Source organism: Chiloscyllium plagiosum, unplaced genomic scaffold (genome assembly GCF_037043375.1).
Source record: "Chiloscyllium plagiosum isolate Xiang-an unplaced genomic scaffold, Cpla_swu_hap1 HiC_scaffold_45, whole genome shotgun sequence".
Taxonomy (NCBI): domain Eukaryota; kingdom Metazoa; phylum Chordata; class Chondrichthyes; order Orectolobiformes; family Hemiscylliidae; genus Chiloscyllium; species Chiloscyllium plagiosum.
Genome location: NW_028270183.1, coordinates 15,846,210 through 15,917,524, shown reverse-complemented (window position 1 = coordinate 15,917,524; position 71,315 = coordinate 15,846,210). Strand labels below are relative to the sequence as shown.

The following is a 71,315-nucleotide window of genomic DNA, read 5'->3' as shown; positions in this document are numbered from 1 at the left end:
TTTACCCCCCTCCCCAGTGAATGGATCTCAGTATTTACCCCCTTCCCCCCCAGTCAATACATCTCAGTTTTACCCCCTCCCCCCCAGTGAATGGATCTCAGTATTTACCCTCCCCCCAGTGACTGAATCCCAGCAATTACCTCCCTCCCCAGTGAATGGATCTTTGTATTTACCCTCCCCCCCAGTGAAAGGATCTCAGAATTTACCCTCCCCCCCAGTGAATGGATCTCAGTATTTACCCCCTCCCCCCAGTGAATCGATCTCAATATTTACCCTCCCCCAGTGAATGGATCTCAGTATTTACCCCCTCCCCCCAGTAAATGGATCTCAGTATTTACCCTCCACCACCCCGTGAATGTATCTCAGTATTTACCCCCTCCCCCCAGTGAATGGATCTCAGTATTTACCCCCTCCCCCCAGTGTAATGGATCTCAGTATTTACCCCCTCCGCCCCAGTGTAATGGATCTCAGTATTTACCCCCTCCCCCCAGTGTAATGGATCTCAGTATTTACCCCTTTCCCCACCAGTGAATGGATCTCAGTATTTATCCCTCCCCCCAGTGAATGCATCACAGTATTTACCCCCTCCACCCCAGTGAATGGATCTCAGTATTTACCCTCCCCCCTGTGAATCGATCTCAGTATTTACCCTCCCCCCTGTGAATGGATCTCAGTATTTACCCTCCCCCCTGTGAATCGATCTCAGTATTTACCCCCCCCCCAGTGAATGGATCTCAGTATTTACCCTCCCCCCTGTGAATGGATCTCAGTATTTACCCCCTCATAATTGGATGCCAGTATTTACCCCGACTCCCTCCAGTGAATGCCCCGTTGCCCATACCCTGTGTTCCTGCTCTGTGAATGCCCCGTTGCCCATACCCTGTGTTCCTGCTCTGGGCTGTGGGATGAATGGACAGTGGCCTGTACCATGGGAGAGAGTTCCGATCACCAGGACCCCACCTGAATGAGAGTGTGTAGGCTTTCCATACCCACCCAACCGTCGTCCCTTTCATACCCGTCATCCCGGTGTTGGACCTGCTGGAATATGACTGGGGCAGTTCAATCGGGAGGGTCAGGGCTCTCTCAATGACCCTTCGATCGACTCCTCCGTAACCTGCTCTGACTGTTCAGCTCCTCCCCGCTGTCTGCCAGCAATGATCTCGATGTTATGCTGCAGGAATTGCTCTCAGTGCCCCTGCACTTCTGGTGCGGGTTGGGGCAAGAGCTCAAGCAGGAAGCTGGAGTGTTTATCATCTTCACTGGGGACGTCACAGAGTTTTTGAGTAATGGAAATGTGGCGGATGGCGTGTATGTGGACTCCTGGGACTTTTATAAAGAGATAAGAACATGGAAGTAAGGTATCATTGGAAATGGGCCGGTGGTGTTGAATTGTTCAGTGATTAACTCTGCTCACTATTGCTGTGTATCATGCTCGATTGGTTAGGTCTGGGTGATGATTTCGAGAAAGGTCAGCTGACTGAGGATAAACGTGTGAAAAACTACAGAAATAAAGTTCCAGCTCATTCAGAAACTAACGTCATCTCAGCATTTCTCTGGGAAAAGTCAAACATATCGTTTACACAACAGTGTTAGCACCGACGATAACAAAATCTGCATTTATATAGCCCCTGTCAGGGACTGAAACAGACAAGCATACAAAGGTTGAGTGACCCAGTTAAGGCAAGGGGTGCAGGGGCTGGAGGAAGTGACAGGGATAGGGAGGGGGTGCAGGGGCTGGAGGGGGTTACAGGGATAGGGAGGGGCTGGAGGGGGTTACAGGGATAGGGAGGGGGTGTAGGGGCTGGCGGGGGTTACAGGGATAGGGAGGGGGTGTAGGGGCTGCAGGAGATGACAGAGATAGGGAGGAGGTGTAGGGGCTGGAGGGGTTACAGGGAGAGGGAGGGGGGTAGGAGCTGGAGGGGGTTACAGGGATAGGGAGAGGGTGTAGGGCTGGGAGGAGGTTATAGAGATAGGGAGGGGGTGTAGGGGCTGGAGGGGGTGACAGAGATAGGGAGGGGTGTAGAGGCTGGAGGGGGTTACAGGGATAGGAAGGGGCTGTAGGGGCTGGAGGGGATAACAGGAATAGGAAGGGTGTAGGGGCTGGAGGAAGTGACAGGGATAGGGAGGGGTGTAGGGGCTGGAGGGGGTTACAGAGATAGGGAGGGGTGTAGGGGCTGGAGGAAGTGACAGGGATAGGGAGGGGTGTAGGGGCTGGAGGGGGTTACAGAGATAGGGAGGGGGGTGACAGGGATAGAGTGGGGGTGTAGGGGCTGGAGGGGGTTACAGGGATAGGGAGGGGGTATAGGGGCTGGAGCGGGCTACAGGGATAGGGAGGGGGTGTAGGAGCTGGAGGAGGTGACAGGGATAGGGAGGGGGTGTAGGCGCTGGAGGGGGTGACAGGGATAGGGAGGGGTGTAGGGGTTGGGGGGGTCACAGAGATATGGAGGGGGTGTAGGGGCTGGAGGGTGTGACAGGGATAGGGAGGGGTGTAGGGGCTGGAGGGGGTTACAGGGACAGGGTGGGGGTGTAGGGGCTGGAGGGGGTTACAGGGATAGGGAGCGGGTGTAGGGGTTGGAGGGGATGACAAGGATAGGGAGGGGGTGTAGGGGCTGGAGCAGGGGATAGGCAGGGTGTGTAGAGGCTGGAGGGGGTTACTGGGATAGGGAGGGGTGTAGGGGCTGGGGGGGGTCACAGAGATAGGGGGGGTGTAGGGGCTGGTGGAGGTGACAGGGATAGGGAGGGGGTGTAGGGGCTGGAGGGGGTGACAGGGATAGGGACGGGTGTAGGGGTTGGGGGGGTCACAGAGATACGGAGGGGGTGTAGGGGCTGGAGGGAGTGACAGGGATAGGGAGGGGTGTAGGGGCTGGTGGGGGTGACAGGGATAGGGAGGGTGTAGGGGCAGGAGGGGGTGATAGGGATAGGAAGGGTGTAGGGGCTGGAGGGGGTGACAGGGATAGGGAGGGGAGTAGGGGCTGGAGGAGGTGACAGAGATAGGGAGGGGTGTAGGGGCTGGAGAAGGTGACAGAGATAGGGAGGGGGTGTAGGGGCTGGAGGGGGTGACAGGAATAGGGAGGGGTGTAGGGGACTGGAGGAGGTGACAGGGATAGGGAGAGTGTAGGGGCTGAAGGGGGTGACAGGGATAGGGAGGGACTGTAGGGGCTGGAGGAGGTGACAGAGGTAGGGAGGGGTGTAGGGGCAGGAGGGGGTTACAGAGATAGGGAGGGGTGTAGGGGCTGGAGGGGGTTACAGAGATAGGGAGGGGTGTAGTGGCGGGACGGGGTGACAGGGATAGGGATGGGGGGTTAGAGGCTGTAGGAGGTGACAGACATAGGGAGGGGGTGTAGGGGCTGGAGGAGGTGTCAGAGATAAGGAGGGGGTGTAACGGCTGGAGGAGTTGACAGTGATGGGGGGGATGACAGGGATAGGGAGGGGGTGACAGGGATAGGGAGGGCGTGACAGGGATAGGGAGGGGGTGTAGGGGATAAGGAGGAGGTGACAGGGATAGGGAGGGGATGACAGGGATAGGGAGGGGGTGACAGGGATAGGGAGGGGGTGTAGGGGATAAGGAGGAGGTGCCAAGGATAGGTAGGGGGTGCCAGGGATAGGGAAGGGGTGACAGGGATAGGGAGGGGGTGACAGGGATAGGGAGGGGGTGTAGGGGATAAGGAGGAGGTGACAGGGATAGGGAGGGGATGACAGGGATAGGGAGGGGGTGACAGGGATAGGGAGGGGGTGACAGGGATAGGGAGGGGGTGACAGGGATAGGGAAGGGGTGACAGGGATAGGGAAGGGGTGACAGGGATAGAGAGGGGGTTACAGGGATAGGGAGGGGGTGACAGGGATAGGGAAGGGGTGACAGGGATAGGGAAGGGGTGACAGGGATAGGGAAGGGGTTACAGGGATAGGGAGGGGGTGTAGGGGCTGCAGGAGATGACCGAGATAGGGAGGGGGGTAGGAGCTGGAGGCGGTTACAGGGATAGGGAGGGGGTGTCGGGGCTGGAGGAGGTTATAGAGATAGGGAGGGGGTGTAGTGGTTGGAGGGGGTGACGGAGATAGGGAGGGGTGTAGAGTCTGGAGGGGGTGACAGGGATAGGGAGGGGGTGTAGGGGCTGGAGGGGGTTACAGGGATAGGAAGGGGCTGTAGGGGCTGGAGGGGGTAACAGGAATAGGAAGGGGTGTAGGGGCTGGGGGGTCACAGAGATACGGAGGGGGTGTAAGGGCTGGAGGGGGTGACAGGGATAGGGACGGGTGTAGGGGTTGGGGGGGTCACAGAGATACGGAGGGGGTGTAGGGGCTGGAGGGAGTGACAGGGATAGGGAGGGGTGTAGGGGCTGGTGGGGGTGACAGGGATAGGGAGGGTGTAGGGGCAGGAGGGGGTGATAGGGATAGGAAGGGTGTAGGGGCTGGAGGGGGTGACAGGGATAGGGAGGGGTGTAGGGGCTGGAGGAGGTGACAGAGATAGGGAGGGGTGTAGGGGCTGGAGAAGGTGACAGAGATAGGGAGGGGGTGTAGTGGCTGGAGGGGGTGACAGGAATAGGGAGGGGTGTAGGGGACTGGAGGAGGTGACAGGGATAGGGAGGGTGTAGGGGCTGAAGGGGGTGACAGGGATAGGGAGGGACTGTAGGGGCTGGAGGAGGTGACAGAGGTAGGGAGGGGTGTAGGGGCAGGAGGGGGTTACAGAGATAGGGAGGGGTGTAGTGGCAGGACGGGGTGACAGGGATAGGTTTGGGGGGTTAGAGGCTGTAGGAGGTGACAGACATAGGGAGGGGGTGTAGGGGCTGGAGGAGGTGTCAGAGATAAGGAGTGGGTGTAACGGCTGGAGGAGTTGACAGTGATGGGGGGGGGATGACAGGGATAGGGAGGGTGTGACAGGGATAGGGAGGGCGTGACAGGGATAGGGAGGGTGTGACAGGGATAGGGAGGGCGTGACAGGGATAGGGAGGGTGTGACAGGGATAGGGAGGGGGTTTAGGGGATAAGGAGGAGGTGACAGGGATAGGGAGGGGGTGTAGGGGATAAGGAGGAGGTGCCAGGGATAGGGAGGGGGTGCCAGGGATAGGGAAGGGGTGACAGGGATAGGGAGGGGGTGACAGGGATAGGGAGGGGGTGACAGGGATAGGGAAGGGGTGACAGGGATAGGGAGGGGGTGCCAGGGATAGGGAAGGGGTGACAGGGATAGGGAGGGGGTGACAGGGATAGGGAGGGGGTGCCAGGGATAGGGAGGGGGTTACAGGGATAGGGAGGGGGTGTAGGGGCTGCAGGAGATGACCGAGATAGGGAGGAGGTGTAGGGGCTGGAGGGGGTTACAGGGATAGGGAGGGGGGGTAGGAGCTGGAGGCGGTTACAGGGATAGGGAAGGGGTGTCGGGGCTGGAGGGGGTTATAGAGATAGGGAGGGGGTGTAGGGGTTGGAGGGGGTGACGGAGATAGGGAGGGGTGTAGAGTCTGGAGGGGGTGACAGGGATAGGGAGAGGGTGTAGGGGCTGGAGGGGGTTACAGGGATAGGAAGGGGCTGTAGGGGCTGGAGGGGGTAACAGGAATAGGAAGGGGTGTAGGGGATGGGCGGGTCACAGAGATACGGAGGGGGTGTAAGGGCTGGAGGGGGTGACAGGGATAGGGAGGGGTGTAGGGGATGGGGGGGATCACTGAGAGACGGACGGGGTGTAGGGGCTGGAGGGGGTTACATGGATAGGGAGGGGTGTAGGGGCTGGAGGAACTGACAGGGATAGGGAGGGGTAGGGGCTGGAGGGGGTTACAGAGATAGGGAGGGGGTGACAGGGATAGAGTGGGGGTGTAGGGGCTGCAGGGGGTTACAGGGATAGGGAGGGGGTGTAGGGGCTGGAGGGGGTTACAGGGAGAGGGAGGGGGTGTAGTGGCTGGAGGAGGTGACAGGGATAGGGTGGGGGTGTAGGGGCTGGAGGGGGTTACAGGGATATGGTGGGGGTGTAGGGGCTGGAGGGGGTTACAGGGATAGGGAGCGGGTGTAGGGGCTGGAGGGGATGACAGGGATAGGGAGGGGGTGTAGGGGCTGGAGCAGGGGATAGGGATGGGGTGTAGAGGCTGGAGGGGGTGACAGAAATAGGGAGGGGGTGTAGGGGCTGGAGGAGGTGACAGGGATAGGGAGGGGATGACAGGGATAGGGAGGGGGTGAGAGGGATAGGGAGGGGGTGACAGGGATAGGGAGGGGGTGTAGGGGATAAGGAGGAGGTGACAGGGATAGGGAGGGGGTGACAGGGATAGGGAGGGGGTGTAGGGGATAGGAGGAGGTGACAGGGATAGGGAGGGGGTGCCAGGGATAGGGAAGGGGTGACAGGGATAGGGAGGGGGTGACAGGGATAGGGAGGGGGTGTAGGGGATAGGGAGAGGGTGACATGGATGGGGAGGGGGTGACAGAGATAGGGAAGGGGTGACAGGGATAGGGAGGGGGTGACAGGGATAGGGAGGGGGTGTAGGGGATAGGGAGGGGGTGACAGGGATAGGGAGGGGGTTTAGTGGATAAGGAGGAGGTGACAGGGATAGGGAGGGAATGACAGGGATAGGGAGGGGGTGACAGGGATAGGGAAGGGGTGACAGGGATAGGGTGGGGGTGACAGGGGTAGGCAGGGGGTGACAGCGATAGGGAGGGGGTGTAGGGGATAAGGAGGGTGTATGGGCAGGAGGGGGTGTCAGGGATAGGGAGGGTGTAGGGGCTGGAGGGGGTGACAGGGATAGGGAGGGGTGTAGGGGCTGGAGGGGGTGACAGGGATAGGGAGGGGTCTAGGGGACTGGAGGAGGTGACAGGGATAGGGAGGGTGTAGGGGCTGAAGGGGGTGACAGGGATAGGGAGGGGCTGTAGGGGCTGGAGGGGGTTACAGAGATAGGGAGGGATGTAGTGGCTGGATGGGGTGACAGGGATAGGGAGGGGTCTCGGGGCTGGAGGAGGTGACAGGGATAGGGAGAGGCTGTAGGGGCTGGAGGGGGTGACAGAGATAGGGAGAGGGTGTAGGGGCTTGAGGGGGTTACAGAGATAGGGAGGGGGTATAGGCGCTGGAGGACGTGACAGGGATAGGGAGGGGTATAGGCGCTGGAGGACGTGACAGGGATAGGGAGGGGTATAGGCACTGGAGGAGGTGACAGGGATAGGGAGGGGTCTCGGGGCTGGAGGAGGTGACAGGGATAGGGAGAGGCTGTAGGGGCTGGAGGGGGTGACAGAGATAGGGAGAGGGTGTAGGGGCTTGAGGGGGTTACAGAGATAGGGAGGGGGTATAGGCGCTGGAGGACGTGACAGGGATAGGGAGGGGTATAGGCGCTGGAGGACGTGACAGGGATAGGGAGGGGTATAGGCACTGGAGGAGGTGACAGGGATAGGGAGGGGTGTAGTGGCTGGAGGGGATTACAGAGATAGGGAGGAAGTCTAGGGGCTGGAGGAAGTGACAGAGATAGGGAGGGGGTGTAGGAGCTGGAGGAGGTGACAGAGATAGGGAGGGGGTGTAGGGGCTAGAGGAGGTGACAGGGATAGGGAGGGGATGACAGGGATAGGGAGGGGGTGACAGGGATAGGGAGGGGGTGACAGGGATAGGGAGGGGGTGTAGGGGATAAGGAGGAGGTGACAGGGATAGGGAGGGGGTGCCTGGGATAGGGAAGGGGTGACAGGGATAGGGAGGGGGTGTAGGGGATAAGGAGAAGGTGACAGGGATAGGGAGGGGGTGACAGGAATAGGGAGGGGGGTGACAGGGATAGGGAGGGGGGTGACAGGGATAGGGAGGGGGTGACAGGGATAGGGAGGGGTGACAGGGATAGGGAGGGGGTGTAGTGGATAGGGAGGGGGTGACAGGGATAGGGAGGGGTGACAGGGATAGGGAGGGGGTGTAGTGGATAGGGAGGGGTGACAGGGATAGGGAGGGGGTGTAGGGGATAGGGAGGGGGTTACAGGGATAGGGAGGGGGTCTTAGGGATAGGGAGGGGGTGTAGTGGATAGGGAGGGGGTGACAAGGATAGGGAGGGGGTGACAGGGATAGGGAGGGGGTGTAGTGGATAGGGAGGGGGTGACAGGGATAGGGAGGGGGTCTTAGGGATAGGGAGGGGGTGACAGGGATAGGGAGGGGGTGACAGGGATAAGGAGGGGGTGACAGGGGATAGGGAGGGGGTTACAGGGATAGGGAGGGGGTCTTAGGGATAGGGAGGGGGTGACAGGGATAGGGAGGGGGTGACAGGGATAAGGAGGGGGTGACAGGGGATAGGGAGGGGGTGACAGGGATAGGGAGGGGGTGTCGGGGATAGGGAGGGGGTGTCGGGGATAGGGAGGGGGTGTCGGGGATAGGGAGGGGGTGACAGGGATAGGGAGGGGGTGACAGGGATAGGGAGGGGGTGTCGGGGATAGGGAGGGGTTGACAGGGATAGGAAGGGGGTGTAGGGGATAGGCAGAGGGTGTCGGGGATAGGGAGGGGGTGTCGGGGATAGGGAGGGGGTGTCGGGGATAGGGAGGGGGTGACAGGGATAGGGAGGGGGTGTCGGGGATAGGGAGGGGGTGTCGGGGATAGGGAGGGGTTGACAGGGATAGGAAGGGGGTGTCGGGGATAGGCAGAGGGTGTCGGGGATAGGGAGGGGGTGTCGGGGATAGGGAGGGGGTGTCGGGGATAGGGAGGGGGTGACAGGGATAGGGAGGGGGTGTCGGGGATAGGGAGGGGTTGACAGGGATAGGAAGGGGGTGTAGGGGATAGGCAGAGGGTGTCGGGGATAGGGAGGGGGTGTCGGGGATAGGGAGGGGGTGTAGGGGATAGGGAGGGGGTGTCGGGGATAGGGAGGGGGTGACAGAGATAGGGAGGGGGTGTCGGGGATAGGGAGGGGTTGACAGGGATAGGAAGGGGGTGTAGGGGATAGGCAGAGGGTGTCGGGGATAGGGAGGGGGTGTCGGGGATAGGGAGGGGGATGTCGGGGATAGGGAGGGGGTGTAGGGGATAGGGAGGGGGTGTCGGGGATAGGGAGGGGGTGACAGAGATAGGGAGGGGGTGTCGGGGATAGGGAGGGGTTGACAGGGATAGGAAGGGGGTGTAGGGGATAGGCAGAGGGTGTCGGGGATAGGGAGGGGGTGTCGGCGATAGGGAGGGGGTGTCGGGGATAGGGAGGGGGTGTCGGGGATAGGGAGGGGGTGTCGGGGATAGGGAGGGGTTGACAGGGATAGGAAGGGGGTGTAGGGGATAGGCAGAGGGTGTCGGGGATAGGGAGGGGGTGTCGGGGATAGGGAGGGGGTGTCGGGGATAGGGAGGGTGTTAACATTGGTGTGGATCTGAAAGCCGGAGGAGAGTTTGGAAAGTGAGGTTTAGCGGGCGGTGCCGAGGTGGCGTGGGAGCATGACTGGCTGTGAGTCAGCTTCCAAAATGGAGGAGCTGTATGAAGGCCTGAAATCAGAGCAGGGCATATAGTGAACCCAGTTGCCTTTATATAGCACCTTGTACACAATAAAGGGGCTTCTCAGAAACAAAAGCTGAACATATTCTGGAACAGGGTGTAATCACGGTTCACTCTGTCAGATGACGGTAAAGCAGTCAGCTGAAGGAGCGGCGAGGGGCAGAGAGGTGTCAAGAGAAAATTCCAGAGCTTTGGCAGCAGAACGCCGAGCCATCAGCGAGTAATTCAGAGCGGCGCAGTGACGGGGCTGAACAAGCGAGGGCAGCCCAGCTATCACAGGGACAATGTTCGCAGGATCTCGGCCTATACTGACAGACCCTGGGCCTCTGTTTAGGGCAGACAACAATATCCGCTCTTCCTAATTCATTATCCTTGATTGGACTAGGCCACGTTCTCTCTCTCTCTCTTTCTCTCTCTCTGGGTGTTAGACAAGTTCAGCACCACCTAGGCCTTCCACAGTGCAAAGCCAAGGTACTCTCAACAGCTACCATTTTCCAAGTTTGTCCCTTGGTTTGCCTTGACCTCAGTGATCCAGGGTGCAAGTCCATCACACTCAGCCTCAATCCCATCCCCTCCTCGGGACAGAAATCACCAGCAGTGCCCATAAATAGTGTGGGGGCCACCAGAGTCCAATGGCAGCTGCCTTATTCAGCTAGGCCCCAATTTCCCACTCGAAATTACAGCCTAGCCCGTCTCTCCTTTTGGTCAACCTGTCCTTCTAACCCTCTCCTTGTGTGAGGATGTGCCCAGTCTTTCAAGAGACGTTGGTGCCTGTGACATAGATACATGAAAAATGGGAGTAGGCCCTTCAGCCTCTCAGGCCTGCCCAGCCTTCGGCCTACCATCCCATTCCCGCTTCCTCCCCCATATCTTTCAATCTCTGAGAATTATATCTAACTCCTTCTTGGAAACATTCAATGTGTTGGCCTCAACTGCTTTCCGTGGCAGAGAATTCCAGAGACTCCCCACTCTCTGGGTGAAGACATTTCTCCTTATCTCAGTCCTAAGTGGCCGACTCACTTCCAATGTATCTTTCGACTGTGACTCTTGATTCTGGGCTCATTGGGAGCACCCTTCCTGTGTTCACTCTGTGTGCAGTCCGGGTAGAATTTTTCCAGGCTTCTGTGAGATTCTCTCGCACCCCAATCTTCAAAGCTCCGTTGCATGGGGTCCTTGTCAACCCAGTCTCTCAGTCCTGCCTTCCCAGGATTCAGTCTGGTAAGCCCTCGTTGCACTCCCCTTCCATTGCCAAAACATCCTTCCTCAGCTAAGGAGACCAAAACCACACACACCACTCCAGATGTGGTCTCACCTGTACAACGAGGGAGATACTGGGTGGGGTGAGGTGCTGCCTCAATGCTATCCCATGGAGACCATTGGTTGCTTTCCTGGAGCGGTTGTCAGGCTGGGTAACTGCGTGGGACACTGGACTTTCCCCCTTCCTCGAGCTCACCCGATGAGGGAATCCCAGGCCATTCAGCCTCTCACTCCAGTGCAGCAAAATGCTCTCCACTGTTTGGCAAGTAGGTGGGGCCACCAGACAATGGAGGATGGGGATGTGGAAATGGCACCCCTGCCCCAAAGCCATCCACCTCCAATTCTTTGCGGGCCCCCTCAACCCAGGCCTGCACGTGCCCCCCCAGTGGCTCAGTCTGCTCCTACAGGAGGGATAGTTGTGGGTGGGGCATTCACAAGGCTGCTTGGTATCCCAGCAGCCTTTGAGCAGCACGTTCCGTACCCATGAGGAGGACAAGGGCACCACGGGGCAGTACGATGGCTCAATGGTTAGCACTGCTGCCTCACAGCGCCAGGCCTCGAGCTGTGTGGAGTTTGCACATTCTCTCCATGTCTGTGTGGGTTTCCTCCGGGTGCTCCGGTTTCCTCCCACAGTCCAAAGATGTGCAGGTTAGGGTGAATTGGCCATGCTAAATTGCCCGTAGTGTTAGGTGCATTAGTCAGAGGGAAATGGGTCTGGGTGGGTTACTCTTCGGAGGGTCGGTGTGGATCTGTTGGGCCGAAGGGCCTGTTTCCACACTGTAGGGAATCTAATCTAATCTACATATTCCCCTCCAAGCCGCTCCCCATCCTGACTTGGAAATATATCACCGTTCCTTCACTGTCTCTGGGTCAGAATCCTGGAACTCCCTCCCTGAGGGCATTGTGGGTCAACCCACAGCAGGTGGACTGCTGTGGGTCAAGAAGGTAGCTCACCCCCACCTTCTCAAGGGGCAACTAGGGACGGGGCAATAAATGCTGGGCCCAGCCAGCGACACGTGTGGAAACATAATGTTTAAATAAAACACTCTTCCAAAACAGGTCTGACCTCTGCCTGAAGTGTAGCCATATGTGGGGAACGTGCAGCCAATTTATACACAGCAAGATCCCACAAAACAGCAAGGGAATCATTTCCAGACAGTTTGGTTTCGGTGATGTTGGTTCAGGAGGGAGGTCTCACCCAGAGGTCAGTTCCTCTGACAGTGTGGTGCTCCCTCAGCGCTGCAACACCTGCCTGGCCTAGGGAGCCCATACCTTCCGGCATGGAGCCACGAAGCACAGACGCTGGACGCGCACGGGGGGGGCAAGCCGACCTCCGAAACACAAACGACCGTGTCCTACGGTCTCGGAAGAGCCCCCTGGTCTGTGTGCACCCTGAACCCACCAGCTCATTGCCAGTGGCTGGCCACAGCTGGCCGCAATACTGTCACTGGCCTCCTGAGGGGGCAAGAGGAGCAGCTGTCCCTGGCTCGACAGCCCCACCAGCTGGGAATCATCGTTACTGCAACTCCCACTGGGAAGGTAGAAAGTGAGAGAGCCCAGGATGGGATTTGGTGGAGATTGCGGCATGCTGGGTGATTGGTACCCTGTGTTGGGTCTCAGGTTACTGAGTGGGAGGATTGGGTCATGAATGGTGGGCGCTGGGTGACGGAGGAGACAAGATTATAGGAGTTGGGATGTCATTTTGGGGCTGTACGGGACATTGATGAGGTCACTTTTGGCATAGAGTCATAGAGATGTACAGCGCAGAAACAAACCCTTTCGCATACAATTCTGGTCTCTCTACTATAGAAAGGATGTTGTTAAACTGCAAATAAATATTCACAAGGATGTTACTAAGACTGGAAGGTTCCAATTATAAAGAGAGACTGCGATAGGGTTGGGATTTGTTTCCCTGGAGCGTCAGAGGCTGAGGGGTGACCTTATAGAAGTTTATAAAATCATGAGGGGCATGGATAGGATAAATAGACACAGACTTTCTCCCAGGGGAGGGGAGTCCAAAACTAGAGGGCAAAGGTTTAAGGTGAGAGGGGAAAGATTTAAAAGGATTCTGAGGGGTAACTGTTTCACCCAGAGGGTGGTGCATGTATGGAATGAGCTGCCAGAGGAAGTGGTGGAGGCTGGTACAATTACAGCATTTAAAAGGCATGTGGATGGGTATGTGAATAGGAAGGGTTTGGAGGGATATGGGTCAAGTGCTGGCAAATGGGACTAGATTAATTTTAGGTCGGCACGGACTGGTTGGACCGAAGGGTCTGTTTCCTGCTGTACGTCTCCATGACAACATCAAGTGGGGTGCCACATTAGCAAATCGCCAAGTGAGTGGGCACACACTCCCTTGACCCTGGCACTGAAGGGTTGGCCTGGATTGTGGTGATGGGACATGAACTCCATTCTCCCCGTGTCTGCGTGGGTTTCCTCCGGGTGCTCCGGTTTCCTCCCACAGTCCAAAGATGTGCGGGTCAGGTGAATTGGCCAGGCTAAATTGCCCGTAGTGTTAGGTTAAAGGGGTAAATGTAGGGGTATGGGTGGGTTGCGCTTCAGCGGGTCGGTGTGGAACTTGTTGGGCCGAAGGGCCTGTTTCCACACTGTAAGTAATCTAATCTAAACTCCAACTGAGCCGTCTTCACTGGAATGTCAAAGATGTTGCTCCTGGTTATAAAACTCTCCGGGGAAAATGTGGGGGACAGATTTGGAAGGGCCCGTGACTCTTTAGGGTCATGTGGACAATGTTGCCCTCTTGTGGCCCAATGTGGAATGAGGCCTGAGATACACGTGTTGGTGATAAAGGGATTACAGTCCAACAGGTTTAATTGGAAGGAGTAGCGTTCCGAAAGCTTGTGGTGTTGTGTTATTTTTAACTTTGTCCACCCCAGTCCAACACCGGCACCTCCAAATCATATTTATAAAGCAAAACCGAACTCACTTCAACAAGCCTATCAGGGTTACTGAACGAGAGGGCAGGGGTTTAAAGAGACATGCAAATGAAATAAGAGTGAAATGTGAACAAAGCCTTTTCAGTCAGCGAGTAATCATTTTAAAAAAGTGTGATTCATGTCAGACAGCAACAAAGAAAATAGAAACAGGATTGGCCATTCAGTTGCAGAGTCACAGAGATGTATGGAAAGGAAACAGACCCTTCGGTCCAGATATCCGAACCTAATCCAGTCCCACTTCCTTTGACCCTGTTCTACCATTCAGTGGAGTCATGGCTGGTCATCAGACTCGGTTCCCACGGTCTCCCCCCAAAAACCCTTCGATCCCTTTAGCTCTAAGAACTATATCTAACTCCTTCTTGAAAACATTCAATGTTTTGGCCCTAACTGCTTTCCATGGCAGAGAATTCCACAGGCTCCCCCACTGAAAACATTTCTCCTCATCTCTGTCCAAAATGGCCGACCTTAGACTGGGACCCGACCACCAAAGACATTCTTCCTGTGTCTCGTCCTATTAGAGTTCACCCATCTAACTTCCAACATTTCTTCATGTGACTTTCCTGAGCTATGATGTTTCCTCTCTGTTTTCCTTTTTAGAGAAAAGAGCCTCAAAATGTTCAATCATTATAACCTGCAGTTCTGGCATTGTAAGTTTTTTTTTGTTAATTAATGAGTCCCATTTTAATTAATCTAGTCCCATTTCAGAACGCTACTCCTTCCAATTAAACCTGTTGGACTATAATCTGGTGTTATGTGATTTTTTAGTTTATAAACAGGTGGGTGACTGCAGGTTAAAGATGCCTGGCTGACTTGTCTTTAACACTGAACCTGATGCAGCCTGACACCTTTATGACTGGCCATTTCACCAGCCCAGTTACCTTGAAAATTGCTGTCACCAATGAGACTCACTAATTATGTGGTTAATTTAGGTCTGTTTCCCTCCCAGGGTCACTGGGAAACATTGGAACATAGAAAACAGTAGCATTCGGCCCTTCCAGCCTGCTCACCCATTCAGTACCAACATGGCTGACCGTGCAATCTCAGTATTCCATCCCCACTTTCTCTCTATACCCTTTGCTCCCTTTAGCCAGTCCCTCTTGGATATCTCCAACAAACTGGCCCCAACAGCTTCCTGTGGAGAGAATTCCTCAGGTTCACTAGTCTCCGAATGAAGAATCTCTTCCTCATCTCAGTCCTGAATGGGAACTGGAATGGGGGGGTCCACAGTACGCTGCCCAGTGTTCTCTGGGTCCCTGGTCCATCCCTCTCCAGAGCACAGGCATTAGCTTCGAGCTCTGTATCTTCAGGAGGATATACTGGCCTCAGAAAGCTGCCCCCTACTGGAATTACACTGACACTGGCACTCAGGGGCTGAGGACAGATTACACAGAAAGGTAGAATTGAGATATTTAACTCAGAGGGATGTCCCCACTGTGATTCATCTGTGAGTTATAGAGTCAGACAGCACGGAAACAGACCCTTCGGCCCAACCAGTCCATGCTAACCATAATCCCAAACTAAACTAGTCCCACCTGCCTGCTCCCAGCCCATCTCCCACCAACACCTTTCCTATTCATGAGCTTATCCAAACATTGGTGGTGGGAACGTTGCTGAAGAAGGTACTGAGGGATAAACTCTATTTATATTTGGAAAAGAATGGGCTTATCAGTGATAGGCAACATTGTTTTGTGTGGGGGAGATCGTGCCTTACCAACTTAATAGAGTTCTTTGAGGAAGTGACCAAGTTGATAGATGAAGGAAGGGCTGTTGATGTCATTTACATGGACTTTAGTAAGGCATTTGGTAAGGTTCCCCATTGTAGACGAATGGAGAAAGTGAAGTCACATGGTGTGCAGGGTGTTCTAGCTAGGTGGATAAAGAATTGGTTGAGCAACAGGAGACAGAGAGTAGTGGTTGAAGGGAGTTTCTCGAAATGGAGAAAGGTGACCAGTGGTGTTCCACAGGGATCAGTGTTGGGGCCACTGTTGTTTGTGATATACATAAATGATCTGCAAGAGGGCACTGTCGGTATGATCAGCAAGTTTGCAGATGACACAAAGATTGGTGGAGTAGCAGAAAACATAAGGGACTGTCAGAGAATACAGGAGGATATAGATAGACTGGAGAGTTGGGCGGGAAAGTGGCAGATGGTTTTCAATCCAGACAAATGTGCAGTGATGCAGTTAGGCAAGACTAGTTCGAGCGTGAATTATACAATGAATGGAAGAGCATTGGAAAAAGTTGATGGGCAGAGAGATCTGGGAGTGCGGGTCCATTGTACCCTGAAGGTGGCTGCACAAGTCAAGAAGGCATATGGTATGCTTGCCTTCATCAGACAGGGTATAGAGTATAAGAGCTGGCAGGTCATGTTAAAATTGGAGAGGGTGCAGAGGAGGTTTATGAGGATGTTGCCTGGTATGGAAGTTACCAGCTATGAAGAGAGGTCGAGTAAGTTAGGATTGTTTCCATTAGAAAAAGGAGGTTGAGGGGGGTCCTGATGGAGGTCTAAAAAAATCAGGAAGTGTATAGTCAGGGTGGATAGAGATAAGCCTTTTTCCCAGGGTGAGGGATTCAATAATGGAGAGTTCATGCGTTAAAGGTGAGAGGTGAAATGTTTAAGGGGGATACACACGGCAAATATTTTAAACAGAAGGTGATAGGCACTTGGGACGGGTTGCTAGCAGAGGCAGGCGTGGTAGATTCATATAAGGTGCACCTGGACAGATGCATGAGTAGGTGGGGAGCAGAGGGATACAGATGGGTGAGAGGTTTGGATCGGCTCAGGCTTGGAGAGCCGATGGGCTCGTTCCTGGGCTGTAAATTCTCTTTGTTCTTTGTTCTAAATGTTGTGACTGTACCCACATCCACCACTTCCTCAGGAAGTTTAGTCCACACATGGACCACTCTCAGTGTAAAAATGTTGCCCCTCTTTAAATCTTTTTAAATCTTTCTCTGCTCACCTTAAAAACATCCCTCACCCTAGGGAAATGACACCCTATCCACATCCCTCATGGTTTTATAAACCTCTGTAAGGTCACCCCTCAATCTCCTGCTCTCCAGTGAGAAAGCTCCCAGCCTGCCCAGCCTCTCCCTATAACCCAAACCTTCCATTCCTGGTAACATCGTGGTAACTCTCTCCTGAACCCTCTCAGCTTCAGGGCGACTAGAAGTGGACACAGTGCTGCAGAAGTGGCCTCACCATCAACCTGTACATGATGTCCCAACTCAGATACCCAAAGCTCTGAGCAATGAAGGCAAGTCTGCTAAATGCCTTCTTAACCGCCCTGCGGCACAAATTTCAAAGAATTACGTACCTGAGTCCTTCGGCCTCTCTGTTCTCTAACACCACCCAGGGCCCTAATTTAGTTGTATAACTCTTGCCTTTGTTTTACCAAAATGCAACATCTTGCATTCATCCAAATTACACTCTTGGTTGTGGTGTTGGATTTTATTCCCATTTTCCCTCATTCCTTGGTTTACTCTGGATATCAATAGCCCAAGGCAGTTCCAACAACGGGATGCTCCCAATCGCTCTTTATTGACGCAAGGTTTGTTACCAAATGCTGCAATTATATTGATAAATCACAAACTAATGCTTACAATTCAAAGTGACCTGGTTCATGTGGATTTATGTGAGAGTCAGAAAGCAGTGATCAGCCAGTCCTCAGTCAGCTGTTTCTCTGAACCATACTCTCTGACATCTGGACAGGGCTGTGTTCAAACTCTGAAGACTAGCCTCCCTGTGGTTTGGCCGGTTTGACCACCCGCAAATATCAGGAATGTGTGGTGTTTTCCCCTAATCATCAGGTCACTCGCTTGTTTTCCCTCAGGGAGAGACCTATCCCTCAGTTTCAACGAACCTCAGTCTTTAACTGGGGCCATCTTTAATGTCATCTTGGCCACTGCCTGGTACTTACACAGCACAATTCAGTGAGCAAGCACACTCTCTTTAGCTGATGAATCAATGCATGATCACATCTGATGTTCTGGTCTAGTTACAACAGGACTCCAGCCTTTGATGAAACACCGTGAGAGCTCAGTCCATTAATGCTAAACATCAAACACTGAACCAAACACTAGCTGGCTGAGGACCTGCTGGTCTAAGCAGTGCCTGGAGGTTAACACAGACTGGGCTCATCACTGCTTTCTGACCCTCAATTAAGTCCACATCAAACCATCAAGAGCAGGGACCTTTCAAGTCACCTCGCCATTAAACTTTCGATATAAGGGCCTTCATACGTTTTAATCCCCGCTTTGTGATTTTGACTAAATCAGCGGATTTGTGACCCAGCAGTTGCTTAGCTGAGCAGTCCATTGACAGGAATTCATAGAATCCCTACAGTGTGGAAACCATTCAGCTCAACAAGTCCACACTGACCCTCTGAAGAGTATCGCACCCAGACCCTTCCCTCTATTTCCCACAGCAAACACATACATCTCTAGACACCATGGGCAATCCGCTCTAACCAGCACATCTTTGGACTGTGGGAGGAAACCCACACAGATGCGGGGAGAATGTGCAAACTCCACACAGGCAGTCGCCCGAGGCTGGAATCAAACCCGGGTCCCTGGCGCTGTGAGGCAGCAGTGCCAACCACGGAGTTACCTGGCAAAGCACAAAGCCAGAACTCTCGTGGATCATGCTCTCTCACCAATCTCCAATACCCCTTACGTTCATCCAGCTGTCAGTCAGGTGTCACCAGCTAGGGTTAAGCACGGAAATTGTTCTGATCCTTTTTAAACTCATTTGTGGTCTTTCAGCACCGCCTGACTCTGCGTCTCTCACCCTACCCTGAAACGTGTGGTCATCATTCAGAGTCAGATATTGCCCAGAATTGTAGCCCTCTTTAAAACCAAAGAGGGTGCTGAGAGACCAGCCCAATCGCTGCTGAACGCTGTGAAACAAAACAGAGGGGTTTGATCGTCTCACAAAGCAAAGACTTGTTTCTGCTGATTGGGGGAGCGGTCAGGGGCTGTGCAGGATCTGAAACTACAGGCCAGGCCATTCAGGGGGGACTGCAGGAACCCTGTTTGAACACAAAGCTGGGCTGAGTGGGAATCCAACACTGTCTCTAACCACTCCACAGTTTAAAAGCAGCTGACCCCACAGTAAATTTCAGAGCTGAGATGAATACATCTTTGGGAAGGTTCGGACGGTGATGGAGCTAGGTAATGGAATCAAACCAGGCGCTATCCGAATGAAGGAGAAGCTTCCAGCCTCTCCAGGTCAGAGAGTAGGATAGAGGGTTTATCAAGCTTTTTGATTTACAAAGGTCAGATTTAACTCATTCCTCTCTGGCGGATAATCTTGAAGGTCAATGACCTCAGTCTAATCAATGCCAATTGAATATTTTAAACACAATCTATCTGAGAACAAGTTGCCCATGTGATGCCAATATGCTGCCTATGTGTTTTTTTTATCTACTCGTGGGATGATGACACCACTGGCTAGGCCAGTATTTATTGTCCATCCCTAATTACCCAAGGGGTAGTTAAGAGTCAACCACATTGCTGTGGGTCTGGAGTCACATGTAGGCCCGAGGTAAGGACAGCAGTTTCCTTCCCTAAAGAATATTCGTAAGCCAGATGGGTTTTTCCCAACAATGGATAATGGATTTATGGAGTCATCACAAGGCTCTTAGTTCTAGATTTTTATTGAATCCAAATGCCACCATTTGTCATAACTTTACCGGTGTTTCGGCAATAACAGTCCAGGGATACCTCCACCAGACCATTGCCTCCACCACATATGGTCTATATGGCGCAGTGTGGCATCAATGTGGTTCCTCTCTGGTTCAAAAGGTGACCATGTGATGTCAGTGTGGTGACATGTGATGTCAGTGTGGCTGCCATGTGATGTCAGTGTGGTGACCATGTGATGCCAGTGTGGTGACCATGTGATGTCAGTGTGGCTGCCATGTGACGTCAGTGTGGTTACCATGTGATGTCAGTGTGGTGACCATGTGATGTCACTGTGGTCGCCATGTGATGTTAGTGTGGCCGCCATGTGATGTCAGTGTGGAGACCAGGTGATGTCAGTGTGATGAGCATGTGATGTCAGTGTGGTGTCCATGTGGTGTCAGTGTGGCTGCCATGTGATGTCAGTGTGGTAACCCTGTGATGTCAGTGTGTTGGCCATATGATGTCAGTGTGGTGACCATGTGAAGACAGTGTGGCCGCCATGTGATATCAGTGTAGTGACATTGTGATGTCAGTGTGGTGGCCATATGATGTTAGTGTGGTCACCATGTGATGTCAGTGTGGTGACCATGTGCTGACAGTGTGGTGACCATGTGATGTTAGTGTAGTGACCATTTGATGCCAGTGTGGTGACCATGTGATGTCAGTGTGGTGACCATGTGGTGTCAGTGTGGTGGCCATGTGATGTCATTATGGTGACCATGTGATGACAGTGTGGTGACCATGTGATGTCAGTGTGGTGACCATGTATTGTCAGTGTTGTGGCCATGTGATGCCAGTGTGGTGGCCATGTGATGTCAGTGTGGTGACCAAGTGATATCAGTGTGATGGCCATGTGATGTCAGTGTGGTGGCCATGTGATGTCAGTGTGGTCACCATGTCATGTCAGAGTGGTGACCATGTGATATCAGTGTGGTGATCATGTGATGTCAGTGTGATAAGCATGTGATGTCAGTGTGGCAGCCATGTGGTATCAGTGTGGTCAGCATGCGATGTCATTGTGGTGACCATGTGATGTCAGTGTGGTGGCCATATGATGTTAGTGTGGTCACCATGTGATGTCAGTGTGGTGACCGTGTGGTATCAGTGTGGTGGCCATGTGATGTCAGTATGGTGACCATGTGATGACAGTGTGGTGACCATGTGATGTCAGTGTGGTGACCATGTGATGCCAGTGTGGTGGCCATGTGATGTCAGTGTGGTGGCCATATGATGTTAGTGTGGTCACCATGTGATGTCAGTGTGGTGACCATGTGGTGTCAGTGTGGTGGCCATGTGATGTCAGTATGGTGACCATGTGATGACAGTGTGGTGACCATGTGATGTCAGTGTGGTGGCCATGTATTGTCAGTGTTGTGGCCATGTGATGCCAGTGTGGTGGCCATGTGATGTCAGTGTGGTGACCATGTGGTGTCAGTGTAGTCACCATGTGGTGTCAGTGTGGTGTCCATGTGATGTCAGTGTGGTGACCATGTGATGTCAGTGTGGTTGTCATGTGATGTCAGTGTGGTTGCCATGTGATGGCAGTGTGGCAGCCATGTGATTTCAGTGTAGTGGCCATGTGATGTCAGTGTGGTCACCATGTCATGTCAGAGTGCTGACCATGTGATATCAGTGTGGTGATCATGTGATGTCAGTGTGGCGGCCATGTGGTGTCAGTGTGGTGACCATGTGATGTCAGTGTGGTGGCCATATGATGTTAGTGTGTTCACCATGTGATGTCAGTGTGGTGGCCAAGTAATGGTGTGTGGTCACCATGTCATGTCAGAGTGGTGACCATGTGATATCAGTGTGGTGATCGTGTGATGTCAGTGTGGCGGCTATGTGGTGTCAGTGTGGTCAGCATGCGATGTCATTGTGGTGACCATGTGATGTCAGTGTGGTGACCATGTAATGTCAGTGTGGTGGCCATATGATGTTAGTGTGGTCACCATGTGATGTCAGTGTGGTGGCCAAGTGATGGCAGTGTGGTGGACATGTCATGTCAGTGTGGTGATCATTTGACATCAGTGTGGTGACCATATGGTGTCAGTGTGGTGACCATGTGGAGTCAGTGTGGTCACCATGTGGTGCCAGTGTGGTGACCATGTGGTGTCAGTGTAGTGACCATGTGATGTCAGTGTGGCTGCCATGTAATGCCAGTGTGGTGGACACTTGGTGCTAGTGTGGTGGCCATGTGATGTCAGTGTGGTGACTATGTGATGTCAGTGTGGCTGCCATGTGATGTCAGTGTGGTGGCCATGTGATGTCAGTGTGGCTGCCACGTGATGTCAGTGTGGTGGCCATGTGATGTCAGTATGGTGGCCATGTGATGTCAGTGTGGCCGCCATGTGGTGCCAGTGTGGTGGCCATGTGATGTCAGTATGGTGGCCATGTGATGTCAGTGTGTCTGCCATGTGATGTCAGTGAGGCCGCCATGTGGTGCCAGTGTGGTGGCCATGTGATATCAGTGTGGTGTCCATGTGATGCCAGTGTGGTGGCTAAGTGATATCAGTGTGGTGACTATGTGATGTCAGTGTGGCTGCCATGTGATGTCAGTGTGGTGTCCATGTGATGTCAGTGTGGCTGCCATGTTATTTCAGTTTGGCTGCCATGTGTTGTCAGTGTGGTGTCCATGTCATGTCAGTGTGGCTGCCATGTGATGTCAGTGTGGTGGCCATGTGATGTCAGTGTGGCTGCCATGTGATGTCAGTGTCGTGGCAATGTGATGTCAGTGTGGTGGCCATGTGTTGTGCCAGTGTGGTGGCTAAGTGATATTAGTATAGTGACGATGTGATGTCAGTGTGGTCACCATGTGATGCCAGTGTGATGGCCAAGTGATGGCAGTGTGGTGACCATGTGGTGCCAGTGTGGTCACCATGTGATGCCAGTGTGGTGACCATGTGATGTCAGTGTGGTGACCATGTGGTGTCAGTGTGGTGACCATGTGGTGTCAGTGTGGTCACCATGTGGTGCTAGTGTGGTGACCATGTGATGTCAGTGTAGTGACCATGTGATGTCAGTGTGGCTGCCATGTGATGGCAGTGTGGCGGCCATGTGATGTCAGTGTGGCGGCCATGTGATGTCAGTATGGTGACCATGTGGTGCCAGTGTGGTGACCATGTGATGTCAGTGTGGTGACCATGTGGTGTCAGTGTGGTCACCATGTGGTGCTAGTGTGGTGACCATGTGATGTCAGTGTAGTGACCATGTGATGTCAGTGTGGCTGCCATGTGATGGCAGTGTGGCGGCCATGTGATGTCAGTGTGGCGGCCATGTGATGTCAGTATGGTGACCATGTGGTGCCAGTGTGGTGACCATGTGCTGTCAGTGTGGTGGCCATGTGATGTCAGTGTGGTGACCATGTGATGTCAGTGTGGTTACCATGTGGTGCCAGTGTGGTGGCCATGTGATGACAGTGTGGTGACCATGTGATGCCAGTGTGGTGGCCATGTGATGTCAGTGTGGTGGCCATGTGATGTCAGTGTGGTGACCATGTGGTGTTAGTGTAGTCACCATGTGGTGTCAGTGTGGTGCCCATGTGAAGTCAGTGTGGTGACCATGTGATGTCAGTGTGGTTGTCATGTAATGTCAGTGTGGTGACCTTATGGTGTCTGTGTGGTGGCCATGTGATGTCAGTGTGGGTGCCATGTGATGTCTGTGGTGACTATGTGATGTCAGTGTGGTGACAATGTGATATCAGTGTGGTGGCCATGTGATGTCAGTGTGGTGGCCATGTGATGTTAGTGTGGCCGCCATGTGGTGTCAGTGTGGTGACCATGTGATGTCAGTGTGGCAGCCTTGTGATGAAAGTGTGATGTACATGTGATGTCTGTGTGGTCGTTATATGCTGTCAGTGTGGTGACGTTGTGATATCAGTGTGGTGGCCATGTGATGTCAATATGGTGACTATGTGCTGTCAGTGGGGCTGCCATGTGATATCAGTGTGGTGACCATGTGATGTCAGTGTGGGGGCCATGTGATGTGAGTGTGGTGACCATGTGATGTCAGTGTGGTGTCAGTGTGGTGACTGTATGGTGTCAGTGTGGCGGCCATGTGATGTCAGTGTGATCACCATGTGGTGCCAGTGTGGTGACCATGTGATATCAGTGTGGTGGCCATATGATGTCAGTGTGGTGACCATGTGATGTCAGTGTGGTGACCATGTGGTGTCAGTGTGGTGGTCATGTGATGTCAGTATGGTGACCATGTGATGACAGTGTGGTGGCCATGTGATGTCAGTGTGGTGAGCATGTGATGTCAGTGTGTTGGTCATGTGATGTCAGTGTGGTGACCTTGTGGTGTCTGTGTGGTGGCCATGTGATGTCAGTGTGGTGACCGTGTGGTGTCAGTGTGGTGACTGTATGGTGTCAGTGTGGCGGCCATGTGATGTCAGTGTGGTCACCATGTGATGTCAGAGTGGTGACCATGTGATATCAGTGTGGTGGCCATATGATGTCAGTGTGGTGACAATGTGATGTCAGTGTGGTGGCCATATGATGTCAGTGTGGTGACCATGTGATGTCAGTGTGGTGGCCATGTGATGTCAGTGTGATCTCCATGTGGTGCCAGTGTGGTGACCATGTGATATCAGTGTGGTGGCCATATGATGTCAGTGTGGTCACCATGTGATGTCAGTGTGGTGACCATGTGGTGTCTGTGTGGTGGCCATGTGATGTCAGTGTGGTGACCGTGTGGTGTCAGTGTGGTGACTGCATGGTGTCAGTGTGGCGGCCATGTGATGTCAGTGTGGTGGCCATATGATGTCACCACACTGACATCACATGGTCACCACACTCACATCACATGGCCCCCACACTGACATCACATGGTCACCACACTGATATCACATGGCAGCCCCACTGACAGCACATAGTCACCATATTGACATCACATGGCCACCACACTGATATCACAACGTCACCACACTGACAGCATATAACGACCACACAGACATCACATGTACATCACACTTTCATCACAAGGCTGCCACACTGACATCACATGGTCACCACACTGACACCACATGGCGGCCACACTAACATCACATGGCCACCACACTGACATCACATGGCCACCACACTGATATCACATTGTCACCACACTGACACCACATGGCGGCCACACTAACATCACATGGCCACCACACTGACATCATGTGATGTTAGTGTGGTGACCATGTGGTGTCAGTGTGGTGGTCATGTGATGTCAGTATGGTGACCATGTGATGTCAGTGTGGTGAGCATGTGATGTCAGTGTGGTGACCATGTGATGTCAGCGTGGTGACCATGTGGTGTCAGTGTGGTGGCCATATGATGTCAGTGTGGCGATCATGTGATGTCAGTGTGGTGACCATGTGATGTCAGTGTGGCGACCATGTGATGTCAGTGTGGTGACCTTGTGGTGTCAGTGTGGTGACCATATGATGTCAGTGTAGTGACCATGTGATGCCATTGTGGTTACCATGTGGTGTCACTGTGGTTACCATGTGATGTCACTGTGGTGACCATGTGATGTCAGTGTGGTTACCATGTGATGTCAGTGTGGTAACCATTTGATGTCAGTGTGGTGACCATATGATGTCAGTGTAGTGACCATGTGATGTCATTGTGGTTACCATGTGATGTCACTGTGGTGACCATGTGATGTCACTGTGGTGACCATGTGGTGTCCCTGTGGTGACCATGTGATGTCAGTTTGGGGACCATGTGATGTCATTGTGGTGACCATGTGATGTCAGTTTGGGGACCATGTGATGTCAGCATGGTGAGCATGTGATGTCAGCATGGTGAACATGTGATGTGGATGAGTTCCCCTCTGTTCAGTTATATGTACCGCAGTGTGTCTGATGAGGAGACTTGGTTTCTGAAGGATTATAATCCCAAACAATAACCAGAGGTGTCTCCATGATTCTCATCCAATCCTTCGTGGCCGCTCCCCCAACGCTGCGTAAGTCTCTCTTCACTGACACTCACCCACCCACTCACCTACCCACAGATCTGCACTGACCCTCAATCCAACTCCAGCCCCAGGTTAGCATGATCATCCCCAATTGAAGAATGTAGTGCTGGAAAAGCGCAGCAGGTCAGGCAGCATCCGAGGAGCAGGAGTATCAATGTTTCGGGCATAAGCCCTTCATCAGGAATGTGGAGGGGGCCCAAGGGAGCTGAGGGATAAATGGGAGGGAGTGGGTCTGGGATAGAGGTAGCTGGGAGTGCGATAGGTGGATGAAGGTGGGGCTGATGGTGATAGGTCAGAGAGGAGGACAATGGCCAGGTAGGACAGGTCATGAGGGCGGTGCTGAGTTTGAAGGTTGGGATTGGGATAAGGAAGGGGGAGGGGAAATGAGGAAACTGATGAAATCCACATTGATCCTGTTAGGCCAATCCCACCCAGCCCAATTCAGAATTTCCCACACCCTTCCCATTTCTGTATCCTCCTGTCATCTGGAGCTGGAAGGATTTGAATGCAGGGCCTCCTGGCTCAGAAGTAGGGGTCACTACCACTGCACCACAAGAGCTCTGACTCCACTCCCTTTATCACCAACACGTGTATCTCAGGCCTCATTCCACATTGGGCCACAAGAGGGCAACATTGTCCACATGACCCTGAAGAGTCACGGGCCCTTCCAAATCCGTCCCCCACATTTTCCCCGGAGAGTTTTATAACCAGGAGCAACATCTTTGACATTCCAGTGAAGACGGCTCAGTTGGAGTTCATGTCCCATCATCACAATCCAGGCCAACCCTTAATTTCCAGGGTCAAGGGAGTGTGTGCCCACTCACTTGGCGATTTGCTAATGTGGCACCCCACTTGATGTTGTCATGGAGATGTACAGCACGGAAACAGACCTTTCGGTCCAATCAGTCCATGTCGACCTAAACTTAACCTAGTCCCATTTGCCAGCACTTGACCCATATCCCTCCAAACCCTTCCTATTCACATACCCATCCAGATGCCTTTTAAATGTTGCAATTATACCAGCCTCCACCACATCCTCTGGCAGCTCATTCCATACATGCACCACCCTCTACGTGAAACTGTTACCTCTCAGAATCCTTTTAAATCTTTCCCCATTCACCTTGAATGGAGACCTTTGTTCAAAGGTATAAAAATGGAGAGCTATCGGTCACTTCTGCAGCACGGGGCATTGGTGACACTGAACCTGGAGGGCTGTGTGTGTGTGTGTGTGTTTGTGTGTGTCTGTGTGTGTGTGTGTGTGTCTGTGTGTGTGTGTTTGTGTGTCTGTGTGTGTCTGTGTGTCTGTGTGTGTGGTTGTGTGTCTGTGTGTGTGTTTGTGTGTGTTTGTGTGTGTGTGTGTGTGTTTGTGTGTCTGTGTGTGTGTTTGTGTGTGTTTGTGTGACTGTGTGTGTGTTTGTGTGTGTGTGTCTGTGTGTCTGTGTGTGTGTGGTTGTGTGTTTGTGTGTGTGTTTGTGTGTCTGTGTGTGTGTGTTTGTGTGTGTGTTTGTGTGTCTGTGTGTCTGTGGTTGTGTGTCTGTGTGTGTGTCTGTGTGTCTGTGTGTGTGTTTGTGTGTGTGTTTGTGTGTGTGTGTGTGTTTGTGTGTGTGTCTGTGTGTGTGTTTGTGTGTCTGTTTGTGTGTGTGTGTTTGTGTGTGTTCGTGTCTGTTTCTGTGTGTGTTTGTGTGTCTGTGTGTGTATTTGTGTGTGTTTGTGTGTGTGTGTGTTTGTGTGTCCGTCTGTGTTTGTGTGTATGTCTGTGTGTGTGACTGTGTGTGTTTGTGTGTGTGTCTGTGTGTGTGTTTGTGTGTCTGTGTGTGTATTTGTGTGTGTGTTTGTGTGTGCTTGTGTGTGTATTTGCGTGTGTGTGTGTGTGTCTCTGTGTGTGTGTTTGTGTGTGTGTTTGTGCGTCTGTGTGTTTGTGCGTCTGTGTGTTTGTGTGTGTGTGTTTGTGTGTCAGTGTGTGTGTGTGTTTGTGTGTGTGTGTGTGTCTGTGTGTCTGTGTGTGTGGTTGTGTGTCTGTGTGTGTGTCTGTGTGTGTGTGTTTGTGTGTGTGTGTTTGTGTGTGTTTGTGTGTCTGTGTGTGTGTGTGTCTGTGTGTCTGTGGTTGTGTGTCTGTGTGTGTGTCTGTGTGTGTGTTTGTGTGTGTGTGTTTGTGTGTGTGTGTTTGTGTGTGTGTGTCTGTGTGTGTGTTTATGTGTGTGTTTGTGTGTGTGTGTTTGTGTGTGTGTTTGTGTGTGTGTCTGCGTGTGTGTGTGTTTGTGTGTCAGTGTGTGTGTGTTTGTGTGTGTGTGTTTGTGTGTCTGTGTGTCTGTGTGTGTGTGGTTGTGTGTCTGTGTGTGTGTTTGTGTGTGTTTGTGTGTGTGTGTGTCTGTGTGTCTGTGGTTGTGTGTCTGTGTGTGTGTCTGTGTGTGTTTGTGTGTGTGTGTGTTTGTGTGTGTGTTTGTGTGTGTGTGTGTTTGTGTGTGTGTGTCTGTGTGTCTGTTTGTGTGTGTGTGTTTGTGTCTGTTTCTGTGTGTGTTTGTGTGTCTGTGTGTGTATTTGTGTGTGTTTGTGTGTGTGTTTGTGTGCCCGTGTGTGTTTGTGTGTGTTTGTGTGCGTGTCTGTGTGTGTGTTTGTTTGTGTGTGTGTGTCTATGTGTGTGTTTGTGTGTGTGTTTGTTTGTGTGTGTGTGTCTGTGTGTGTGTTTGTGTGTGTTTGTTTGTGTGTGTGTGTCTGTGTGTGTATTTGTGTGTGTGTGTTTGTGTGTGCTTGTGTGTGTATTTGTGTGTGTGTGTTTGTGTGTTTGTGTGTGTGTGTTTGTGTGTCTGTGTCTGTGTGTGAGTGTGTTTGTGTGTGTGTGTCTGTGTGTGTTTGTGTGTGTGTGTGTGTTTGTGTGTCTGTGTGTGTTTGTGTGTGTGTCTGTTTGTGTGTGTGTTTGTGTGTGTGTCTGCGTGTGTGTGTTTGTGTGTGTGTTTGTGTGTGTGTTTGTGTGTGTGTCTGCGTGTGTGTGTGTTTGTGTGTGTGTTTGTGTGTGTGTGTTTGTGTGTCTGTGTGTGTATGTTTGTGTGTGTGTGTGTCTGTGTGTCTGTGGTTGTGTGTCTGTGTGTATGTCTGTGTGTCTGTGTGTGTGTTTGTGTGTGTGTGTCTGTGTGTGTGTTTGTGTGTCTGTTTGTGTGTGTGTGTTTGTGTGTGTTCGTGTCTGTTTCTGTGTGTGTTTGTGTGTCTGTGTGTGTCTGTGTGTGTATTTGTGTGTGTTTGTGTGTGTGTGTGTTTGTGTGTGTGTCTGTGTGTGTGACTGTGTGTGTTTGTGTGTGTGTTTGTTTGTGTGTGTGTGTCTGTGTGTGTGTTTGTGTGTTTGTGTGTCTGTGTGTGTATTTGTGTGTGTGTTTGTGTGTGTGTTTGTGTGTGTGTGTTTGCGTGTGTGTCTGCATATGTGTGTGTTTGTGTGTCAGTGTGTGTGTTTGTGTGTGTGTTTGTGTGTGTGTGTTTGTGTGTGTGTGTGTCTGTGTGTGTGTTTGTGTGTGTGTTTGTGTGTGTGTGTGTTTGTGTGTGTGTGTCTGTGTGTCTGTGGTTGTGTGTCTGTGTGTGTGTCTGTGTGTGTTTGTGTGTCTGTTTGTGTGTGTGTGTTTGTGTCTGTTTCTGTGTGTGTTTGTGTGTCTGTGTGTGTATTTGTGTGTGTTTGTGTGTGTGTGTTTGTGTGTGTGTGTTTGTGTGTGTGTTTGTGTGTGTGTCTGTGGTTGTGTGTCTGTGTGTGTGTCTGTGTGTGTTTGTGTGTCTGTTTGTGTGTGTGTGTTTGTGTCTGTTTCTGTGTGTGTTTGTGTGTCTGTGTGTGTATTTGTGTGTGTTTGTGTGTGTGTGTTTGTGTGTCTGTGTGTGTTTGTGTGTGTGACTGTGTGTCTGTGTGTGTGTGTCTATGTGTGTGTTTGTGTATGTGTTTGTTTGTGTGTGTGTGTTTGTGTGTGTGTGTCTTTGTGTGTATTTGTGTGTGTGTGTTTGTGTGTGCTTGTGTGTGTGTTTGTGTGTGTGTTTGTGTGTGTGTGTTTGTGTGTGTGTTTGTGTGTGTGTGTCTGTGTGTGTTTGTGTGTCTGTTTGTGTGTGTGTGTTTGTGTCTGTTTCTGTGTGTGTTTGTGTGTCTGTGTGTGTATTTGTGTGTGTTTGTGTGTGTGTGTTTGTGTGTCTGTGTGTGTTTGTGTGTGTGACTGTGTGTCTGTGTGTGTGTTTGTTTGTGTGTGTGTGTCTATGTGTGTGTTTGTGTATGTGTTTGTTTGTGTGTGTGTGTTTGTGTGTGTGTGTCTTTGTGTGTATTTGTGTGTGTGTGTTTGTGTGTGCTTGTGTGTGTATTTGTGTGTGTGTTTTTGTGTGTTTGTGTGTCTGTGTCTGTGTGTGAGTGTGTTTGTGTGTGTGTGTCTGTGTGTGTCTGTGTGTGTGTGTTTGTGTGTCTGTATGTGTTTGTGTGCGTGTGTGTTTGTGTGTGTGTCTGCGTGTGTGTGTTTGTGTGTGTGTTTGTGTGTGTGTCTGTGTGTGTGTTTGTGTGTGTTGGTGTGTGTGTGTGTTTGTGTATGTATTTGTGTGTGTCTGCATGTGTGTGTTTGTGTGTGTGTTTGTGTGTGTGTCTGTGTGTGTGTTTGTGTGTGTGTGTTTGTGTGTGTTGGTGTGTGTGTGTGTTTGTGTATGTATTTGTGTGTGTCTGTTTGTGTGTGTGTGTTTGTGTGTGTTTGTGTCTGTTTCTGTGTGTGTTTGTGTGTCTGTGTGTGTATTTGTGTGTGTTTGTGTGTGTGTTTGTGTGTCTGTGTGTGTTTGTGTGTGTGACTGTGTGTCTGTGTGTGTGTTTGTTTGTGTGTGTGTGTCTATGTGTGTGTTTGTGTGTGTGTTTGTTTGTGTGTGTGTTTGTGTGTGTGTGTCTGTGTGTGTATTTGTGTGTGTGTGTTTGTGTGTGCTTGTGTGTGTATTTGTGTGTGTGTTTTTGTGTGTTTGTGTGTCTGTGTCTGTGTGTGAGTGTGTTTGTGTGTGTGTCTGTGTGTGTCTGTGTGTGTGTGTTTGTGTGTCTGTATGTGTTTGTGTGCGTGTGTGTTTGTGTGTGTGTCTGCGTGTGTGTGTTTGTGTGTGTGTTTGTGTGTGTGTCTGTGTGTGTGTTTGTGTGTGTTGGTGTGTGTGTGTGTTTGTGTATGTATTTGTGTGTGTCTGCGTGTGTGTGTTTGTGTGTGTGTCTGTGTGTGTTGGTGTGTGTGGTCTGTGTGTGTGTTTGTGTGTGTTGGTGTGTGTTTGTGTATGTATTTGTGTGTGTCTGCGTGTGTGTGTTTGTGTGTGTGTTTGTGTGTGTGTCTGTGTGTGTGTTTGTGTGTGTTGGTGTGTGTGGTCTGTGTGTGTGTTTGTGTATGTATTTGTGTGTGTCTGCGTGTGTGTGTTTGTGTGTCAGTGTGTGTCAGTTTATCTGTCTGTGCATGTCTGTGTGAGAGCAATTATTTATCTCTCAGGCAGAGAACTAGTACAGTCACTGTGGGGTAAATGGCCTCCTGCTGGTCTTCTTTAAGGGGGAATGCTTTCACATCAGAAGCGGTTCACAAATTCCCAGGATGAGGTTTGAGGTGGGGACTTTCCTCTGAGGAAAAGGATCAGCATTGGAAGAGTCATTGGCATCTAGAAGACTGAAGGGGGTAATGTTACAGGAGTGGGTAAGATCCCAAGGGCCTGGCACAGGGTGGATGCTGAGAGGGTGTTGATTGGAGGGGCAGATCTTCCCTCAGGGCCAATTCCTGAAGGTAAATGGAGTTGTGACCTTGTGGGATATCACAGCAGTTTGATGGGCCCAATGGACTAGGCCTGTTCCTATTCCTTACTGCTCGCCCCTAGTTGGCCGTTCCACTGGAGGGACCCTCACAGTGATGCATGCCTCTACTCACATGGGGCATCTCTCGAGCCCCTCAGTGAGGGGCGAGGGGGCAGATGTGGAGTCAGGGCGGAGCAAAATGGGGTATGGTTGAGTTACAGACAGACGGGAAGGACACATCCTCCATCACGGAGATAGGGTGGGGTGGGGTGGGGGCGAGCGCTGGGGGACACCATGTCCATTTGTAAGTGCCTGAATTAACCCTCCCTACCTCTCCCCTCCCCACCCAATCCCCTGCTGTTTGACCCCTGCGCCCCCACACCAGCCAAAATAATTGACGGATGTTTTGTTGCGAAGACACTTGCCTGAACTCGGGAAGGGAATGGGTCTGGCTGGGGACTGAGACACGAGGTCGAAAGTGGAACCCAGCTTCAAGCCCCACTGTCGTCCCGCTCCCTCCCCTCAACCCCCACCTCAGACAAAGCAAAACGCACAGAGACACAGTGTGGCTTTACCTCGTTCATCTTTATTCCAGGCCCTGGAGGGAGAGAGAACGATCATTCATGTGCACAGAGACATGGGTTCATGCTCTTCTCTGGAACAGCAGTTTCTTAATGAACTATATGGTCATTTTACAGGGAGGAGCGTCCAGATAAGGCAGCATACATATTAATTGGGTTACCGTTACAATTAGCGAGTGTCAATAGCAGAGACGAAGTCCTTTACTGTTATACAATGAATGCTCTTAACTTTGTTAACTGGATTCATACAATGAATACTTCTCCCCTTATATTGGGTGTGGGTGTTTGCACTCCCTTTTTGATTTTCTTAAAAACCTTCTCCTCTGTTTTTGGCTGCACTTCAGTCCCACACTCCTGATCTTTGGGCACCCGGTACGGAGGAGGGAGGGCAGGTCTGAAGACCTCCTCGTGGGTCTGCTCCTGGGCCTGGCCAAACTGGCCATCAACAGGTCCAGGCAGCGGGCCGTGGAGGGGATCGTTAGGGCCGACTGCCTGCCCCTCTTCCGCGGTTACGGTAGAGCCCGGGTGTCCTTGGAGAAGGAGCACACGGTGTCCACCAACACCCTGGAGTTGTTCAGGGAGAGGTGGGCGCCGCAGGGAGTGGAGTGCATTATTTCCCCCTCCCCTTCACTGTTTGATCACACAGCACTGCCCTTTGATGTGAAGGGCAGTGTTTGTCACTGGCCACCCGGGTGTTTTCCTATCTTCCTGGTGGTGGAAACCGGATTTGTGCACCTTGTGTCTTTCACTGTGTCTCACACCTGCACACACACAACATGGGTGCTGGGGGAAAAAATAAGGAAAAAAAAACTTTCCCCCTTGTTAACTGACCTTACATACTGAATGCTTCTGATATTGTTAAATAGTTCTACATTATGAATGCTTTTCCCCCTTGTTAACCCATTCCCCTTGCCTCCAGCACCGCGTTGTTAACTGTAAGTTCTTATCTGATCTGAGTCATGCTCAGCTGAACCTGTCGTTTCACAAAACTCAGAACTGAACTCTTTCCCAGCCTGCTTTTGCTCTATGCGCATTCTCACCACCTGCTCCTGAGGGGTGTAGTAACTTGCTCCAAACAGGTTAATTAGCAAATATCAATCATGTACCTTAAGAGGGATTATAGCACAGTGGTACCTTGGAGCCAGGAGACCTGGATAGAAGACCCACCTGCTCCTGAGGCTTCGAATACTATCACTGAACAGTTTGACTTCAGAAAGTAATCTCGAGATTTAACACTCAACAACCTGTCTTTCTGTAGCACCACCAAGGTGTTGGACAGGAGCTTAATTCAGCAAAGTTTAGATGCTATTAAATGATGTGGATTCGATAATGGAGGGGGGAAGTTGGGATTATATCTGTTTTTAATGTGGATAGGTATTAGTAGAATTCTCTAGAGTGCAGAAGCAGGCCATTCAGCCCATCAAGTCCACACTAACTCTCCGAAGAACATCCCACCCAGGCCTAACCCATTCCTGTGAACCTGCATTTACCGTAGCCAATCCATCCTAACCTGCTCATCTTTGGGAGGAAACCCAGACAGACACAGGGAGAATGTGTAGACCCCACCCAGGCAGTCACCTGAGGCTGTGAATCAGCAGTGCTAACCACTGGGCCACCTTCGACAATGGAGCAGGTTGCCATGGGGATGGGGGCAGTTCAGATGCTCCCTCACACTGTATAAATGTGTGGGCCCTGAGTCAGACTCTGAAGCTGAGGGAGGGCCATTCAGCCCCCTCAAACCTTCTGCACCATTCTGATCACCATTCGCAACACCAACAATAATTTGCATTGATGTAGCACCTTCTATTTTTGCTCACTATCCTTTGACACCCAAAGGACATCATGCTGGGAAACCCCAGAATACCCTCAGCCATTTGGGAGCGGATGTTCCAGATTTCCGCACTCCTAATAATCTCCCTTTGTTCTGTATTTACAGGAACAAAAAACAGAAGAGAAGCCCAGCACAGGAACAGGCCCTTCGGCCCTCCAAGCCTGTGCTGATCATCATGCCCTAACTAAACTAAAAAACAAACCTTCTGCCCTATTCGGACTGTATCCCTCTACTCCCTCCCAGATACTGCTTCAATGTCACCAATGTGTCTACATCCCCCACCTCTTCTGATAGTGCGTTCCAGGCTCCTACCATGAAAAACATCTCCCTTAAATGTTCCCCCTCTCTCACCTTGAACCTGTGTCCCCTTGTAATTGAAACTTCAAGCCTGGGAAACAGCCTCTGACAATGACTCTCATAATTGTGTAGGCCTCCATCAGATCTCCTCCCAGCCGCCATCTTCCCACTGAAACCAATCCTAGTCTTTCTGACCTTCCCTCACGGCCAATGCCGTCTCTGCATCCTGTCCAAAGCTTCCACATCCACATAGCGACCAAAACTGCGCACAATATGGCAAATGCGGCCTAACAAGGGCTTTCTGTCACTGCAACTCTTGTACTCCATGCCCCAGCCAATGAAGGCCTTCTGTCTACTTTGGCCACCCTTTAGATCCCTCTGGAACTTTTGTATCAAGCAGTGTTCTGATAAAATTCGCTCGACTGATTCCCGGGATGAGGAGTTTGCCTGGGACGAGGAATGGGTTGGGCCTGGACTCATTGGCGTTTGGAGGAATGGGAGAGGAACTTATTGTAAGGTTTGTGATTTGAAGAGGGGGGGGGGGTGAATGCTGAGAGGACAGTCATATGAGAGTCCGGCTTTGCGAGAGGGGGGAGCACACCACTTTAAAAAAAAATCAACATCAAAGTGATGACGAAGAGGACATTTTTCTGTCAGAAAGTCATTCATCTTGGGATTTCTCTTTCCCAACCACTGGCTCATAGGAGTAGGATTAGATCACTTAGCCCTTCATTAATACTTGACCATTCTCTACAATCACGGTTGCTCTCTCTCAATACCGCTTTCCCATTTTCTCCCCATTTCTCCTGATGCCTTTCATATCTGAGGAATTTTTCTCTCTCTCTCTCTCTTTCTTGCGTTTATTCGGTGACCCGGTCCTCCACAATTTCCTGTGGTCAGGAATTCCACAGGTTGGAGACCCTCAGAAGTGAAGGCATGTTTCCTCATCACAGGCCGAACCCTGAACCTAAACGGAAATTGCCGGAAAATCTCAGTAGGTCTGGCAGCACCTGTGGGGAGAGAAATCAGAGTTAGCGTTTCGGGTGCAGCGACCCTTCCTCAGAAGGGCAGTTCTGAGGAAGGGTAATCTGAACCTGAAACGTTAACTACTTTCTCTCCCACAAACGCTGAGCTTTTCCAGCAATTTCCGTTTTTGTTTCAGGTTTCCAGCATCGACGATTCTCTCAGCTCTTTTTATCTTCTTTCTGCGCTGTCTATTTTATGCACACTCTTTTGTCGAGATGTGGACAGCCTTGACAACACAAACAGTCATTGTCCATCCCTTGAATGGAACCGAGGGCTTTGCCCGATCAATCCAGAAGCGAGTTAAGTGTTCCTCCCTATTACAGTGGGTCTGGAGTCACATGTAGGCCTGACTAGGGTGAAGGCTGCAGATTTCATTTCCGAAAGGATTTGTTCACTTGGCCTTTCTTTCCCTCAGAATTGGATCTGGGATTATTTACACTGAATGACAGGCTGATCAAGGAACTATGTACCTGAACCCTGAGGTCCCTCTGTTTGACTCCTCACAGTGGCTCAGCAATAGCAGGGGATCCGGGTTCGATTCCACCCTCGGGCGACTGTGTGGAGTTTGCACGTTCCCCTCGGGTCGGTGCGGGTTGCCTCCCACAGTCCATAAAGATGTGTAAATTAGGTGGATTAGCCATGGGAGGGTAGGGAGGTGGGCCTGGCTGAGATGCTCTTTGACAGGGTTAGTATGGACTCGATGGGCCAAATGGCCTGTTTCCACGCTGTCAGGATTCTATGATCTCAATGTCAGGTTTTAACAATGGCTACTGAGCCTTGCAATTAATTGCTTGAATGTAAATGTGGCTTGGCTGTTATAAACCTCCATCTTGGACTACTGATCCAGCCACCTTCCCACTACACCAGGGGGTCCACTGATGCTGGTACAGCCAATAGAATTATATCGTGAAGCAGGTTACCTCAGAATACAAGGGGATCTTGATCAGATGGGCCAATGGGCTGAGATTTGGCAGATGGTGTTTAATTCAGATAAATGTGAAGTTTGCATTTTGGTAAAACACACCAGGGCAGGACTTACACAGTTAATGGCAGGGCTCTGGGGAGTGCTGTCAAATACAGATATAGGGTTCAGGTATATAGTTCCTTGCAAAGGGTGTCACAGGTAGACAGGATGGTGAAAGTGGCGTTTGGTACATTGGCCATACTCGGTCAGTTCATTGAGTAAAGGAGTTGAGACATCATGCTGCAGCTGTACAGGACATTAGTTAGGCCATTATTGGAGAACGCCATACAGTTCTGGTCTCCCTGATTTAGGACGGATTTAGAAAGGGATTTATCAGGATGTTGGCGAGACTGGAGGGTTGGAGTTATAAGGAGAGGTTGGGACATTTCTCCCCCTGGAGTGCAGGAGGTAGAGGAGTGACCTTAACGAGGTTTATATAATCATGAGGGGCACAGATAAGGTGGATGACAAGGGTCTTTTCTCCAGGGTAGAGGAGTCCAAAACTCAAGGGCAAAGGCTTAGGGTGAGAGGGGAAAGATTTCAAAGGGACCCAAGGGCCATGCAGAGGGTGGTGCGGGTATGGAATGAGCTGCCAGAGGAAGTGGTGGAGGCTGGTATAATTACAGTATTTCTAGAGTCATAGGGATGTACAGCATGGAAACAGACCCTTCTGTCCAACCCGTCCATGCCGACCAGATATCCTAAATTAATCTAGTCCCATTTGCCTGCATTTGGCCCATATTCCTCCAAACCCTTCCTATTCATATACCCATCTAGATGCCTTTTAAAATATTGTAATTGTGCCAACCTCCACCACTTCCTCTGGCAGCTCATTCCATACATGCACCACCCTCTGTGTGAAAACGTTGCTCCTTAGGTCTCTTTTATATCTTTCCCCTCTCACCCTAAACCTATGCCCTCTAATGTTGGACGCCCACACCCCAGGAAAAGACTTTGTCTATTTACCCTATCCATACCCCCCCATGATTTTATAAATCTCTATAACGTCACCCCTTAGCCTATGATGCTCCAGGGAAAACAGCCCCAGCCTGTTCAGCCTCTCCCTGTAGCTCAAACCCTCCAACCCTGGCAACATCCTTGTAAATCTTTTCTGAACCCTTTCAAGTTTCACAACATTCTTCCGATAGGAAGGAGACCAGAACAGCACACAATATTCCAAAAGAGGCCTAACCAATGTCCTGTACGACCGCAACATGACCTCCCAACTCCTGTACTCAATACTCTGACCAATAAAGGAAAGCATACCAATCAGCTTCTTCACTATCCTATCTACCTGCGACTCCACTTTCAAGGAGCTATGAACCTGCACTCCAAGGTCTCTTTGTTCAGCAACACTCCCCAGGACCTTACCATTAAGTGTAGAAGTCCTGCTAAGATTTGCTTTCCCAAAATGCAGCACCTCGCATTTATCTGAATTAAACTCCATCTGCCACTTCTCAGCCCACTGGCCCATCTGGTCCAGATCCTGTAGTAATCTGAAGTAACCCTCTTCGCTGTCCACTACACCTCCAATTTTGTTGTCATCAGCAAACTTACTAACTGTACCTCTTATGCTCGCATCCAAATCATTTATATAAATGATGAAAAGTAGAGGACCCAGCACCGATCCTTGTGGCACTCCACTGGTCACAGGCCTCCAGTCTGAAAAACAACCCTCCACTACCACCACCCTCTGTCTTCTACCTTTGAGCCAGTTCTGTATCCAAATGGCTAGTTCTCCCTGTATTCATCAGATCTAACCTTGCTCATCAGTCTCCCATGGGGAACCTTGTCAAACACCTTACTGAAGTCCATCTAGATCACATCTCCTGCTCTGTCTTCATCCAAACCACATTTGGATAGGTACATGAATAGGGACGGTTCGGCGGGGTATGGGTCAAGTGCAATTTTGTTTGGAAAACCTGATTAGCGTGGATGAGTTGGGCCGAAGGGTCTATTTCCGTGCTGGATGACCACAAATCCACGTATGGTCAGGTGACAATGTCACAAAGCAATAGTTATCGTGGTTCGCAGCGCAGACTGTCACTTTCCGTGTCCACGAAATCTTCAACCAGCACACGGCACATTTACTCCGACTGTCTCCGAGCCTCTTGCCAATTGCATCAAGGTTGAGTCTCACCGTGATTGGTTACAGTGTGGGATTACAGTGAAGAACACATTAAATTCACTGGGGCTGCAAACAACTCAAACAGAACCTCCTCCCCAGGAGAGAACAGTGCTAACATGATGTTGGGACGTGTTTCTGTCAAAAGATGCATTGTGCAGGACAGAAAGATTACACCGAATACGCTGATGAGCACCGTGAAAGGATTTAATCTGTACATTTTATTTCAACAGAACCACCAGAGCAAAATTACAAAATATTCACCCTCAACTCCAGCCCTTAACAAGGTACTCTGTATTAGTCTATCTCACATAGTTTTCTCTTAGTTACAGTGAAACTACAAACTGATCTCCTGCAAACCACAACACAAGAGGTCCGAACCTGCTAAAATATCGGCAACAATTCTTCCAACTCCGAATTGTGGGACAAAGCGCCACAGAGCATCAGTGCCGCGTGACAGAAAGAGGAACAGGAGGGAAGTGGGAGTATTTGGAAGAGGACAGAGGGATAGCTGGGGGCAAGGTTGAGGAGGCTGGAGGAAGTGGGCTGGAAGGAGGAGGAGGGTAAGTGGGATGGGAGGGACTGGGTTTGGGGAGATCTGGGATGATGGGAAAGGTAGATGGGATTGGAGGAAATGAGAGTTTAAGGAGAGGTTGTGAAAGTGGGTTTGGGGAGATAGTGGGTGGTTGGGATTTGGAAGGGTGTTGTAAAAGGTGTGGGATTGGGATTTGGAAGGTGTGGAAGAAGTTGTGGGATTGGGATTTGGAAGGGTGTGGAAGAAGGTGTGGGATTGGGATTTGGAAGGGTGTGGAAGGAGTTGTGGGATTGGGATTTGGAAGGGTATGGAAGAAGGTGTGGGATTGGAATTTGGAAGGGTGTGGAAGAAGGTGTGGGATTGGGATCTGGAAGGTGTGGAAGAAGGTGTGGGATTGGGATCTGGAAGTTTGACCAGAGGCACAGATCCATTGGACCGTCAATGCAGTCGGTCAAAGGTCAACAATGCGATACAGGAATGTGAATCCAGGGTAAGTTTCTGACAATGACCTTCTCAGTTGCTTCACTGAAATCTTTTTAAGATCAACTTCCACTGCTCCTCAACCACGTCTCTTCTGACCCGGAAGAACTCATCGTTGCTAGCAAACAGGCTCTCTGGAAGGGCGGCCATCTTGTCAGGCATTGGCTAACACGACGGAGACTGGATCGTCATGGCGATCCAGCACTCGACACATCCAAAACATAGGCCCACTTCCTGGGTGCCCAGCTGAATGTCAATCTGAAACAACATTCCCTGCCCATGCCAGCTCCTGAGCTATGTTCACTGAGCCAGGAACTGGAACCAGGGCTCAATGGTCCATCGCGACGGGTGGGCATGAGTATTGGCAGGAAATCACACTGCCCCCTACCCCTGACTCCACCCCTGCTCGGCCTCCGCACCGCACATTTCCCAAGTGGGGTCACCACTACTTGGGCAACACATGCTTTGGAGGGGCACTCCGCTTTTGAACGCCAGGCGGGCGATTGCTAACACCGAGAAGGCGTTCAGTCCGAAACATGTGGGGGTGGGGGAGCGAGATGGATGGGGCTGGGGAGGGATTGTAACCACCCAGAGGGAGGAGATGTGCAGTCACTGGGAGGGTGGGAGGCAAAGACTCTCAACCCCTTTTACCCCAGGCACTGACTGGCACGTTGGAGAATGGCACCCAGGGCGATTTCAGTGGGTCCATTCGTCAGAGGCTGTTTCTACATCACAAGGTGTCGAGAATAGCGTACCCACCTCCCAGACGTGACCCTAACCTCCAGACAGGTGGAAGACTAACCAGACCGTGGCAGGGCAGGGTGGGGGGGGAGCACTGTGGACAGCGCCCTGGGCTGGAGCAACAATTTACCCTCCGTATTAAACGGGCATGCTGTCTACATGATGAAGAGAGGTGAGCCTGCCCTTTCCCCTAATCAAACACCCAAAAAAAAAGGCACATGCTCTTTCAACCCGGGGCATTCGTATTGTGTGTGTGTGGGGGGGGGGGTTTGCTTAAGGCGCGGAAAGTCTCGCTTACATTGTGATTTTATTTTCATACAATCTCCACCACAGTTGACTCTTTCACCCACCCTCCCCGAGTGACACAACCTCGCCCCCTCATGGTTGAATCAGCACCGTGTTGCCCCTCTCCTCGTGGTGAGATGGGAGTCTCCGCTCCCAGGAATGGGAGGGGCCTGGGAGGAGGTGGCCCGTGCAAGCCGCACCCCACCTGGGTGAAGGGGGGAGGACTGGGGTGGTGGGGGATGGGGGGGGGTGGGGGTTGGTTGGCAAGGGTCACATGTGCCTCTTCATGTGAAGAGCCAGGTGGTCCGACCTGGAGAACGCCCGCTCGCATAAATGGCACTGGAAGGGCCGGTGGCCGGTGTGCTTGCGGTAATGGCGGGTCAGTTCATCGGAACGAGCAAACTTCCAGCTGCAGCCTGCCCAGGTACACTGATACGGCTTCTCACCTGCGAGAAAGGCACAAAGTCGGGTTTGATCAGTCAATCGCACGGCCATTCCCTGACGACAACAACAAAAACAGCCATCGAGAAGTTTGACCTCATCAGGACACACACAAGAATGCCAAATTTGAAAGGGAGCAACAATTTACCCTCCGTATTAAACGGGCACTGATTGGTTCACCAATCTGTTTTGACCAAATGAGGTGTTGCTATGGAGATTGCACCCGGCAAGTACAGTCCTGTCCTGCGCTTTTGTTTAATTCAGAAATGTGCAGAGAAAAGAAAATATAACCAGGAAATTTAGAATCTCCTCAGTTTAGGGGACTGACTCCGAGCTGGTTGGGCCAGAGCTAAAAATGTGTTGCTGGAAAAGCGCAGCAGGTCAGGCAGCATCCAAGGACCAGGAGAATCGACGTTTCGGGCATGAGCCCTTCTTCCGGCTGGGCCAGAAACAAAATGTTTTTAAAAATTCAGAAAGGTGCACTGGAGCATGATGTTGAGATTGTACAGGACATTGGTGAGGCCTCTTCTGGAATACTGTGTCCAGTTCAGGTCGCCCTGTTATAGGAAGGAGATGATTAAACCAGAGAGGGTTCAGAAGAGATTTACCAGGATGTTGCCGGGTATGGAGGTTTGAGTTATAAAGAAAGGCTGGTTGAGCTGGGACTTTATTCACTGGAATGCAGGAGGTCATCCACCCCAGTCCAACACCAGTACCTCCAAATGATGGAATAGATAGAGTTAATGGTACCTGTCTTTTCCCTAGGGTGGGGGACTTAAGGGGCACATATTTGAGGTGAGCGGAGAGGGATTTTAAGGGGCAACATTTTACACAGAGGGTACAAAATAAACTTCCGGAGGAAGTTTGATTAGATTAGATGATCTACAAGTCCACACCAACCCTCCGAAGAGCAACCCACCCAGACCTATTCCCCTAACTAATGCACCTAACACTACAGGCAATTTAGCATGGCCAATCCACCCTGACCTGCACATCTTTGGACTGTGGGAGGAAACCGGAGCACCCGGAGGAAACCCACACAGACACAGGGAGAATGTGTAAACTCCACACAGACAGTTGCCCGAGGTGGGAATTGAACCCGGGTCTCTGGCGCTGTGAGGCAGCAGTGCTAACCACTGAGCCACCGTGCCACCTGCTGGATGGGGGTACACTTACAATGTTTAAAAGACATTTGGATAAGTCCATGAACAGAAAAGGTTTGGAAGGATATGGACCAGGGGCAGGAGGGTGGGACTAGTTTAGTTTGGGGATTATAGTCAGCGTGGACTGGTTAGACCGAAGGGTCTGTTTTTGTGCTGTATGACTTTATGACTTATGCTGCAAGTGAATAAATGTAGCTTTTGGTAAGTGTGAGTTGGCCACATTGTGCAAGTGCCATGCTGATCTCTGTATCATTCCAGTTTGAGTACATGTGCTGCCAAAGCAAACAAAAACCATTTCCAAGGATGTTGCCAGGATTGCAGGGTTTGAGCTCGAGGGAGAGGCTGGGGCTATTTTCGGAGGGGTGCCTTTATAGAAGGTGGACAGGGTGATTAGCCAAGGTCGAAAAGTGTGTTGCTGGAAAAGCACAGCAGGTCAGGCAGCATCCGAGGAGCAGGAGAGTCGACGTTTCGGGAATTCCTGATGATGATGATGAGCCTATGCCAGCAAAGTGGACTCTCCTGCTCCTCGGATGCTGCCTGACCTGCTGTGCTTTTCCAGCAACACACTTTTCGACCCTGATCCCCAGCATCTGCCATCCTCACTTTCTCCTGAATAACCAAGGTCTTTTCCCTGGGGTGTGGGAGTCCAACATTAGAGGGCATAGGTTTAGGGTGAGAGGGGAAAGGTATAAAAGAGACCTCGGGGCAACGTTTTCACACAGAGGGTGGTACGTGTATGGAATGAGCTGCCAGAGGAGGCGGGGGAGGCTGGTACAATTACATCATTTAAAAGGCATCTGGATGGGTATATGAACAGGAAAGGTTTAAGAGAGATATGGGCCAGGTGCTAAAAGAATCGCATTTCCATAGTGCCTTGCACGACCCCAGCACATTCCATACTGCTTGACAATCAATGAATCGTTCCTGTGGAGTTTAAACACAGGAAACGCCGCGGTCGATTTGTACATAGCAAGCTCCCACAATCAGAAACGTGGGAATGACCGGATTTTAGTAATAATGTGGGAATTGCTACTTGTGGTGTACTGCGTGGAGTGCCCAGTCCTGGTGTGGGATTAGCAAACCCACAACTACTGCCCTTTAGACCGGACGATACCAATCTAGAGCTGCCCAAAAGTCCCCTGCTCTACCCTCCACAAGCCACCTGTATCCTAATACACACCCGATCCAGCTCCCCGCTGCCTCCTAGCCTTACCCGCCTCCTGGACAATTCAAACTTCAATACCGGTCCCAGTTTTCAGTTCCCTCCAAAGACCACAGCCCTCCCGACCTCTGTATTCACCTCCAGCACCATTCCTCGGAGCTCCATTGGAGTGTGACCCTGTGGCAGTCACCAATGTCCTGAGCAGGGGAGACGTTAACAAGGTGGCCTCTGAGATCAGGGCACAGAGCTAACGTAAAGGATCGATTATGGAGCCCTTATGGATTTACGGGAAGTTAGAGATCGTTCCCTTTAACAGTCCTGTCCTCTTCCCACTCCAGATCTAACTTTACTCCCTCTGCCACTGGTAGTCTTATCTCAACAGCACTCTTGTATTAATCATGGAGACTCCTCAATTTCCCTTTCACCTCCACAAAGCCTACCCTCTTTCACTTTTGGTCATCTCCCAAACGTTGCCCCGTGGTCAAAATCCCAGTAGATAACATGGAGATTCAGCAACAACAGAGAAACTGAACATTATTCAATGGAAAATGACTACAGAAAAGTGCAGGGCGCCGGGATTTGGCAGTCCTTGTGCGTAAATCACAAAAAGCTAAACATCCAGGATTACAGGAAGTGGACAAGGCCAAAGGGATAAGTTGTTTTTTATTAAAAAGGGAAGGGGGTAGAGATTTCAGGAGGAATTGCTAAAACCACAGCTGGAACACCGTGTCCAGGTTTACACCCCTTTTGTCAGGGAAAGGTGGACATCATTGGAAGGCAGTCTACACAAGGTTATCCTAGATATGGAGGGACTGTCTTATGAGGAGAGGTTGAGTAGGTTGGGCCTGTACTCATTGGTGTTTGTTGAAACAAAGATTCTCAGAGAGCTTACTAGGTGCACATGGAGGAGTTGTTTCCCCTGGTGGGAGAGTTTAGGATCTGAGGGTGTCATCTCAGAACGAGGGGTCACCCATTGGTGACAGAGATGAAGAGGAATTTCTTCTGTCAGAGAGGAGTGAGTCTGTGGAATTCTTTACTGCAAAAGGGCTGTCGAGGCGGAGGTAATTATGTATATCCAAGGCTGAAACAGACGGGCCTTTAATCGGTGAAGGAATCACGGGTTATGGAGAAGTTGAGAATTATCAGATCAGCTATGAATGGCTGAGGAGACTCAATGGGCTGAAAGGCCCATTGCTGTTCCTCTGTTTGATGGCCTTTGTTGTAAAATGACCCTGTGAAGCACTTTGAGAGGATGGAGTGCACTGAAGCTCCTATACAAATGTAAGTGGTTGTTGTTGCATGTAGATGTAGCCCAGGCAGCTCTCTGCTAACCAGGGTGGGGGGGGGGGGGGGGGGCAGGGGTCATGTAAAATAAATCAGGTCACCAATCCATCCTCAACCCATCCCCTATATTTTTCTTTTATTCATTTGTGGTGTGTGGGGACCATCGACTGGGCCCAGCATTTATTGCCCCGTCCCTAGTTGCCCCTTGAGGAGGTGAGGGTGGAGCCGCCATCTTGAACCGCTGCTGTCCGTTGACCCACAATGCCCTAAGGGAGGGAATTCCAGGATATTGACCCAGCGACAGGGAAGGAACGGCAAAATACTTCCAAATCAGGATGGCGAGTAGCTCGGAGGGGAACAGGGGCAGGGGTGGGGGTGGGGGTGGGGTTCCCCTGTATCTGCTGCCCCTGTCCTTCTGGGTGGGAAGTGATCGTGGGTTTGGACACAGCAGTCAGTGACCCTCCATTAGGGAGGAGAGACAGTGGGAGAGCACTACCCCTTCCCTGCTTGGGACATGGAGGCCCACAAAGCTGAACATCCATCGGACCTTCCCACTTTCACTCTGACCGCCTGGCGCTGTGCACGTTTGTAGGTCCACACTCAACCTGTTGGTCACACTTTCCTTGACCATCAAGTGCTGGAGTGGGACAGGAATCCAGAGCTTCTAACTCGGAGGCAGGGACACTACCCACTGTTGCCCACAAGAGCCCTGCTCAGTGTTATTTCCCCGAGTCAGGCTGAATCATAGATATTTTGGACATGGCTCTGGAGTAGGTGGGACTTGAACCCACGCCCTTCCAGTCCAGGGAGCATGGATACTGACACTGTGCCACAAGAGGGCGTTCCCTTCCACTCAGTGGAAAGAGGAAAGCACATTGAAAGAACCTGGTTCCAGCGTGTCAGGTTAGCTTGGTCAGTGTCACTCTGAATAGCAGGAGGTTGGGGGTTCAAGACCACCCACTGACCTCCAGAGGTCAAAGGACATGCTGACTCCCCACTGCACCATCAGAGGAATGGCCTTTCAGAATAGACACTGAAAGATGGGGACAAACGTGGGTCAGCCCCAATGAGGGGAAAACAGATATCCTCCAACGGCACCTTCCGAAACCCACGACCACTTCCCACCCGGAAGGACAAGGGCAACAGATGCAGTGGAACACCGTCCCGGTTCCCCTCTGAGCTACTCCCCACCCTGGCTTGGAAATATAATCGCCGTTACTTCACTGGGTCAAAATCCTGGAATTCCCTGTCCCCAAGTGCATTGTGGGTCAACTCACAGCAGGTGGGTTCAAGATGGCAGCTCACCTGCCACATTCTCAAGGGGCTGGTCTCGCCAGCGATGCCCACATCTGGTGAACAAACTTTTTAATTTAAAAATAATAGAACAAGTGTTTTAGATGAGCTGGAGGCTCCTGTCAGTGTTCCCTCACTAATACTGACTGAACCGACCCAGCGCCCGCTTCCAATGAGTGGGCGCAGGGCTAGGTCTAACTTAGCCGCCACGTTGCCGAGCACAATCTCACGCTGGCACTCTGCCCCCCCCCCCCCGTCTCGCCGCGGTGGGTTACCTGTGTGGGTACGGAGGTGTGCCTTCAGGTGGGAGCTCTTGGTGTAGATCTTGCCGCAGCCAGGGTAGTCGCAGGTGTGGCTGGTGACACGCTTCCGAGACCACACCCTTCGGCCCCGCTTCGCCTTTGCCTCCTCTGGTGCGGGTGGCACCATTGCCAACAGCGAGGAGGGGGAGGAAGGAGGAAGTGGCGGCAGGACTGTGCCCTGCGCGGTGTGGGCAGCCTTGAAGTCAGACGTGTAGAAGTGGACCTGTCCCTGATACTGGTGGGCAGGCGGCTGGCGCGGGTAGTATGACGGGTACCGGGACAGCACCTGATAGCTGAGGGGCAGCGGCTGTTGGAGCTGGCAATACCGATAACGCTGGGCCATCTGTAACTGGGCGAGCTGCTGGTCGCGGCCTTGCAATCTCAGATCTGCCGGGCGGTGGTCCATCTGGGCGGGAGGGTAGTACAGGTGGCCCAGGGGGTTTGGCACGTGGCCCGTCGGCATCAGAACGGGCTTGTCGCTGGGCAGGGGATCGGCCGGGGGAGCGGCCATGGCAACCGGCTTCTGGAATCCCGCCAGCCCGTGCGGCTGATCGACCGGCTTATCCATCGCCGGGGCTGGTGCCATGCGCTCGATGTCCCCCAGGTTGGTGTAGATCTTGCTGCGGGGCTCAGCGCAGGCGGCCGGATTGGCCGGGCGGCTGGACTGGACGTCGGGGGACAGGAGTTCAGCCACCAGGCTGGTCCGTGGGGTCTCTGGGCTGCGCCAGTCCGCTCCATTCTCAGCCTCCCTCCTGGCCTTGCCCTCGGCCAAGGGGTAGCCTGCTGTGGCAGTGCCAATCTCCACACCGGTCAGGTCTGACAGGAAGAGGTCCAGGTCCAGGTAGGAGCCAAAGTCGTCGTCCTCCTCGCGTTTGATCTGATCGGGAGCGAGCAGCGGACCGGCCCTCTCCTCAGTCGAGCTCTTGCCCATCGCTGAGTCCACCTTCGCTGAGCCGCCGTCTACCTCCCACCACTGAGGAAACAAAACCAGCAAGAAGTCAGAGGCCTCAGGCCTAGACCTTTCCCAGGCCCGCCCAAACCAGCCCCAGAAAGGCCACCTCCCCGCAGTTGGCTAGCCTTCCGCCCAGAGCTCCCCAGGGAGCTGAAGCCTCCGTCCTGGTCAGGGCTCTCTACGCAGGCACTCCGCAGCGGACAGGCCCGGCTCGGTCTTCCAAACCTCTCGCTCCTTCCGGACGGCCGAGCACGGGCAGTGCCTCCCGTAGGAAAACCACAACATTCTGGGAAATGAACCTGGAGTGGCGAGGAGGGAGTGGGGGGTGGGGGGGGCAGAGAATCCCCTCACCTCAACGTCAGGCAGAGGGCTGGCCTCATGGGGAAGTGGACGGACTCGGTCAAGGTGTTCGACTCCAATTGACCTCCCCATCCTGACTCCAGCTCCTCCATTTTCAGGAGGCCCAGGATCAAACAGAAACTCAGCGGGTTCACAGACTCCCAGGGCACTGATAAATTACAGCCTGCCCATGCAGACCCCACGCTCCTGTTCCTTGGACACCCAAGGGCGGAGGGAGTCAAAAACCGTGGCACTGGAAAGGCACGGCCGGTCGGGCAGCATCCGAGGAGCAGGAGAGTCAACGTTTCGAGCACAAGCTGTTCGTCAGGAATGTGAGGTCGCAGGAAGGCAAGTAAATTGAAGGCCTCCCTCCAGCCACCGCTCCCAGCTGTGGCCCAGGAGGCTCCTGTCAGGGTCATGCGAGTGGGCCACAGACGGGGCCTGAGGCCTACCTCTCTCTCTCTCTCTCTCTCTCTCTCAAGGGGTGCCCTCGGACAGGGAGTACCCAGGCTTTCTGTTGGTATATGCCTGCCTGCCATCCACACCCAATGAGCACCGCCGGGGGCTGGAGGGCATCATCAACGCTCGCAAAACAATTTGAATTCGTCAGTTTTCAATTTGTGATATCGTGTCCCCCCAGAGGCTAACGTTACGGTAATTTTTCAAATTAAAAATAGTAGTAAAAGGAGGTTTGGCGCCAGCAATCTATCCCTGGGTCGTACCCAGTGTCCAATATGACAATGCCCCTCCTTGAATCCAGTCCTAACTGGCCACTTGCAATTCTCACACTCCAACTGGCACCCTTAGCCCACTTTGCCAACAGATTCATCATTGGCATGTGGCAATCACAGGTATGTTGAAATATAGCAAAACAAAAAGTTACTATTCTCTTTTTCCAACTAAAACTATCTTTCAGAAAGCTGATATAATCTCTGTTATTGTGAGTCACACAAAATCCAGGCCGATTCCTTTCTTCCAAACTTTGTTCCCCGTAATAAAAAAAATTATTACTAGTTCAAGCAGAGTTCCTTACACAAAACCTCAGTAGGTCTTTATATCCACTCCAATAACGTCAAATATCCCTCGCATTTGGATAAGCTGCAAACTGTGAAGTTCAAAAGACTTGAGCAGAGCCCTCAGTTCCTGAGAATGAGGTGCAGAGCTTTTCCCCTGAGACACACTGTCTACACAGCGTCCACAGTGAGAGTGGCCAGGCGTGTGGGTTCCATGGGGTTAGATCAATGACACTGTTACAGCTGACTGCTTGACACAAAACACACAGACACACACACAGACCCACACATGCACCTCACACACACAGACCCACACAGATACACAGACCCACACACACACACACAGATACCTCACACACACAGACACCCCACACACACAGACACACAGATTCACACACAGACGCACAGACCCACCCACACAGATACAGACCCACTGACTCACACACCCCCACACCCACAGACCCATACCCACACATAGACTCACACCCACACACACAACTGGTCTCCTTCCTATCGCAAATACGTTATGAAACTTGAAAAGGGTTCAGAAAAGATTTACAAGGATGTTGCCAGGGTTGGAGGGTTTGAGCTACAGGGAGAGGCTGAATAGGCTGGGGCTGTTTTCCCTGGAGCTTCGGAGGCTGAGGGATGACCTTATAGAGGTTTATAAAATCATGAGGGGCATGGATAGGGTGAATAGACAAAGTATTTTCCCTGGGGTTGGGGAGTCCAGAACTAGAGGGCTTAGATTTAGGGTGAGAGGGGAAAGATATAAAAGGGACCTAAGGGGCAACTTTTTCACACAGAGGGTGGTGCGTGTATGGAATGAGCTGCCAGAGGAAGTGGTGGAGGCTGGTACAATTGCAACGTTTAAGAGGCATTTGGATGGGTGTATGAATAGGAAGGGTTTGGAGGGATATGGGCCGGGTGCTGGCAGGTGGGACTAGATTGGGTTGGAATATCTGGTCGGCATGGACGGGTTGGACCGAAGGGTCTGTTTCCATGCTGTACATCTCTATGACTCTCTCTCAGCCAATTCATTGGTCTTTTAAGCTATCACGTATTTTCTAGTCTTTATCCCGATCCATAGGCTGGGATCGGAAACCAGAAATGCAGGGCACAGCTGAGGGAATGCTGCAGTGTTGCAGGTGCCTTTGGATGAGACTTTAAACCCTCAGTTAGACCACACCACCCCAGCCCCTTCCCATTCCACCACCCCACCCAAATCCTTTCAACATCTCGAATCGATTTAAACATGTGCCCAACACCCAGCCCTCCTCCTCCCCCAGAATGGGGACCATGCAAGCTCTCCCCTCCTCCCAGTGACTCCCCCCTCCCCTCCATTGCAAGGAGATAGCATCAGGCCATGGTCACCTTGCTGGTGGGATCTTGCTGTGTACCAGAAGGCAGTCACGCTTCCTGTGACCAATATGGAAGCTTCCCGCTGTATAACGACCCCCATTGGCCCCCGGGGGGGGGGGGGGGGGGGGAGCGGGGAGGGGGGTGGACAGTGGAAGGTTAACCCATTCTCAGGCCGAGGGTGGGGGCAGGGGAGGTGGGCGAAGAGTGAGACATCCTCCCTCAGCTTTGCCACGCCATACCCAAAAGGGTCGGGAAAGGCTCCATATGAATGCAGGCCTGTGTCATCTCTCCCCTCACCTTTGCCGCATGTTCGAGCAAGTCTCCCACTCCCCACTTTCCAGGGGGTGAACTCTCAGAGTCGCCGCCCAGGCTGTGGGGGCAGGGGAGTCGAACCCAGTGAAATCTCCCTTCACCCCCCCCCCATCCCCACATAAAATCAATAACATCCTTCCCAGACCCTCCCCCCCCAACATCTGGTGTGTGGGATCCCCCATTCCAGTTGGGAAACTGCTACACAGAGTCCTGTCGTGCTCCCTCTACCCCCCGTTCGGAAAGCCTCCCAGCCTGAGAAGGGAGAAGGGGCCTGGCCTAAGTGAAGCATTCGGAGTGCGCTCTCCATCTGAAGTGTGTCATCGCACAGGCTTTATTTGCTCCGCTGTGGGCGTGTCACAGTGTCAGCGGCTCCTGCTCAGACTCGCCCCAGGATCGGACGTGTCCCCCCCACCTCCCAGCTCCCCCACCAGGGAGGTTCTGCTCTCGGGCCCACACAGACGAGGAGCGCATGGCAAAGGCGAGGACGGGCACTCTGGGCAGAAGCTGTGCCAACTGGCTTTAACGGGACAGGGAGCAGTCAACACCACTTGTTCCCCTCACTGCCCCCTCGCCAAGTTCCATTAGATCCCACCTCTCTGGTGAAGTCCACACTGATGCCCTGGGGTTGAAGGGTTCCGAGGTGGAAGATGAGGCGTTTTTCCTCCAGGCGGGTGGTTAGGGTTTGGCGATGGAGGAGGCCCAGGACCTGCATGTCCTTGGTGGACATTAGTGAGGCATTAGCCCCGGGTGATCTGGAACACTCCACTTCAGTGTATAACCCAGACCCACACTGCCCATGTCAGAGTGTTGCAGTGCTGCACTGTCAGGGACACTGTCTATTCACTGGGTTATAAAAGTGACTCTCCCTCCCCCCCCAATTTGCGCGGCCCAGGATTTACTCCTAACCCAACAACCTCCAGTCAGCAGTCGGTCAATCATGTCACTCTGATGCCACTACTGTGGGGAGCTTCCTGTGTGTAAATGCACAGCCAGGGTTTCTATAACAGTGATGCCATTTCAAACACACCTGCCTACGTGCCCGTGTTTAAACAGTGTCTGAGGACATCATCTCACCATACAGGGTCTGGAAAACACAGAGAGAGGGGGAAAGCGACAGCGAGAGAGTGTGAGAGAGAGAGAGAGAGAGAGACACAGAGAGAGATAAAAACTGACAGAAAGACAGAGAAAGACAGAGAGAGACAGACAGAGAGACAGAGAGAAAGAAAAACAGAGAAAGCGAAAGGGAGAAAAAGCATGAGAGAGAGAGAGCGAAGATGTGTTTTGGGGAGTCCCGTGTCTAACAGGTGGAAGGTGTATAGTACTGTGTCACCCTGGCTCTTTCTGCAGTTATTTCACATTGACCAGAATCAGTCACTACTGTCCCCACATGGCATTTACTGGAATTACACCACCCTGTACTGACTCAGGCGTGTGAGGGGTACAAACCCCTTCCTCCAATAAAAGGATATTGACAGTGACAAACTCTCGGGCACAGAAACTCAGAAATGCAGACCAAAGGGGGCAGTGGAAGGGGAAAGATGGGAACTTGCATTTGTATAGCAACTTCTATCACCACGGGACGTCTCAAAGCACTTTGCAGTCAATAAGCAGCTTTGGAAGTGTGGTTACTGTCATAACCTGGTGAATCCGTTTATACACAGCAAGCTCCCACAGCCACGAGGTGATAATGACCAGAAAGGCTGACTTTGGGGTGTTGATTGAGGGATTAGTGTGGCCCACGACACTGCCCTTTGTACATTAGATCACAGCATCTTTCACCTTCAGACCAGAGAGATGACACCTTTAACTGTGAAGACAGGGCTGCAAGCTTGCCGAGTCAGAGGGGAGATGTTACTTTTGAAAACGGGTCACTGGACCCGAAACATCAACTCGGTTTCTCTCTCTCCACAGAGGCTGCCAACACCTAGTGAAACCTCCCAGCTGAGATGTTACTGCTGAGGTCTCACCCACTCAAGTTAGTCGGCGATGTTTAACGAATGAATTAGATAGTGGTGTTTAATCAGTTAAGTGTGTACATCCCATCAGGTAGTTAGACCCTTCCATGATGCTTCAGAGCCTGGAAAGCATTATAAATCTCAAAAATGGAATTTTGGTTTGAAGTCAGTCATACAGCAGGGAAACAGACCCTTCGGTCCAACTCGTCCATGCCAACCAGATATCCTAAATTAATCTAGTCCCATTTTGGAGGGTCAGTGTGGACTTGTTGGGCTGAAGGGCCTGTTTCCACACTCTAGGGAACCTAACCTGATCTAACCTAATCTAATCATTTGCCAGCACCCGGCCCATATCCCTCCAAACCCTTCCTATTCATGTACCCAGCCAGATGCCTTTTAAATGCTGTAATTGTACCAGCCTCCACCACTTCCTCTGGCAGCTCGTTCTGTACACGCACCACCCTCTGCTGAACAGGTTGCCCCTTCGGTCTCTTTTGTATCTTTCCCCTCTCACCCTAAACCTATACCCTCTAGGTCTGGACTCCTCCACCCCAGGGGAGTCTATTTACCCTCTCCATGCCACCCATGATTTTATAAACCTCTGTAAGGTCACCCCTCAGCTTCCGACGCTCCAGGGAAAACAGCCCCAGCCTGTTCAGAAGCAGAACCAGAAATTGCTGGAAAAGCTCAGCAGGTCTGGCAGCATCTGTGGGAGAGAAATCAGAGTTAACTTGAGGAAGCGTCACACGAGCTGAAACATTAACTCTGATTTCTCCCCATTTAGGCTGCCAGACCTGCTGAGCTTTCCCAGCAATTTCTGTTTATACTTCTGATTTACAGCATCCAGGTTTTTTTTTCCCAGATTCAGCCTCTCCCTATAGCTTAAACACTCGGCACCATCCTTATAAATTCATTCAGAACCCTTTCTGGAAGTCTGCTCACTTAAACTCTGGACATGCAAAGACACCCTTTAATATAATCTGATCTGATTTAAGTTTGATTGAACTGATTTAGGAGGTTTAAAAGGGTTGGTCGTTCTGCTGTAGGAACTGGGAACAACTTTGAAGGAGTGATTACCTTATTGCGCAGCGTTCACTGTGAACACCACATTGTCAGCGATGACTCAAACTAGCTCTCTCTCCTTCTACCGGACAGGTTAGACAGCATTGTATTCATATATTGAGCAACCTCAGCTCATTATACAGTCTGTTTGCTGACAATCATCAGAAACAGGATGTAGAAGAGGAAATATTTGAAACAAGGAGCCGCAGTTTGACTCCAGCCCTACTGCTGATCCTGTGCACAGCAGAACATTAATGTATAGGAGTTGGGATGTTATGTTGAGGCTGTACAGGACAGTGGTGAGACCTGTTCTGGAATACTGTGTTCAATTCTGGTCACCCTGTTATAGGAAGGATTTTATTAAGCTGGAGGGGGTTCAGAAGAGATTTAACAGGATGTTGCCGGGAATGGAGAGTTTGAGCTATAAGGAGAGGCTGGATAGACTGGGACTTTTTTAACGGGAGTATAGGAGGTTGACGGGTGACCTTATAGAGGTTTATAAAATAGTGAGGGGTATAGACAGAGTTAATGGTAGTTGTCTTTTACCCAGGATGGGGCATTTCAAGACGAGGAGGCATATTGTTAAGGTGAGAGGAGAGAGATTTGAAAAAGACATGAGGGGCATTTGGTTTACACATCGGGTGGATTGCGTGTGGAATGAACGTCCTGAGGATGTGAGGGATGTGGGTACGGTAACGACATTTAGATAGATACATGAATAGGAAAGGTTTGGAGGAATATGGGCCAGGAGCAGGCAGGTGGGACTGGTTTAATTTGGGGATTATGCTCAGCATAGACTGAAGGGTCTGTCTCTGTGCGGTCTGATTCTACACAGTGACCCTCTGACAACTGGAAATGTTGTGCAGTCCAAAACAAAAATCTCAAAGAATTTGAAAGTGTGAAACTAAAGCCAGGGGCGGCTGGGAGTTGGTAACAGTCTGCACCAGAGAGAGCGGGAATCCCATTCCCACACAACATTCAATACTGACATTGGACTGTGTTAGTGCTGCATTGTGGGAAGGTGCACATTTCTGATGGAGGACAGATAGTGCCCTGTCTGATATTTATCCCATAACCAACATCATTCGGGCAGATAGTGTACACATTATCACATCGCAGCTTGTTGTGCATGAACCAACTGCGGCATTTCTGAATTTATCACCACCACAAAGAGTACTTTGGGGGGGGGGGGGGGTATTGTGAAAGGTGCTATATAAATGCAACTCTTTTCTATTAGTGAACCGCAGCCCTCCATCTCACTGATTCAGTACCAGCTGCTCCAGGGAAATCTAGCCTGGCCCCGCCAACATTCCGTGTGGGAGAATAAGGAGAAGGGTGGGTCAGTTAACCGGCCAAATGTGGCCCTGAGGAAGGGCTGAGAGAGTTAATGCATCAGCAGACTGAAGCACATCGCTTCACAAATGCTGTCCTTAGCACTGAATGACTTTGTTATCTTGTTAACCCCAGCAGAACCCCCTAGCTCCACCCCACCCCCCCTCCCCCAGGGTGTCAGCACAGCTGGGTCAATGCTGCCCAGAGATAGATTCACAAGGTCAGTTTGCAAACGTTTCTCCTCAGCTTCTCCAGCCCCTGGATTCAGCTCAGGAATGTAGGAGGCAGGCCCGGCCATTAAAACGGAGACTCGGATGCTGTTTGCTTAGGGGCAGCTGTCACACAGGGGGCCTGGAGGCCATACTGTGTTCTGCTAGCTCACTGTCCCCCAAGCTCCACCAGGCACTCAGTTCGCCCCCTTTACGTTAAGTAGATGGGGCAAGGCACCGAGCTATAAAAGCAGGGTCATGAACATAGAACAATACAGCGCAGAACTGGCCCTTCGGCCCTCGATGTTGCGCCGACCTGTGAACTAATCTGAGCCCATCCCCTTACACTATCCCATCACCATCCGTGTGCTTATCCAAGGATTGTTTAAATCTCCCTCATGTGGCTGAGTTGCCTACATTGGCAGGCAGGGCATTCCACGCCCTTACCACTCTCTGAGTAAAGAGCCTGCCTCTGACATCTGTCTTAAATCTATCACCCCTCAATATGCAGCTATGCCCCCTCCATACAAGCTGACATCATCATCCTTCGAAAAAGACTTTCACTGTCTACCCTAAATAATCCTCGGATCATCTTGTATGTCTCTATCAAATCCCCTCTTAGCCTTCTTCACTCCAGTGAGAATAGACCCAAGTCCCTCAGCCTTTCCTCATCAGACCTTCCCTCCAGACCAGGCAACGTCCTGGTAGATCTCCTCTGCACCTTTTCCAATGCTTCCACATCCTTCCCGAAATATGGCGACCAGGACTAATACACAATAGAAAGATACTTGAGTCAACTCAGAGCCTGTGGGACAAAGTCCCCACCAACGTGGCTGAGAAAAGGAGAAACGTTTGCCTGTGGCAGGTTTGTATTTTGGGATCCCCTCACCCAGACTATTCATTCATTGAACATATTCCAGATTGATATCATTAAACAGAACAAAGGGAGTAAAGCGAGACACTGGAATGGAGGAAGACCTGGCGTTGAGGCAAGGAAACTGGTTGGTTCAGCTCTATTCCCATTTCTATATATTTTATGCAAATCAGAGCCATAGCAGGGGAAGTTAATCCAACTGACTGATAGTGAAGGTTCACCTTTTGGACAGTGAGAGCAATAGAGAGTGGGTTCCTAGACCTGAGACAGTCGGGGTGCAGCTATGTGCTGTTCCTGCCCACGTGTGGCCCTCTCTACCCCTCCTTCCGTACCCGCTGGGGAGTCTGGCACTCTTGTGACCCACTGTAGACCCAGGCTGACCATGAGGTACATACAAACATTACTGTGACACACAGAAACTCATACAAACACACACCCATGTGCAGAAAATGATTGGCTCATAGATGGTTACAAATACACACAAACACACAGCCTCACCTCTATATGAAGTACAAATATTAGGAGGGAGGTTATAACTAGATATAGCACTCCATTTATAATCAACAGACTGAGCTCTACAACATTTCTGCATACAATATAGGAAATGCATGATAGGGGCGTACCCCTACATACAATATTTAGCATTCGCTATACATTACAGGTAGAACACTCCTATGCACAATATAGAAACTGTGCAATATATTATGGATATAATGATCCAATCCAATGTACAGACTTTACTATGTGAAGATATAAAATCCAGTATACTGTATATAAAATTTGACACATTATAGATATAGCACATCACGTATAACATACAGCTCAGTCTGTGAGAGGAGAGAGATTGAAAAAAGACATGGGACGAATCTTTTACACAGAGGGTGGCTCGCGTGGGGAATGAACTTCCTGAGGAAGTGGTGGATGTGAGTACAATTACAACGTTTAAAAGGCATTTGGAGAAGGACATGAATAGGAAAGGTTTGGATAAGGGACAGGGGCAGGCAGGTGGGTCTAGTCTAGTTTGGGATTACATTCGCCTGTACTTGTGTGTTGGCTTTTGCTGCTATTTATACTTATCTGTGCTACTTCACTCTGTGATCTGCCTGTATTGCTCACAAGACAAAGCTTTTCACTGTGCCCCGGTACACGGGACAATCAATTCAATTCAATTATGGTCGGCATGGACTGGTTGGACCGAAGGCTCACCTTCCCCGCACCCCCCCCCCCCCCCCATAAATCATAATCCTTCGCCCTCAAAACAAAAATCAAACATCATTCAGTCAGAATTAATGGAAGTGAAATTTTTAAATCTCATCCTCCATCCCTTTTCACTATACAAAAAAGGAGAGAGAGAGCATCACCAGCCCAGAACATCCCACACACCCAATTAGATTTACAACTTGAAACTGACAGTTCTCTCCTTTTCATTTTAACCTGGGATGATTAGAGAGAGGCGGGAACAGCTGGAGCGAGGTGGGAATGGGTTGGAGAGAGGGAATGAAACGAACAGAGAGAATTAAGAGTTCAGGATTGTGTCCTGAGCAGATGGTCTTGTTAAAGTTAATAGGCCAGAGTGGGTTCTGAGTGATACTGGAACCATACACCCCATGACGTGTATATTTCACAACTGAAACAAAAACTTACCATCCATTTTATTTTTGTATAGTGAAAAGGGTGAGATTTAAAAATTTCACTTCCATTAATTCTGACTGAATGATATTTGATTTTTGTTTTGAGGGTGAAAGATTATAGTTTATGCGGGGGGGGGGGGGGGGGTGCGGGGAGGGTGAGCAAAGTCTCTGTTTAGAATTACTCAATGACAGTTCAATTAAACATGCTCTTAATACTTTGTGCAACTCCTCTCAAACCTCATCCAGCCCTCCAACACATCCACCCCCCACCCTGACTCACTCCCCCCGCTCAGCCAACCGATTCTGGCCCACTTCCAGAGCCCAACACATCACCAGTCCACCATTTGCAATCTCCTTTTCAGCAGCCCTGGGATTGAGGTCTCCAGCTCGGACAATGAGGCTCTGAATCACAGCGCAAAACATTCCCGCCCAAATACACTGCCATTCACAAACAACTGGATGAGAATGGAATAGTGTGGGTTAGATGGGCTTCCGATTGGTTCCACATGTCAATGCAACATCGAGGGACGAAGGGCCTGTACTGCACTGGAATGTTCTATGGGGACCCCAAAGGTGCCATGCAATGACATTGAAGCTTCCACACTACAGAGAATCTAATCTCTTCGCTTGTAAATAGCACAATTTACATTAGTTTCACTTCATTTGTGGGGACATCACAATTACTTATTTAAGAACAGTTTATAGTCAACGATCCAAATGTCTTGGTGTGGTTGATTGTGGGCACCCAGTGATGGTCACAGGGGGAGTTAAACACATTTACTTCAAATCTGAGACAAACACACAGAACACTGGGGAAACTCAGCCACCAGAGACAGAGGAACACTTCCAGCCTTCCTCAGGATTCTGTTTCTCTCAAATGTTGCTGGATAATGGGGCGGCACAGTGGCTAGCATCACTGCCTCCCAGTGCCAGGGACCCGGGTTTGACCCCAGCCTTGGGCGACTGTCTGTGTGAAGTTTGTACATTCTCCCAGTGTCTGGGTGGGTTTGCTCTGGTTTACTCCCACCATTCAAAGATGTGCAGGTCGGGTGAATTGGCCACGCTAAATTACCCCATAGTGTACAGGGATGTGCAGGTTAGGGTGGATTGGCTATGCTAAATTACCCCATAGTGTACAGGGATGTGCAGGTTAGGGTGGATTGGCCACGCTAAATTACCCATAGTGTACAGGGATGTGCAGGTTAGGGTGGATTGGCCATGCTAAATTACCCCATAGTGTACAGGGATGTGCAGGTTAGAGTGGATTGGCCACGCTAAATTACCCATAGTGTACAGGGATGTACAGGTTAGGGTGGATTGGCCACGCTAAATTACCCATAGTGTACAGGGATGTGCAGGTTAGGGTGGATTGGCTATGCTAAATTACCCCATAGTGTACAGGGATGTGCAGGTTAGAGTGGATTGGCCACGCTAAATTACCCATAGTGTACAGGGATGTGCAGGTTAGGGTGGATTGACCATGCTAAATTACCCATAGTGTACAGGGATGTGCAGGTTAGGGTGGATTGGCCACGCTAAATTACCCCATAGTGTTCAGGGATGTGCAGGTTAGGGTGGATTGGCCATGCTAAATTACCCATAGTGTTCAGGGATGTGCAGGTTAGGGTGGATTGGCCATGCTAAATTACCCCATAGTGTACAGGGATGTGCAGGTTAGGGTGAATTGGCCATGCTAAATTACCCATAGTGCCTAGGGATGTGTAGGTTAGGTGCATTAGTCAGGGGAAATGTAGGGGAATGGGTCTGGGTGGGTTACTCTTTTGGAGGGTTGGTGTGGACTTGTTGGGCTGAATGGCCTGTTTCCATACTTTGGGGATTCTAGGCACTTGTATTAATGCCAATTGTCACTGTTTAGACAGCGGGTCAGATTCAGTAAGATGTCGATGTACAGTTTCCCTCACACTCACCCCCACAAATCTAAATGTTGCAGGTGCCTGCACCTAAACTGCCCAGCGGAACTGCAGCGATGGAACACCCCGTCCAGCTGAGTGGATATTGTCAGCTCCCAATGTGGCACAGAGGGATCGAGCAGCTGACAGTATATGGATCGGAAGCAGCTTGTGGAAATCCCATCTCACCACTGCTAATGTGGGAGGTATCGGGAGTGCAGACGTGGGTGGGGCTGGCTCTTTGATTCCTATTGGCAGCGAGAAGCCATAGTGGAAGGTTTAGCGGGAGGGTGCTCATCCCCTCCTCACCCTTCTCTCTTCACCAGTGACTCATGTCTTTGGGATGTGGCTGATCAGGCAGTACCAGCTTTTGATGCCAAGTAAGGTTGGGCATCTGAAGGCGGTCATGGACCAACCCCTTGACTCGCAGAAGTCCGTGTCAAGTCACACCTTCCATAGAGGTACATTGTGAGAAAATATAGGGCACTGGGTCAACACAACAAGGAAGGAATGTCAAATTTGTCCAAGTTAGGGCATTTGAGAGACAAGCAGTATTTATTTCAAGATAGTTTCACATTAATGCAACTGTCTTTATCACCACTAATGTCAGCATCAAATGGTTAGCTCAGTTGGCTGGACAGCTGGCTCTTAATTTAGAGTGGTGCCAACAGTGTGGACTCAATTCCCACACCAGCTGATGTTACCACCTTCTCAGCCTCTCCCTTTGCCCGAGGTGCAGTGACCCTTGACTGAAGCAGTTACTAACGAGAGCACAGCCACATGGGTCTGGTAGGATTACGACAGCCTTCTATATTTATATATGTGTGTGTGTGTGTATATAATCCCAAACATACATACATACAATCAAACAGGCTTAAATTTATACTTGCACAATTAATTAAATACTTCTGAAGGGCCAGCATTGTTTTAACACTGGAATAACCACAGCAAATTCACACAGAGATCTCCTAAGCAGCAAATTAATAAAACCCATACAATCTGTCCCAGTGGAATTGGTCAAGGGAAAAGTATGGCCAGAGCATTGGGAAGAGCTGTTCCTTGAAATAGTGACCCTGGGCTCTCACATTTAAGCTGAGCAGATAGTTGGGGATTCGGCTTAATATTCAGCTGAAAGACAGCACTACCTGCTTCTGATGCACAAATCTAACCTTTCAATTCAAAATAAAAAAGTCTTGTGTCAAAGATCCCGTTTTGAAATGTCAAAAGAGACTGACATTGTTGGCTGGCTTGTTCCAAACTGATGTCGACAGAGAGAGAACAAGTTAACATTAAGAGTCATCTGAACTCGAAATGACAGCTTGCTCTCTGTCCATGGATTCTGCCTGGTCCGCGAGCACTTTTTGTTCTCAGAGGTTAATTAGTATTAGCTTACAGTATATTACAGACAATGCTTTAATCAATAAATCTTGCTGATACTCAAACAACGTTCTGCCTCCAATTTACACATGACCATACAAGAGACTTTATAAAAACCCCTTTAAACATGTTTTTGGTGACAACCAGTTCCCATTCCATCTTAATATCGCTAAATTACACTTGGAAGCCCTGAGAGTGTTTTACAACATTAAAAGGCACTTTTTAAATGCAGGGCGACTCCTTGCAACTCACTAGCTGTCAGCACCTCCTCAAGGGGTAACCAGCGTTGAGTAAAGCATAGCCTTCCCACCTCACGAAGGATTGATCAGAGAACAAAATAACTTGGTTCCTAATTGTTATGAAGCAGAGGAAATGAAATGAATGAAAGCCCAAATTTTAAAAACAGAGGAAATGAATGCTAAAAGCTGGTTAGTGGGCCTATCCAAGAGCCCTCAGTAACCTCCAAACAAATCCTGGAATTTCTGCAGTTAAATATACAAAATGAACTTGGAAAAGCACAGCGGTCTATTCACATCGAGGAAAACAGTTTAACCTGCATCTCAGGTGGAGACCTTTCATCACGTACTTGGCTAACGGAAAGTGACTGATAAATGAACTTGAGCTGACAATCCAACGATATGCAGGTTAGGGTGGATTGGCCATGCCAAATTACCCATAGTGTTCAGGGATGTGCAGGTTAGGGTGGATTGGCCATGCCAAATTACCCATAGTGCCCAGGGATGTGTAGGTTAGGGTGGATTGGCCATGCCAAATTACCCATAGTGCTCAGGGATGTGCAGGTAAGGGTGGATTGGCCATGCTAAATTACCCATTGTGCTCAGGGATGTGCAGGTTAGGATGGATTGGCTATGCTAAATTACCCATAGTGCTTATGGATGTGTAGGTTAGGATGGATTGGCCATGCTAAATTACCCATAGTGTTCAGGGTTGTGCAGGTTAGAGTGGATTGGCTATGCTAAAATTCCCATAGTGTCCAGGGTTGTGCAGGTTAGGGTGGATTGGCCATGCGAAATTGCCCATAGTGTTCAGGGATGTGCAGGTTAGGATGGATTGGCCATGCTAAATTGCCCATAGTGTTCAGGGATGTGCAGGTTAGGGTGGATTGGCCATGCTAAATTGCCCCATAGTGTTCAGGGATGTGTAGGTTAGGGTGGATTGGCCATGCTAAATTGCCCATTGTGCTCAGGGATGTGCAGGTTAGGATGGATTGGCTATGCTAAATTACCCATAGTGCTTATGGATGTGTAGGTTAGGATGGATTGGCCATGCTAAATTACCCATAGTGTTCAGGGTTGTGCAGGTTAGAGTGGATTGGCTATGCTAAAATTCCCATAGTGTCCAGGGTTGTGCAGGTTAGGGTGGATTGGCCATGCGAAATTGCCCATAGTGTTCAGGGATGTGCAGGTTAGGATGGATTGGCCATGCTAAATTGCCCATAGTGTTCAGGGATGTGCAGGTTAGGGTGGATTGGCCATGCTAAATTGCCCATAGTGTTCAGGGATGTGCAGGCTAGGGTGAATTGGCCATGCTAAATTACCCATAGTGCTCAGGGATATGTAGGTTAGGTGCATTAGTCAGGGGTAAATATAGGATAATAGGGTCAGGGAATTTGTCTGGGTGGGTTACTCTTCGGAGGGTCGCTGTGGACTTGTTCGGCCGAAGCACCTGTTTCCACACTGTAGGGATTCTATGATAAAAAGACTATAGATTTGCACAGGCCTGCTATATACAACAAGCACCTTACAACGGCAATTAGGAATGTACAATAAATGCTGGCCATGCAAGCATGATAAAAAAAAGTACTATTGTTAAACAGAGCAGGCAGCAAGAATAAACAACTTGTATATATGAAGCATCTTTTATACTAATGAATGTTATTGAACATAGCTTAATACTGAACAACATAAAGAGACATTAAGACAGCTAGCCAATCGCTTGCTCAGTGTGGTACGTTCAGAGGGGTGAAGAGCCAGAGATGTTTAGGAAAGTCTGTTAGTGTTCAGACAGCTGAAGGCACAGCCACCTCTGAACGAGAGCGACTGAACTGAAGAATCCAGAAATGACGAAGATTTTAAATCGGAGGGTGATAGCGGTTGTATAGGTTCGGAAAAGATTTACAAGGATGTTGCCAGGGTTGGACGATTTGAGCTATAGGGTAGGGGGCTGTTTTCCCTGGTGCGTTGGGGGCTGAGGGGTGACCTTATAGAGGTTTACAAAATTATGACAGACATGGAGAGGACAAATAGACAAAGTTTTTTCCCTGGGGTGGAGGGAGTCCAGAACTAGAGGGCATAGGTTTAGGGTGAGAGGGGAAAGATATGAGAGACGTAAGGGGCAACTGCTTCACGCAGAGGGTGGTACGTGTACGGAATGAGCTGCCAGAAGAAGTGGTGGAGGCTGGTACAATTACAACATTTAAAAGTCATGATTTGGAGATGCCGGTGTTGGACTGGGGTGTACAAAGTTAAAATTCACACAACACCAGGTTATAGTCCAACCTGTTGGACTATAACCTGGTGTTGTGTGATTTTTAACCTTTAAAAGGCATTTGGATGGGTATATGAATAGGAAGGGTTTGGAGGGATATGGGCTAAGTGCTGGCAGGTGGGACTAGATTGGGTTGGGATATCTGGTCAGCATGGACGGGTTGGACCGAAGGGTCTGTTTCCATGCTGTACATCTCGATGACTCTATGACTCTGTGCTTTTTTAACGCAAAATTTTGAAAAAGAAGGAACCAATGTTAATGAGCAAGTGTGGGGGGTTGGGGAAGGATGCTGTTAGTTCCTTCCCTTCTAAAGTAGATCTTCAACACCACACGTTTCCCCCACCCCCTGCCACCCAAACTCACGCAATACAAACCTCCCCAGCAACCACTTCATCTGATATCCCCTGGGATGTGGTCACTGAGCTCCCACCAGGGGAAGGCTTGTTTGCTGTTGTAGATTAGATTCCCTACAGTATGGAAACAGATCCTTCGGCCCAACAGATCCACACCGACCCTCCGAAGAGTAACCCACCCCCCCTACCCTATATTTACCACCTAACACTACAGATAATTTAGCACCAATTCACCTGCACATCTTTGGACTGTGGGAGGAAACCGGAGCACGCGGAGGAAACCCACACAGACACGGGGAGAATGTGCAAACTCCACACAGACAGTGGCTGGGATCGAACTTGGGTCCCTGGCACTGTGAGGCAGCAGTGCTAACCACTGAGCCACCAGAGATTCCAGTCTTAACCCCTTGTGCAAGAGCCTACCTTGAGCTGCGCGGGGCAGATTAAGTGAACTTAAACATAAAAACAAGTGCACTCCTCACGCTGTGGTTACCGGAAGGGAAGGGAAAATCTTCTCAGAAATGTTTTCGAATCCTGCGGGTGGTATTCTCTGATTTTCCTTTGGTTGGTAGGACCACGGAGAGTACCCTCCTCAAATTCTGATACCCCTGTGAGTTCCCGTCGTCTCAATTTCACCTCCTGATGAAGTGAAAGATCACACACGACACCAGGTTAAAGCCCAACAGGCTTTGGGTGTTGTGCGATTTTTAAATTTTGTCCACCCTAGTCCAACTGCCGGCACTTCCACATCATCACCTCCTGAAGAGGAGGACCTCTTTACAATGAGGAAGCCTTGCACGAAATGCGCACTCATTCTACAGAACGTTTGAATGCCTTTCTGAGAAAGATTAAATCCCTCTCTCGAGTTCATTTGAGATGGTAGTTTGCCTTTCTGATGCCACTTCAGTGAAGTGCTTCACTGCACAAAAGGAGTCACACAAATCCAAGTTGTTGTTGTTGTTGTACACCATTGGTTTGGCAGGAGGCCTCCGAGGCAGAATGTAGAATGTTCTAGAACCTTTTCAGAAAAGATAATCCAGGCTAGCACACCAGGTGCAGGTACTGAGGGAGTGCAGCACTGTCAGAGGTGACACCTCTCACAGGAAATGATGTCCTTCCTGCCTCTCAGGTAAATGTAGAACTTCCTATGGCATGAGTTCAGGCCAACATTTATCCCTCAACCAGCATCACTGAACTACACTGTGACTATGATTACTTTAACACTGGTTGGGAGAGTTGGCTACATTGAAAATGGTCACCGTCACTCCTCCCAACTTGTCAGAAGTGTCTGACTTCAACTGGTCAAGAGGAGAAATCCCAAAGTCATGGAATCATACAGAACAGAAGAGGCCCTTCAAGTCTGCACCAATCGCACTTTCCAGCTCTTTTCAGGGCTGTTCTCTTCAGCCAGATCTCCCAGCCAGATTCCTGCTGCTAGCAATCGCTGGTGATTTCTGGAATCACTGAGAGGAGCCTTCGGATTCAAGGGAAATCAGCATCCAGGACACAGGGACAACCACGCTGAGTGACCTCTCAGACAGGACCCTGGGCAGTGCAGTACTAAGGGAGTGCAGCATTGGCAGGGCTACCCTTGCTGGAGAGATGTTAAACCGAGCTCCTGTGGTCATAGAGACGTACAGCATAGAAACAGACCCTTCGGTCCAACCTGTCCATGTTGACCAGATATCCCAACCCAATCCAATCCCACCTGCCAGCACCCTGCCCATATCCCTCCAAACCCTTCCTATTCATATACCCATCCAAATGCCTTTTAAATGCCGTAATTGTACCAGCCTCCACCACTTCCTCTGGCAGCTCATTCTATACACGTACCACCCTCTGCGTGAAAAAGTTGCCCCTTAGGTCTCTTTTATATCTTTCCCCTCTCACCCTAAACCTATGCCCTCTAGTTCTGGACTCCCCCATCCTAGGGAAAAGACTTTGTCTATTTATCCTAACCATGCCCCTCATAATTTTGTAAACCTCTATAAGGTCACCCCTCAGCCTCTGACCGTCCAGGGAAAACTGCCCCAGCCTGTTCAGCCTCTCCCTGTAGTTCAAACCCTCCAACCCTGGCAACATCCTTGTAAATCTTTTCTGAACCCTTTCACGTTTCACACCATCCTTCCGATAAGAAGGAGACCAGAATTGCATGCAATATTTGTTTTTTTTGGGGGGGGGGGGGGGGGGGGGAGTGTTACACTGCATATCCCACCACAGCTATACAATAAATTGTAGGCTATTGTTGCAATGACTCTGCCGCCTCCAACCATTACAGCTACCCCAGGTAGGGGAGGGGGTGGGGAAATCCTAGGGCAAATCACACTGTGAGAGGGTCCTCACCCACAAACAGAGGGTTAGCACTCATAGTGCCACTCTCACCCACTCAGACGTCATACCCACCACCCCTCCACCTCCCCCCTCAAAGATGGTTACCCCAAATCCTACCTTTGCAGGAAGTTTTGCCTAGCACCCCCCTATCCCCTCTTACCCTGCACCCCATTCTCCTCCCACCCAGATTTCCTCAGACAACATCCCCCCCCCCCCCAAGAGAAAAGCAGGGACCCCTTGGTGTCTGTGGGATCTTGCTGTGCGCAGAATGTCAACTGCATTTGCTCCCGCAGCGGGGAACCTGTTCCGTTTGGGCAAGTTTCAACCTCTCTCTCTCTCCACAATCCCAGTAAAATGCAAAACTGAAATCCTCCTAAAAACAAAATTACTGATGCAAAACACACTGCGACTTTCCCAATCTGCCTCCCAGCTCTCCTCACTCTTGACTGTGGGGTGACTTTCCCCCACCCTTCCCCAAACCCAGTTGAATATTGACACACCATACACACCCTTCCCCAGACCCTTTAATTCTCAGAGAATTCAAACCCCACCCCAGATCTCCCATTTCCCCCTTACACCTTGGATTTGTTTTAAAATCACAATTGGCACTAAAATCCCCAGATGACACGGAAAACCAGCCTCCAACAGTGTGGGATTAGCCACACTCACTGTCCCCTCCAGAGTACCCCCTCCCAGACCAGGCAATCAGACCACACTGTAGGCAGGGACACTGAGTCTCCTCACAGAAGGTGGGAGGGGAAGAGGCGAAGCGACTGGTTTTACCTTGAGGATGGCGTTTTGTTTCTCCTGGAAGTTGCTGCAAGTGGAGAAGGAGCTGATCGAGGGCAGGACAGCATCTGCTAGAGCCATTGCTGACCAGCCCTGGTCCACCTTCCTAGTCAGTGGGAACCTGAACAACTTCAGTCTCTCTCTCTGTGTGTGTGTGTCTGTCTGTGGGTGTGTGCTGTCTTCCTGCTCACTCGCCCTCTGCAAAAAAAAACCTCTCTCGCTCTGTTTCTCTCCCCCCACCCCCATCCCGTGTGTAAACGGAGAAGAGCTAACATAATCCCTCTGATTAATATTCATCCACCTGATTTAAATACATGTTTAATTTTACTGACGCGCAGGGCGGTGCCTGTCCTGACAACTCCTTTTGTTTTAAAAGTTGAATTAACTTTCTGAGTCTGCCAAACTTTTCACAGTGGCCCCAGTCCCCCCGGCTGGCTTTACTTTAATGTTTTTACAAGGTTGGAACGTTTTGATGCCTGACAGCGCGGCCGTTCGGCCCATAGGGCTTGTGCCAGCCCTTTGAAAGTGGTCCTGTCTCTCCCCCCCCCCGGCCTTGCTTCCTTCCACTCACAATCCTCCTTGCTTCATGGGTTTCACTGGCTCGGTCCAGGTGTGTAAATGGTTATCAGATTCAAGTTCCTGTTCATTGGCATCAAACATTGGTCTGGGCTCATGGATATTAGCATTAACATCACAGCATTTGGGTTAAAAACAGTACCTCCCTGGGCAGTGCAGTGCTCCCTCAGTACAGCACTGGGATTGTTATAGGTCAGAGGCAGCACTGCTTTACCCCTGTAAACAGCAAAGGCTCCCCTGGGAACCTCTCACCCCCCCCGCCATACACCATAGGGATTATTGCAGGAATCACACCCCTGTACCAACTGGCCAGTCTCCCATATGTTTTTCTAAGCAATTTGTTTGGAGTTTTTACATCACACCTCGGGAGCAGGTGGGAACATGGCCTTCCCGGTCTACAGCAGGGACACTACCACTGTGCGACAAGAGGGCCCATGCCAGTCTCTAATTGTCCTGCAGAAGATGGTTTTTAACCTGCCTTGTTGAATCACTGCAGTCCATGTGGTGTGGGTAGACCCACTGTGCAGTCAGGGAGGGATTTTCACCCAGGCACATTGGACGAAAAGTGATATGTTTCCAAGCAGGAGGCAGTGGTGCCATGGTCATGTTACCACGTTAATAAGCTTATGTGCTGAAGCCAACATTCTGGGTTCAAATCCTGCTTATGGTGGAATTTGAATTGATAACAATCTTGAACTTTTTTATTACTAAAAACTAGTGTCATGCTGACAATGGGGCGGCACAGTGGCTCAGTGGTTGGCACGGCTGCCTCACAGCACCAGGGACCCGGGCTTGATTCCAGCCTCGGGCGACTGTCTGTGTAGAGTTTGCACATTCTCCCCGTGTCTGCGTGGGTTTCCTCCGGGTGCACCGGTTTCCTCCCACAATCCAAAGATGTGTAAGTTAGGGTGGAGTGGCCATGCTAAATAAACCGCAGTGTTAGGTGCATTAGTCAGAGGGAAATGGGTCTGGGTGGGTTGCTTTGTGGAGGGTCGGTGTGGGGCCAAAGGGCCTGTTTCCACACTGTAGGGAATCTAATCCATGTAACCATTAGAGATTGTTGTAAAAATGCACCTAGGTCAAAAACATCACTGAGAGAAGGGAAGCAGCCACCTTAAACCAGTCTGGTCTAAATGTGATTCCAGACCCAAAGCAACACGGTTGACTCTTCATTGCCCCCTGGGTAATTAGGGACGGGTCTATCCACGCTGTGATGCCCACATGCTGTGAAAGGGTGAAGGAGACTGAGGGAGAGTGAGGGGCTTTGGAGGGCCCCTGTAGGGGGATGCTCAGAGTGATCCCATGTACTTGTTGCACTTGTCTTTCTAGATGGAAAGCCACATGTATCACCAATTCCTCTTTGCCAGTGCACTCCACTTGTTTTCTTGTAAACATCCTCTGGTCAGCCAACAAACGTTTGCCAATTGCCTACTGTTAGTACCTCAGAGTACAGACAAAGTAGTCCCCCATCTCCTGAAAACCCTCTAAATTCTAAACTCCTCTCGTAAGTTGTCCCACCCTAAGAACATCGATATATTCAGGTTAGTCTCCACTGTAGCTCCCTCAGAATCCCCTCAATGATCACAGTTTCCAAAATCAATCCCACGTCAGGAGTCTAACTGTAGTGGTGAAGTACATCTGAAGTGGTTCCCACCAAGATCTGTCCCGGATCATCCACATGGAAGCTGCAGTTAAGAAAGCGCACCGACGCCTCTAGTTCCTCAGGAGGCTAAGGAAATTCAGCATGTCCTCAATGACCCTTACCCAACTTTCATAGATGTACCATTGAAAGCTTCCTACCCAATGCATCATGGGTCGGTATAGCAACTGCTTTGCCCAAGACCCGCAAGAAACTACAGAGAGTCGTGAATGCAGCCCAGTCCATCATGCAAACCATCCGCTGACTCCATCTATACTTCCCACTGCCTCGGGAGAGTAGCCATTAGAATCAAAGATCCCTCCCACCCTGATTATAATCTCTTCCACCCTCTTCCATCGGGCAGCAGATACAAAAGTTTGAAACATGTGCCCACAGAGTCAAGAACAGCCTCAGACTTAAGAACGGACCTCTCGTCTTTTAGAATTGGTCTTTCCCTGCCCCTTCTCTGCCCCCTGCTGTAACACTCTGTTCTGTTACCCTGATGCACTTCTGTACGGGGTGGTTTGCCTGGTTAGCACGCAAACAATCATTTTCACTCTGCCTCAGTACACGTGGCAATAATAAATCAAATCTCCATCACAGTCACTGCTTTTCGGGAAACGGTGTGGCATCTACTCCAGGAAGTGGGTGTATTCCTGGGATTGTGGCAGGGAACTTTGGGAATCCCATTCCACAATTTTATCCTGTTGTATTGAAAGTGGAGAGGCCGTGTGACACAGGGGGTAACACAATTCTCAAATGGCCAATCTTTCCATACACCCCCAGTGACGGGCAATAAGGATGGGAAAGATTCCTGCGATGGGGGGAGTGGATATTGGTGCCTCTCCCATCATTATCCATAGCTCCAAGTTACAGTATTCCATGCATGTTGTCATAGCGATTCAGACTCCTGAATTGAGCTGTGTGGCACCAGTTTTATGCCATTGTTATGGGTACTCTTCCCTCACACACAGAAGAATTAATGTTCATGTCACACGCCAAACGCTTGTAGAGTCATAGAGATGTACAACACGGAAACAGACCCTTCGGCCCAACTCGTCCATGCTGACCAGATATCCTAACCTAATCTAGTCCCATTTGCCAGCACTTGGCCCATATCACTCTAAACCCTTCCTATTCATGCCCCCATCCAGAGGCCTTTTAAATGCTGTAATTATACCAGCCTCTACCACTTCCTCTGGCAGCTCATTCCATACACGCACCACTCTCTGCCCCTTAAGTTCCTTTTAAATGACTCATGGTCATCGTCTGATCTAAACTGCTGTTTGCAGTGCTGAAGGAATGCCACATTGGCTGCGCTGTAAAACTGAGGGCCCCTCTGCTCTCTCCACAGGGAGCAGGAAAAGAACAGCAGAGGAATCTCTGCATTCTGACGATATTTAACCCTCAACCAACACCCGAAGACAAATGATAAGGCCGTGTATTTCTTTACGATTTGTGGCAGGTTGCTGTGCACAATTTAGTTGTTGCATTTCCTGTGTCGATGCAGTGAATATATTTCAAAAAGTGCTTCACTGTCCATAAAGGACGTTGGAATGTCCTGAGTTTGTAAAAGGCGCTATATAAATGCAGGACTCATTTCAATTTCACTATTATCACATGAGCTTTCAGCAGCATGTGGAGATTGTTACAGGATTAGGGTGCACAAGGGCAGGAAGGTAATATAAGCACCTTATATTAATGTAGCACCTTCAACGTACATCATATATGGTGTTCCCCAAGGCTCGCCACTGAGCCATACACGGGACATCAGGATAGGTGACTCACAGCTTAGTTGAAGTGAAAGATTTTAGGATACATTTTATTTGAGTACACCAATTTCTGAAAAGGTTTGACGTTGGGTGTGGGGGTTTGGGGGGAGCTTCAGACTCCCCAAGCAATGGAAATGGAATGGGCAAAAGGCCAGAATGGGAGGAAGACGGAGACTGCAATGGATTGCAGGGCTGAAGGGAGGTTATGGGTGGCACCGTGGCTCAGTGGTGAGCACTGCTGCCTCACAGGACCCAGGTTCAGTTCCAGCCTCGGGTAACTGTCTGTGTGGAGTTTGCACATTCTCCCCGTGTCTGCGTGGGTTTCCTCCGGGTGCTCCGGTTTCCTCCCACAGTCCAAAGATGTGCAGGTTAGGGTGAATTGGCTATGCTAAATTGCCCATAGTGTGAGGTGCATTAGTCAGAGGGAAATACAGGTAGTGGAATGGGTCTGAGTCTTCAGCGGATCGATATGGACTTGGTGGGCCATAGGGCCTGTTTCCAGACTGTAGGGAATCTAATCTATTGGGAACTCAAGGAGTGAGATGGCAGAAGGACCTTAAAGCAAGGACGAGGATTTAAAATTCAGTTGTTGCTTGATTACTGGACAGTGGAGAAGATCAACAGGACCTCACTCAGATGGGCCGAGGAGTGGCAGGTGGAGTTTAATTCAGATAAATGCAAGGTGCTGCATTTTGGTAAAACAAATCAGGGCAGGCCTCATACCCTTAATGGTAAGGTGCTGGGGAGTGTTGCTGAACAAAGAGACCTTGGAGTGCAGGTTCATAGCTCCTTGAAAGTGGAGTCGCAGGTAGATGGGATTGTGAAGAAGGTGTTTGGTATGCTTTCCTTTATTGGTCAGAGTACTGAGTACAGGAGTTGGGAGGTCATGTTGCGTCTTTACAGGACATTGGTTAGGCCACTGTTGGAATATTGCGAGCAATTCTGGTCTCCTGCTGCAGATGGGCCTAGTCGTGCAATGTGACAGACGGGAGAAACAGTCAGTCTGGGTGATGGAGCAGCTGGGGTGTGGATAGAAGCTCAGCTTGGGGTCAGACATAACACTGAGGCTGCAATCACTCTCACTCCACTTTGGAGAGTTGTCAGGGACAGACACAACAACCAGGGATTGGAGCTGCTCAGAAAGACCCCAAAACAATGGTTCGAGACTTGCCAGCCTTTAATCGGAGGGATTTTGTTTCACCTCCTCCGGTGCAGGATATCACACACAGCATTCCGACAAATCCACACACACGCCATCACTGGACCGTGATTGTTAGCTGACTGATCTCTTCCTCAGCCCTCAGTCTCCCTGAGACAGTTACATGGGCTCTCTGGATGCTCTCTGCCCTATTTAAGGCCTCGGTCAGTGCAGCTCAAAGATTATAGAATCATTCAGTACAGAGGAGGCCCCTTGACCCAAAAATATATTACACTTATGCCCTTCCCTACTCCAGGCTAATAGCCTGGAAGGTTATGAGATTTCAAGTGCCAATCCAAGTACTTTTTAAAGATCGTGAAGGTTCCTGC

At 50.7% G+C, this 71,315-nt stretch overlaps 1 protein-coding gene and 1 pseudogene across 1 annotated transcript; both read right to left on the bottom strand.

The window, feature by feature from the left end:
• Positions 1 to 37,999: 37,999 nt before the first annotated feature.
• Positions 38,000 to 66,017, bottom strand: LOC122552202 (Krueppel-like factor 1). The gene is made up of 3 exons (XM_043694799.2): positions 65,796 to 66,017; positions 45,466 to 46,465; positions 38,000 to 40,293 (listed from the first exon to the last, which is right to left on the bottom strand). The coding sequence occupies exons 1-3, from the start codon at positions 65,880 to 65,882 to the stop codon at positions 40,118 to 40,120; spliced, it is 1,263 nt and encodes a 420-aa protein (XP_043550734.2). The 5' UTR covers positions 65,883 to 66,017; the 3' UTR covers positions 38,000 to 40,117.
• Positions 41,635 to 41,735, bottom strand: LOC122552462 (U6 spliceosomal RNA; annotated as a pseudogene).
• Positions 66,018 to 71,315: the final 5,298 nt, after the last annotated feature.

What these genes read in the sequence shown, in the direction of transcription:
- LOC122552202 (XM_043694799.2), bottom strand. Translation starts at nt 65,882, where the DNA reads ATGGCTCTAGCAGATGCTGTCCTGCCCTCGATCAGCTCCTTCTCCACT. An exon ending in AACAAAACGCCATCCTCAAG is followed by an intron (nt 46,466 to 65,795) that starts GTAAAACCAGTC and finishes TTGTTTCCTCAG; the next exon opens with TGGTGGGAGGTAGACGGCGG. An exon ending in ACACCTCCGTACCCACACAG is followed by an intron (nt 40,294 to 45,465) that starts GTAACCCACCGC and finishes CCTTTCTCGCAG; the next exon opens with GTGAGAAGCCGTATCAGTGT.